Here is a 72,089-nt window from a genome sequence, read left to right on the forward strand (position 1 = left end):
TAATATTTATACTTATTAGAGACTGCGGAAACAAATGGTGCTTGAACCAAGTCTTAATTATATAGGGCCTAACTTGTTTTTCACGTAGGAAAAGTCTTTATAATTATGTTGACTATTTCAGGAAAATCAAATAGCAAACAGAAAACTATTCTTTGAGCGCACAAAAATGAAATAGACTATAGATGGAGACTTGGATATGTTATGTGATTGGTTGTGCGGTATTCACTGAGACGTATAAATCCATTGATAAGTAGAGACCTTCTAATTCATTCAAGCAATTTATAGTACTACAATATATTTACTATACCTACATGGAATAGGGATACAATGTTGACCTGATTTGCATTTGTTTTGTCAACGGGTCTCAATCCAGCAAGACAAACTGATAAGAATATATGTGCTGTTGATGTTGGCTTGGGTTGAAAAGGCGTTCATTTTATTGATGAAGAAGAATACATAAAATCAGTGTCAACTACGACGGTTCTCATACCTTGATTTTGTCTAGCGAGAACAATTGTGTTTGTTACAGGTATTTTAAGAGTGCAGCATTAGCTTCCGTTTGTGCGATAATGGATATGTACTCAGCTGTTTGTGTATTTCGGGGCTGTTGGCTTGATTCTAAAAACATCTAGTTGTAATATTGGATGAATATTGAGGCACATGACGTCAATCATTTAAAGCAGCAATAATGATAATAACACGTCATAAATCATGAAAAATTCGAAAAATCAACGTCTGATAGGACAATGAGGACTGAAAGCCAAGTGACAGGGCGGCGAGTACTTGCCATACAAAATCGATACTGTACTCAAATACCCCTTGATTTTTCAGCGGATTTTAAAATTTAAAATCCAATTGTTTTTCTTACGCACAATAGTGTTCAGTTAGTTCATCATAAATTTGTCCCTAGAGTTGCTGGAAAATGTTCAGAGACAAATAATGAACAAGTATTTTGTAATCATGTATTGACGAGTCCTGGAAGAAATTTGTGCCAAGAGCAGCACTGTGCAGAAATAAATTTTATATTTACAAATTTTAAGTTTGTAACAATAACAACAGACAAATCAACCTGCAGTCATGAGCAGTTTGTCAGGGGTTGGAGTATTCTGGGCAATTATGTCATTTATAGCCTCTGTAGGAGGCAGTATAGGATTTTACATGCCCTACTGGTTGTCTGGACACATGTATGACGAAGACAAAACCCCCGTGTATTTCGGTGTATTCCGTCGGTGTAACTATCCCCGTCAGCTGGAGGGTAAGATAGTGATGGTGATGGAGTGTGGAAGATACACGACATTCCAGGATATACCCAGTATATCATGGCAGATAGCGACACTGACCCTCGGGGTGGGGTGTGGACTTGCCATACTAGTGGCTTTTACTAGTATGTTGGCCGTGTGTATTAGAGGTGTTGTCACTCCGCCCGTGGCAAGAGCAGCTGGGATTATACAACTTTGCTCCGGTAAGATGAGTCACTTTTATGAAAATTTGGAATCTATTTGTTTTGACTGTTTCAATTTAGTATATATTTATTATAACTTAAGCGCACATACACATGTAAGATTTTTGTTCTTTTTTGTTGGAATTTGTGGTTTTCAACAAAGATTGATTTCGTAGGTATTTTTGTTTTCTTCCTTCAAAACACACGCAATTTCATTGGTTCAAGTCTACCTACAGATACTGACTATTAACCAATCACGACCGTTATCTCACTCAGTATGTACGACTATGTAAGAAATGTAGTTCTTTAGTGGCACATGCACAATTGTGCGCACGCCACTATAATTAAACTCAACAACAAATGTAGTTCTTTGAACAAGTCACAATTGCTGTTTCAAATGTACCAGCATCGATGATTTATTATCTATTTCATACAAATCTTTGAACAACTCTTTTTCTAAAAGGAGGCAAATTTTCAGGACAATTCAATAATAATAACAAGGATTCAAATGTATGTATCAAGATGTTCTTAAAAACATATAGGTCAATTTACGTAGCACTTTTCAATTCCATTTCCCCCTCCTCCCCCCTTTTTTCCCCTCCTCTGACGCTATCTTATCTTCTTCCTCTCATGTTCACAACCGCCACCACTAATCCTGATAGAAATACCTAATCCTGATAGAAATACCTAATGTGACAGGAAGGTCCAGATTTGCGGTAGATTTTTAAACAATTCAGAAAACCTCCAGATGCGAACGACGTTGATACCATAAATAAACCTCACATTCATTTTGCCGAGTTTATGAAAAACATGGCTGACTGTCCAAAGGCATATCTAATACTTCAGCCAAGAGTATCATTCAAGCAGAAACAACAACCAACAAGCTTTCTCCATGCCAATCGCTCCAATAAAGACTCATCGTTTTGCCATATACATTGTGAATGATATTCCACAGTAGAACTAATGCAAGAAGTCACAACAAAATCTCAGTACAAAGCGAAATGTTATCTGCTCTTCCCTCCATATTGCACGCTCTGCTCATCATAGCGGAGTTTCATCTGACCTTTCCAATTATGTTGTACATATTTGGACAGTCACGCTGGAGTTGGAGGCCATAGTGCATTCCCTGTTGACTCTTAAATACTGGAAAATCGGCTAGAGTTACTAATTATGTGTTAACTAATATTTCTGATAAGATTAATGTTCTACTATCGATAAAAGGCCTGTAGGATTCGATACAATCGTATCGCGTAATGTCGATATCCCTTTTTATACGCAACTACCATATTACTTAATGTAGCTGAATCCCATGTTTTCACTCTGACCTACCACCCCAGCAATACTGTTCAAATATATGAAAGGTCAGATTAAACTCATCTAGTATTGAAGAGTACAGCCGTGGCTTCAACCAAATATCATGACCAAAGCCATGTTTGCACTAGTGGTCATCAAAATTACATATAATGATCAAATATTTACCTTTTACATTTACAACAATTAACAAAAACGTAGTAAATTCGTCTACTAAAGGGAGCTGACCATTTAAATTTCGAGGCTTGGGGTCTTTAAAATTCATTTCCAACTGAGATATTTGATTATCTTTTGTCATAGGATAATTATTTATTTTTTCAAATAACATAATGGATAGAATATGATGGGTTTATTTTGCTATCAATCAGGTTAAGATATTTTTCTATCTTTTGACAGAAAGAAATTTTAAAAGGTGCGTGACTTGGTATACCGAGGTAGCGCGGTGCAACATTTTTCGTAGCACTCAGCTCTACTGTTTACGTGCTGAGAGGGAAAAAAAGTTGAGCATTCTGACGTTTTTCAACACTTAGCGCAAGATGATGGCCATTGTTTTGCGATATATTCCAGTGGTAGAGCAAGATGTTGTCGATTGTATTACGGTGTATTCCAATGCGTCATAATGTGAGTCTAATCTGTTGTCATATGCATCTATCAATGGGCCAGGTGGAAATAATAAAATCCCGAGTTTGAGTTGGCGGGTCAGATTCCATGCGCAGACAATCAAATGTGAATGATAAAGTGTAACCATTTTTTTTTAAATAATTGCTCGACAATAATCTAATTCGCAGACTCAGCACGAAAATGCCACAACCGTCAGGCCACTGTCTATCCACTATTAGAAAGGCACAAATGTACAATGTTATAAGTGATAAAAATACTAGGATTTTTGTTGTGTGTAATTTTGGTCTAGTGAACTTTCTAGTCCTCACGCAGTTACTTCTCATACTACCAGTGATTCTTTCACGTCAATGCTAGGAATATATTAGTTTCGGAATTCAAAACGTTATTTCGACTATTTTGTTGTAAACGTACCCAAGTCAATATGGGAAGGAACACCTGATTGGCAGGAGTGCCAAACTAACACTCTAGTGCAATACTAAATTACCGTCTCGTATTAGATTACGCCTATTATGGGGATTTTGTTGCAGCCGTTTCAGCTGGTAAAAAAGTTGCGAATCGAAAGCCGGCAGAAATAAATTGTTCGATGTGTATTGCCATCCTCGCTAGCCAATGTTCCGATATGTTAACCCTATCTACACCTTGGCGGATTGATCAGCTATTTCAGTACTTTGGTCTGTGAGTTATTTTGGATGCGGCGTCAAGTCACCGCATCAAATCAAAATCAAGCTGTTCAAATCCGAACACTGTTCCTACATGATCGAGAGAAGGGGAGCACACAACTTGAATTGGCTCATAAATAAGCAATTTTCCAATGCCAGTCCACGTTTGTACCAATAGATCCTTTCCCACAAATACACCTGTACTTGCGTCTCTCTGGCAGGTAGTCATACTTTCGATGTTAAACTTACAAAGTATCCTTTTGAAGTCAATTGTCTCCACCATTTTCGGCCCATGTACAAAGCACCGCTGTTACACGCTGTTGTTTATTTGACATTACATACTAAGGGAGGCACATATGAAATCCAATAGATGTCGCTGGGACAAAGTACTGAAACATCTGATCGATCTGCCAAGGCATATATAGAGTTAACATATAGGAAACTTGGCTAGCGTCGACGGTTTATTGTATGTACACACAATAGTGATCCTATGTAGGCAACCGTTATTACGTGATTTAAATCTTGGTTGCATTCCAAAATGTCAAAAGACTCATAAAGATTGATTCTTAGCGGGATTGAATCCACGGGATACACATGTCGAGATTTTGGGAAATAACTTTTAAAATCACGAAATATTTAACATAGAAACTTAAATGTTATCTACATGTATGTTGAATCAATATAAGGGAGGGAACATTTGATTACAATAACCTATCCATCATGGGCAGGATCGGATCAGGTCAAGTTGGGGTTGTCCAAAATATCAAAAGGGCACTGACTTTCCTCAAAAGGCACCAAAGCAAAAGTATATGTGTCCATTTACACGCAGTGTGCATAATACCCAACAAACGTGCGCAAGAATAAAACGATGGTCAAATTTTAAGTGACAAATGACTGTACGTTTGTGTGTGTGTACGTGTTGTTTTAATTCCTGATCTAGCCCAGCTGTGTCTGCAATTTTTACCTATTGTCACTATAATATATAAAGTAGGTCACTATGTCCTTCTCCTGAAAACAATAAGTGATTCTAAAGTAAGATTCACATCTACTCAACAGTTACAATACTATTCCTGCTTTAAACATAATACCTGTTTTATTTCTTATGTCCCATGCTATTAAATTTCTTTAATGCTTCTTTTTATTTCCTCTTCTAACCAAACAATAAATGAAATAAGGCAGCACCCTAACTCTTTCTGGAGAGCTAATATATGTTGGTTTTTTTCTCTCTTTCCTTTATGGCTTTAATGAAAGATTCCGGCATATTTATTTACAACAACGTGATTTCGCATCTGATTTTGTATTGAGAATACCGAACCTTGATATAACCGGTCTTCTTTATTTTTGTTTTATTTCGAATTCTTATTCTTTTCGTTTTTTCGTATATTGGGTACTTGTGAATTTTCAGTTCGGTTCAGGATTTACAGCTGGTCATGATAATTTGAAATTAAATCAGATGGCAAATACAGGCCTTGCAATCCACGTTGACCCTATCTGGAATCAGATGGCAAATACAAGCCTTGCAAGCCACGTTGACCCTATCTGGAATCAGATGGCAAATACAAGCCTTGCAAACCACGTTGATCCTTTCTGGAATCAGATGGCAAATACAGGCCTTGCAAGCCACGTCGACCATATCTGGAATCCGATGGCAAATACAGGCCTTGCAAGCCACGTTGACCCTATCTGGAATCAGATGGCAAATACAAGCCTTGCAAGCCACGTTGACCCTACCTGGAATCAGATGGCAAATACAAGCCTTGCAAACCACGTTGATCCTTTCTGGAATCAGATGGCAAATACAGGCCTTGCAAGCCACGTCGACCATATCTGGAATCAGATGGCAAATACAAGCCTTGCAAGCCACGTTGACCCTATCTGGAATCAGATGGCAAATACAGGCCTTGCAAGCCACGTTGACCCTATCTGGAATCAGATGGCAAATACAGGCCTTGCAAGCCACGTCGACCCTATCTGGAATCAGATGGCAAATACAGGCCTTGCAAGCCACGTCGACCCTATCTGGAATCAGATGGCAAATACAGGCCTTGCAAGCCACGTCGACCATATCTGGAATCAGATGGCAAATACAGGCCTTGCAAGCCACGTCGACCATATCTGGAATCAGATGGCAAATACAGGCCTTGCAAGCCACGTCGACCCTATCTGGAATCCGATGGCAAATACAGGCCTTGCAAGCCACGTCGACCCTATCTGGAATCAGATGGTAAATACAAGCCTTGCAAGCCACGTTGACCCTATCTGGAATCAGATGGCAAATACAGGCCTTGCAAGCCACGTCGACCCTATCTGGAATCAGATGGCAAATACAGGCCTTGCAAGCCACGTCGACCCTATCTGGTTAGTTTTACGCATAAAACTATTTTAATAGCAACTTTGCAATATGGGCAACAGCATGAACTCCAAAAAAACGGTTATGTTCAGTGTAGTTTCTTTCAATATCGTTTGGGATTTTACATCGTATAGGCTGTTTAGTCAGGTAAAACCAGTGGCGGCGCGAAGGTTCGAGGCGCACGGTGGCAATTTTCTCTTATGACGCCCCTAATTTGCTACAGAGAACATATTTTATGTCAGTTGCCAACATCCTCCACCATCCCTTACCAACCTCCTTCGAAAAAAAGAAAACAACGTTCCTTCTAAGGTTCTCAGTCATCCCCGCGCATAGCAATCGACGAAGATCTAAACATTTTGTTCAAGTCACCGTAATGCTTTCACAACTCGGCGCGTATAGCGCGCACATCTACCATTCGCTTAGAGGGAACGTTGCTCCTTCCTAGATATAACTTTTGTGAAGAATCACCCTCATTACACTATGGTGAAGGTGAAATACTATGTAAATTTAAATTGCCAGAAAAAAGCTCCCGACGGCGCCCCCCCCCCCATTTCGTGCCGAGTTGTCTTTTGCGACCTTAATACGAGAAGTGAGAGTTTTATTTTGCGACATTAATAAGACGGTTTAGAGTTGTATTTTGCGACTGAAATAAGATAATTAATAGTTTTATTTTGAGACTTTAATAAGAGAAGTGAGTGTGGTGTTTTGCGACCGTAATAAAGTATTGAGGAAGGGTTTGGCACACGTCTTCTACATAAAGCTTTGTAGTGTGCGATTATCAGGGCGTGTCTTATACTGGTTTAAAACTTAGCCTGACAATTCGTAGTGTGAGACTGTAAAGTCATGTCTTAGACTGGTTTAAAACTTAGCCTGACAATTCGTAGTGTGAGATTGTGAAGTCATGTCTTAGACTGGTTTAAAACTTAGCCTGACAATTCGTAGTGTGAGATTATTAAGGCATGTCTTAGACTGGTTTAAAACTTAGCCTGAAAGCAGAAAACAAAGAATGCCTATTGATGACAGAAAAGTCTTAATGTATACTTAAATAGGTGAGCATGTCCGAAGGATCAATGTCAGAACCACGTTTTTAGTACGATATATAAATGATATTGCAGTCGACATTTAATCAGACAAATAAGTCTCGTTGCTGATGACACAAACCTGAATATAATTGCAGATGAGCCTGTTACAACAGAAGGTATACTGAATTCTCATCATATATACATATATATAACACATGCAGTTTATTACGCATTATTAGAATAGATTATCGCGTGTATGCAATTATGCTTTCACCGGTGTTCTACCTATACGATCATTGTTCTGTTGATACAGACAAATAATTGTATGTATATGTACTTACCTATTCTATATCTATTTGTTGAGCCTCTGTATGACTTGTTATATTAATGTACTGTTATTGTTCATGATATAGGTGGATTTCCAGATTTTTTACTTTGTCAGCAAATGAACATTGTATAAGACATCTGTATTAATATCATAGTATCATTAAAAGTGATATATGGTGGATACAACACTTAGCTTGCATCATTATAATAGTGACATATGGTCGATACAGCTCTTAGCTTGTATCAGTATAATAGTGATATATGGTGGATACAACACTTAGCTTGTATCAATATAATAATGATTTATGGTGGATACAACACTTAGCTTGTATCAACATAATAGTGACATATGGTCGATACAGCACTTAGCTTGTATCATTATAATAGTGATATATGGTGGATACAACACTTAGCTTGTATCAATATAATAGTGACATATGGTCGATGCAACACTTAGCTTGTATCAATATAATAATGATATATGGTGGATACAACACTTAGCTTGTATAAATATAATAGTGATATATGGTCGATAAAACACTTAGCTTGTATCAATATAATAGTGACATATGGTTGATGCAACGCTTAGCTTGATTCATAATTGTAATATTTGGTCTAGACAACACATCGGTTGGATAATTATAATAGTGATATATGGTGGATACAACACTTAACTTGCATCATTATAATAGTGGTATATGGTCGATACAACACTTAGTTTGTATCATTGTATAATAATAGGTCGATGCAACAACTAGCTTGTATCATTATGATAATTATATGTGGTCGATACAACACTTGGTTTGTGTAAGCATAATAGTGATATATGGTCGATACAGCTCTTAGTTTGTGTCATTATATAGTGATGAGTCGATCCAACACCTAGCTTGTATCATACACGTTAGTGATATATGGTTGATACAAGACGTAGCTTATATCATTATGATAATGAGATATGGTCGATAAAACACTTAGCTTGTATCAGTATAACAGTGATAAATGGACGATACAATAACTACCCGGAATCATTTTATGTAAGTTTATTATTGTACATACCGAATCAGAGTAGGAGCTATTGAAAATCGGACAGACCATTCCAGAGCTGATAAAGGTTTGAAAATCGGACAGACCATTCCAGAGCTGAAAACGGTTTGAAAATCGGACTGACCATATCTGAGCTGATAACTGGTTTTGAAAAGAAGGAGAAGAATCAATCTATTAATATGGCGCACCTTTTAAACCAGCTTTGGTTCGAATACGTCTGCGCTGGACATATCACCTTGGAACCATGATTTGTCCTCTGTCACATACGGATACATTTTGTGGATGCATGCTTCCTTTTAATTTAAGGAGTTCAGACATGATTTTTATGAATAAAATGATATAGTATAATTTTTAAATGTACCACAAAAAATAATTTGTAACAGAAAGTGTTGGAAACTTGACCATCATGTTGCGTTTATTACAAGGTCACGTGATTCTACAATAATGTGCTATCCTTGTCCATGTAAACAAAACTTTAAAAAAAAGAATTAAAAAATGTTTAGCTCAGTCAATGGCTTTGGCTACAAAACAGTGAATAGAGGAGATTCAGAAGACAAATACGTCTTATATGGTATTTCTTTACCACTTTCACACACAATGTAAACCATAACCGACACCTGTTGCAAAAGAATGTGCTGCATGGCAGCAGGGAATGATTACGTTCTAGAAAAGAACTCAAACCTTCAAGGCGCTGACTTAAAGCTATTAATAGTTCACCCTCACCGATAACATACCAAGAGAATGTAAATTACGGATGGGGTGAACCGATGCAAAGTATTTTACATCTTCATCCATCAAGATCACGTGGTGATCAGATCGAGCTTATGTTATAAATCTTACACTCTTTGAGGTGACTTAAGTTGCCTTTTTGATTGAAGAGCTAAGTCTGTTTTTATATCTGGATAATGTTAACGTGAAACACCTGCAGCAATAGTTTATCAACAAACGTTTAAGTACTTAAATAAAGTTAATCATGTATTTATTTTATGGCACTTGCTACGGAATATCCAAGAAGGCTATATTATGGTACGTTCTCAATAATGTCATTATGTTGGTCATTTACCGTTGCGAACATCAATGTTAGGAAATTTGGAATCAAAGAGAACAACGATTTCCCCCTAAAAGAACCTGTTTCTAAATGACGAACAACGATTTCCCCCATAAAGAGCCTCTTCATTATGTATAGAATTGCTTTCGCGTTAAATATATCAAATTGTAATGAGCGAAATCACCCGGTGTCAGGGGAGATTACTGCATGTTTTCATCAGAATCCTGACTTTTACTAGACATGTTTCGACAAATTTTCGTCCGACTAAGACAGGCTACACAAAATGAGAACAATTCTACGTTAAATATACCGATAAAAACTAACAAGGTATTACTGCGGAAAACATGCTTGTAACATTTTAATTAAGGACAGTTTATCTGGTGAATTTTCAACCGACAACGACCTATTGTAGAAAAATGAGAATAATTTTACACTTAAGATGCAACTAAAAACAAACTAATGATTTTTGTAGAAAACACGCATGTGAGATTTTGACTGCGGCAATTGGGTTAATTCTTTTTACAAATGTTGGCTTTTATATTCTACCTAAATTGCCACCAACCCCTCTTTTTACATTCACTTTTTGATAGTCCTTGGCATCCTTCCGTCTACGGGAGACGATGGTGTACCTCCAGAGTAAGCTTTTGTTTATCCTTCTTTCTAGCTCTCTTTTCAGCTTGTTTTATTTTTCTGTCTTTCTCTGCTTTTTGAACTCCCTGCCTGACAGCTAGACGTCAGCTGGAACGGTTGTTTGCACAGCTCTCCTAGTCGTTGACATTGATGTTGGCTGTATTTATATCCTTCTTGCAGACATCTTTGTAGCGCAGATGTGGTCGTCCAGTTGGTCTTGCACCTTCTGCTAACTCCCCATGTAACAGGTCCTTGGGAATGAGGCCTGGGTCCATTCTCTTGACATGGCCGAGCCAGCGAAGGCACCTCTCGCTGAGAATGGAGAACATGCTGTTCATGTTGGCGCGTTCTAGAACTGTGTTGGGTCCTTTGTCCTGCCACTGGATGTGCAGAATGCGCCGCAGACATCTCAGGTAGAAGCTGTTGAGTTTCCTCTCGTGTCTTGCACAGGTGGTCCATGTTTCGCTGCTGTAGATGAGTGAGCTGAGCACGCAGGCTTGGTAGAAACGCAGTTTGGTCTTCTCGGTGAGGTTGGGGTTGTTCTAGATCCTCTGGTTAAATCTGGCCATCACTGCTGATGCCTTGGCAATCCTGCCGTTCACCTCAGAATCAACGGAGAGTGAGCTGGAGATGTTAGACCCGAGGTATGTGAAGTTCTCGACAACTTCCAAGTTGTACCCATCGATGGTGACAGAGGGAGGGGAGTCTGCGTCATGCGCCATGACGTTCATTTTCTTCAAACTGATGGTCAGTCCAAATTGCTTACAAGCGTCCATCTTCCATGTGTGATGTCAACGCTGCATCGTCGGCGAAGAGCAATTCACAAATGAATACCTCTGTGACTTTAGTCTTAGCACGGAGACGGGCGATGTTGAACAGCTTGCCGTCAGCCCTGGTATGGATGTACACTCCCTCGCTGCAGTCCTTGAAGGCGTACTGGAGAAGCATGGAGAAGAAGATGGCAAAGAGCGTCAGCGCAAGGACATAGCCTTGTTTGACTCCGCTGATGCCTGGGAAGGCTTCCGATGTTGCGCCATTGAAGCACATTGTGCTGTGCATGTTCTCGTGGAACGACATGTGGACAGCAAGCAGACGTGGGGTGCAGCCGATCTTCTGCAGGAGTCTGAAGAGTCCACTCCGACTAACCAGGTCAAACGCCTTCGTCAGATCTATGAAGGCAATGTAGAGGGGCATCTACTGCTCTCGACACTTCTCCTGCAGCTGACGTAGTGAGAAGACCATGTCTACAGTTGACATGCCGGCTCGAAATCCACACTGTGACTCTGGGTAGACGCGAGAGGCTAGGATCTGCAAGCACGCCAAGGCAACACGGGTGAAAGCCTTTCCGACGATGCTGAGGAGGGAGATGCCACGGTAGTTGTTGCAGTCGCTACGGTCTCCAATGTTTTTTTTTTTTACAAAGTGACGATGTTGGCGTCACGCATGTCCTGTGGGATGTATCCCTGTTCCCAGCAGAGGCAGAGGAGTATGTGTAGGGTCTGGATCAGTGCTGGTTTTCCACTCTTGAGGACTTCAGACGGAATGCCGTCGCTTCCAGGAGCCTTCCCACAGGCAAGGCAATCGATGGCTTTTCCGAGCTCTTCCAGGGTGGGCTGTGTGTCTAGCTCCTTCATGACAGGCAGGTCTGGAATGGCGTCCAAGGCAGTATCAGTGACGTTGTTTTGTGTTGCATATAGCTCGAGATAGTGCTCAACCCATCGCTGCAGTTGTTTTCCCGAGTCTGTGATGACTTCGCCCGTCTTGGACTTGAGGGGAGTGGTCTTGTAGCTGGGGAGGGCCTGATGCCTTCTTGATACCCTCATACATTCCTCTTGCATCCCCGGTGTCGGCATCTGTCTGTATACTGTTGCAAAGGTTCAGCCAGTAGGTGTTGGCACAGCGGCGGGCGGTCTTCTGGGCGTTTTTCCTTGCAATCCTGAGGGCTTGTAGTGTTCTGGGGCTAGGTGCAGCCATGTATGTCAGGAGGGCTTTCCTCTTTGCCTCAGTCACGGGCTCCATCTCCTTTTGATAGCAAAGAACTATTTTTAATATTTTCCTGTGACAAGGCAGCTAAAAGAATCACTATGTGCATTATGCATGAATAAATTTCACTAGTACTATAACAAATTAGCATACTTTTCAACACCCCTCAACCATCTCCATATTTAGATAATTACCTATATAGCAGACATTCATAAATACGTGTGCCAAGTCGGCTATTAATTTGCAGCCCAAGTTACGCATTTGATCTCCAATGCAAGTGTGTGACAGGCAGTCACCAAACAAGCCAACCCATGTTCAAGCCTAACTCAAAGTAAATATAAACCACATTAGATATTTAGCTTCTGTGTGAATTTACAAATGCTAGGCTTATGATAATTAAGTTCATGCCTTCCACTTTAAAAATTAAGGAGGTGTCACAATACGAAACTATCCAGTGAGACCATAGGTATTCGGGTCAATTTCTTTTCCTTTTGATAGCTTTTAAAATGAACAGTAAGGGCTATTTTGAAAGGTTCATCTGACAAAGAAGTGGCTTAGACAAAACAAAATTATGAGCCCTATGCATGAGTAAAGTTATTACTATTATAACAAATTGGCATATTTCTCAATAACCTTCAACCATCTTGATTTTGAGAATTTGTTTACATCCGTAGCAGATAACGTAAGCCAAACTGGCCGTGCATTTGAAGCCCACGTTACACATTTGATCTCCAGTGCCATCCCAACTGTCAAAGGGAGTCACAAACAAATCGGCCCATTTTCAAATCTGACTCAAATTAAATGTAAACTAAATTGCTTAATTGCTTATTTAGCATCTATGTGAATTATATAATACAAAGCTCGCACTTATTAGACTCTTGCCATCTACCATTATAGAGTGTGTGTGAGAGAGAGAGAGAGAGAGAGAGAGAGAGAGAGAATACAAAACCATACAGTTAACCTTAAGCCAGAATATGTATTTGTTCGTCATGTTTTATAACACTGAAGTTAGACCGGCCATGTTTTATAACACTGAAGTTAGGCCGACCATTTTTTACAACACTGAAGTTAGGCCGGCCGATGGACAACCTTAGAGTATGAACTATATGAAGTCTTTCTACAATACTGACTAAATTGACCTTATTTGTGACGCATGGGATTGTATTAGCAATAAAATATCGCTCTTTTTGAAGCAGACATGAAATTATGTCTATCACACGAATACCATTACAAACCTTATACTTAACTATTTTAGAAATCTCGTGAACTACTGAAAATAAATCTTGTTGACCTTAGTTACAATATCTGTCTAAATGTTTGTAAGCTGCATTTCCTTCTGCATCACTTAAGTCACGCTCTCAATGTACAGTTCAAAATGTGTCAGACATTGTTCATTTATCTCTCATAAATTACTTCGCTGTATATTCTATTGCTATCCACACCCAACTAAGGTCGTGAGTAAAAATGACTTGAAATATTAAAATCTGGTAATAAGTAACCACTCAAATGCTACGACATTATCTAGTATGTTGCAAATGTTGTCGCGATCGTGTAGATACTAAGATTAAATTCCAAGTGTCTCCAGCTGAACCTGGATAATAACGAGGACTACCGTGCTATTTAAGTTCAGTTCGCATTAGCATCTTTTGACTCTTGCACAAATAAGGTTTAATTTGAAAGCGTTTAAATCTCAGTTTAAATTTATAAAAATGTAAGTAACATGACATTTGTGTTTACGCCTATAAGGAGCGTGATATTCATTTACAAATATCTACTCCTGCCATACTGCGATATACCATAATTTTGTCAGCAGCCTCATTCTTCTCTAGTTGATACTGACGCATTAATCCGCGTGCCGCGTATAATCATCATGAGGTTGTACCTATTTCCAAGTTCTGTACCGTCAACATCATCTACGACACACGATAGTAGGTGGTTTTACCGAACAGTAGACTGGTCTAGATCTACAATGGTACCAAATAATATAAACTTTCTACTGGCATTACAAAATACAGCTGGAGAAACCAAAGAGTTTGTTTCCGGATTTTAGAGTTTTGGGTCTGACATAAAACAGACCGGTCCAAACTGAATATGGACAGATGAACCTTTGCAAAAAAATTAGATAAGCTTGAGATTTGGAGTAAAATGTTGGCAGGACACGAAAATCATGAGTCGCATGCACGAACGAAAAGCCAATAGAAAAATAACGTCTTTTATACACTTGCATCAGGCGAAACGAAAATATCTCAGACGCAGATATGTTAGGATACATTCAGAAGTAACCTAAAGAATGCGTTTCCTATCCGCAATTCAGGTGAAAATGAAAATGTGGATTCTGTATCTTTTCACGTGTCATCGCGGGTATTTTTCCTCTACAATTGCTTATAAGATTTGTTACATAGGGATATTTACCTATACAAATTAGTTATTGGCCATCGATCTATCTGGTAAGAACAGCGTATAGTTTCTTCTGTAGTCTGCACCTAATGACCAGGTGTGATTAGAGAAATACATTACACGCATTGGGATATAAGTCGTCAATCTTCTGTCGTCTTTACCTAGTGACCAGGTGTGATTAGAGAAATCCATTAGGGATATTGAAATCTAAGTCGTCTTTTCACTAATATTACGCGTAGTATCACTTTGGTGTTCTTTTCTATTATTCACAAGCAACATCTCGTCTTACGAAAATGTATCGGTCCATGTCAATTATAGACACAGGTCCAATACATATATATCCTATGTATGTAAGAATGCTATAACACACTTGTCCTTCCATCCTATGCACGTAAGCATGCTATAACACACTTGTCCTTCTATCCTGTGTGGAAGCATGCTAGAACACACTTGCATTTCCATCCTGTGCATATAAATATGCTAAACGACACTTGTCTTTCCATCTTGTTATGTAAGCATGCGTCTTAGAGCACACTTGTATTTCTATCCTATGCTTGTAAACAAGCTTAAACATACTTGTCCTTCAATCCTCTGTGTGTAAGCATGCTAGAACACACTAGCATTTCCATCCTGTGCATATAAATATGCTAAACGACACTTGTCATTCCATCTTGTTATGTAAGCATTCGTCTTAGAGCACACTTGTATTTCTATCGTATGCTTGTAAGCATGCTTAAACACACTTGCCTTTCCATCCTATGTGTGTAAGCATGTTAGAACACTCTTCTTTTTCCATCCTATGTGTGCATGCATGCAAGAACACACTCGTTTTTCCATCCTATGTGTGTTAGCATGCTAGAACACACTTTCCTTTCCATCCTATGCTTGTAAGCATGCTTGAATCCACTTGTAGTTCCATCCTATGTGTATAAGCATGCTTGAATCCACTTGTGGTTCCATCCTTTGTGTGCACACATTGTTTGGATTCACGTGTAGTTCCATCCTATGTGTGCACGCATTACTTGGATTCACGTGTAGTTCCATCCTATGCGTGTAAGCATGCTTGAATCCATTTGTAGTTCCATCCTATGTGTGTAAGCATGCTTGATGCTTGAATCAACTTGTAGTTCCATCATATAATATATGATGGAACTACACGTGAATATATATATATATATATATATATATATATATATATATATATATATATATATATATATATATATATATATATATGCATGCTTGAATCAACTTGTAGTTGCATCATATGTATGTAAGCATGCTTGAATCCACTTGTAGTTCCATCCTATGTGTGCACGCATTGCTTGGATTCACGTGTAGTTCCATCGTATGCGTGTAATCATGCTTGAATCCACTTGTAGTTCCATCCTATGTGTATAAGCATGCTTGAATCCACTTGTAGTTCCATCCTATGTGTATAAGCATGCTTGAATCCACTTGAAGTTCCATCCTATGTGTGCATGCATTGCTTGGATTCACGTGAAGTTCCATCCTATGCGTGTAAGCATGCTTGAATCCACTTGTAGTTCCATCATATGTGTATAAGCATGCTTGAATCTACTTGTAGTTCCATCCTATATACGTATATATATATATATATATATATATATATATATATATATATATATATATATATATATATATATACGCATGCTTCAATCATCTTGTAGTTGCATCCTATGTATGTAAGCATGTTACAACACACTTGTATTTTTTTAAGTTTAGTTTAGAAAAGGTGAAATTTTAGAAATAAGATGGTCAGACTACAGTGTGAAATTAGCATGAATTAAAATGTATCACTATTAACTGATGATTCAGCTCTGTAACTGTTGTAACTTCGATGCATGTCTTAGTTTCTTAGCGGTTGCTTTGTACATAGATTGGTAGGTCTAATACAGTAAGTTGTCTTTCCGCAGAAGAACTACTCTGTGTGCATGCTTACATAGGGAATCGACGTTCCGAGTTTGAATTGTATTCAAATAATGCCAAAATACGATCTAAATATGTGATCTAAAAATGTGATCAATCTATATATATATCTATCTACCTCTCTCTCTCTCTCTCTGTTTATCCATCTATTTATCTGACCTCCCGTCTTCTTCATAATTTTCTTTCTGAAAGCAATCATTTTCATTTATTGTGTCACAATCATTATCCCTGGAACCTCTATTGCTATTGAGCCGGTTTTAATTTTCTTGATGGGCTGGAACACTTAAATGTAATTGGTACGATCTAGTTTAAACATATAGTTACAGAAAACATACAGTTACAGAGAACCAGTTTTTGTTCGTCTCTAGCTGCCAGCAATTGAAGTTTTCACCTGTTGCTAAAAGTTAACTTATGATTGGGTTTGTTGATCACCAGCAATCGCTATTACATGAGTCATTTACACAAGACACCAGCTATAGACATTCACACAAAACACCAGTTATAGTCACTCACACATGACACCAGCTAGCTATAGCTATTCACACATGACAACAGCTATAACCATTCACACCAGCTATAGCCATTCACACAAGACACCAGCTACAGCCACGCATATATGATAACAGCTGTAGCTATTCCCACATGACAAGTATAGCCATTCACACAAGACACCAGCTATCGCCATTCACACAAGACACCAACTATTGCAATTCATAGAAGACAACATCTATAGCCATTTACACATTCTAGCTATAGGCATTCATACATGACAACATCTATAATCATTCACACACTAACTTTAGCCACTCACACACGACAACAGCTATAGCTATTCACACATGACAACAGCTTTAGACATTCACACAAGACACCAGCTATAGTTATTCACACAAAACACTAACTATAGGCATTCACACGAGCTATATAAATTCACAGAAGGCACCAGCTATAGCCTTTCACACGTGACACCAGCTATAGCCATTCAAATAGGACACCAGCTATAACCATTCACACATGAAGTCAGCTATATCGTTTATCTCCTATATGACCCTGTTTTTGTTTGTTTATGGGTTAGCCGCTCGGTTCTGTTTTCAGGTCTGTAGATTAGCATGTTTTACTGTAGGAAGCCTGTCACCCTTAGTTCTGTTGTATGAGCAGTTAGCACAGCGCTATATTCTTGCGTCGCAGGGTAGTTATCATCATGGTGTAATCATTGTGGTTTCCGGCAGGTCTTTGCAGCCACTCGGTGGACGATGTCATCACCGCAATCAAAGGTTTACAAGTGGCGTACTCCTGACTTTCCCCTAAATGTTACCTCGTTGGCCTAACCAACAATCCACTAATCTGTACCCTTCCCCTTTCATCTGGTAACTCTCTACGCTTTAGCTTCGGCTCTGCTTCCTTCCACGGCTGGCGGCCAACTCAATCCTATTATTAGGAGAGGCCGGCCATCCAGTAGAGATAGAAGAGGGTGCCCTCTCGCCTCAGAGCATAAAACAGCTGATGAAGCCCGGCACATTTATTCAAAAGCTCATTGGACGAACAACACAACAACAGAAACAAATCCCACCGTCTGGTCAGCTACCAGGAAGACCTTCCGAAAACGGTTCGGAGAGGCAGGACATCCAGAAGGAACTGCTAAAACCACCATGAAGTTTGGAGAGAAAACCTGTTAGAGACTACAGTGATCGATGATCAGGGACTCCCGGCTGGGGTTGTAGCAGCGATCCATGCTTCAACGAAATAAATTGCGTGTTGTCATTTTGGCCTTGAAAGACTAGTCTGGCTTATAAGTGTATCGAATTGCCTACTGATTGGTTTAATGTTTAACGCACTTCTGACATATTGCCACAAACGTCCACCTACAGCGGATTAAGATTAGGAACATAATGAAAAATAATTTTAGTCTAAGAATGGTATTTTATTTATAAAATCGTGTACGCTTAGTACCAAAATTCAAATTTCCGAGACACGAAATTTTCACAATTTAGTATAATACGATATTATGCAACTTATCCATACTGCTACTAGGGACAGCTTGATTAGAGATAACTATGCAAATATTTGACATGCTATAGTGCGGCATAAAATGGGCAAAATTTACCCTGGGCTTTCAATTCTGAATCCCGAAAGCCTCCCCCCCCCCCGAACGAAAACTGTACACCCCTGAAAACTCCTAATATACTTATATCTGCCTACTGCAGATGTCGTGCCGGAGCCGTCACTTGCAGAGATAGTGCTGTACCACCGAGCTGCAGAAGCCATGGTTGAATTGGCTATCGAATTATCATTTACCCAATTCTATTACCCATCCAGAGTAGTCTTTGTTACGAAAACAGTTACCGCGAAACTATGGTTAGCGATTTACGGCGTAACAACAATTCTATCATGGGAATTGTTCAACAATACTGAGTAACTATTATATTTGTTTCTTTCTAAACACCCCAATACTTGATAATGGAGTAATACAAACAATAGGTTCAAAGGAATTAGTGTACAGAATTAAATGGAGTAGTTTACGTGAAGCAACAAGAAACTAAAAGAAAAGGAAAGAAAACAGATGATTGACACATTTATGGTACGTATTAGTTCTCTAACCTGTGTAGCCTATAGGTCAAGCATTACACTGAAATAAAAATGTCTTGTTGATAACTGTGTCCATTTGACTAGCTAGGTGGTCATGCCATATAGGTTTCAAAAGGGAAATATTGAGTTGCTTTGCTTGCATTGTTGTATGGATGACATGTCATTTTGTACAAAAAGAAGAGTCGATCACTATTTGAAGGAAGTCTAATCATACACTTTTGGGCAAGGTATCACGTCTTGGCAAATCTCAGTAAGACGAGGGGTTAATCTTATAGAATAGAGGCATTTTTGAAAGAAATAATATTTTAGAATATAACATGCATTGCTACTTTCTACTTTAAACCTTTTAAATGTTTCCTTGTTTTTACAAGTTCAACTACAAATTTTAAACGTCTCAATAAAAAGGACTAATTTAGATGTATTTGTTACTGAGAAAATCTACGTGCTTAGTCTTTATTTAACTGAATAACTTTGAAATTAAATTAAAAACTGTAATAATGAATTATAGATTACACACTACTACTACTACTACTACTACTACTACTACTAATAATAATAATAATAATAATGCATCATTTTGTCTTAAATATAAGCACATATTGTTTATAAATTCAACTATGCCAAACCTCAACGGTAAGAGATCTGCATGTAAAAATTAATTTAAAATTTCTCAAACATAAATAAGTTACTAAGGACTATACATTTTCGATTAAAATTCGCAGATATAAATCAATTACTAGGAACTACAAGTTTTGGATTAACATTTCTCAGACATGGATCAGTTACTACGAACTACGAGTTTAGTAATCCATTTTGTCGTATGCTGGAGATAAACCATCAAGCTCCTGCTTTGATCACTCACAGTTATAATTTAGACAGATTTTCGTATGGCCATGTCACAATTACATAATATGATAATAAATGTATGCACTGTTTTATATGGTAATGTCACAGTTGCCTAATACTATGAGAAATGTAGGCCGGTTTTCACACGGTAACGTCACGGCTGCATGACACGAGAAGAAATGTAGGCATGATTCTCACATTTTCATGCATCATGATTCGCACATAAAATGTCAGGACTAAATGCCAAATATTCTGTGAGAAAGGTGAGAAAGGGGACACAAATTTCCGAACCTCGCCTTCCCTTCTTTATTTTTATAAATGTATGTATCTGTTTCCTTTTATAAGGAGAAAATTCTTGCTTTTATATTTTTATAGACAGTGTCTAGATTAATTGCGCGGCCATAATTGATTATAAACGACTTATATATAACCGCTGAACAATTATGAAATTCAGACAAATTACCGATCTTGGAATGCATACTGATTGTATTTCAACGTTAACCAGAGGAACATTAGTCTTTCATCACCTTGATCTGTTACCATTCTATAGTCATAAACTAAGAAACAGAAAGAAGCAAAATCTATCTCATCGAATGGAAAATAATTTAATTCTTCTCAAAACCCACCTGACCCCTCCAGCCATCATTGTTATTATTATTATTATTATTATTATTATTATTATTATTATTATTATTATTATTATTATTAATGGTAGTAAACACCTACTTCAGCAACTATTTATAGATCCTATTTCATCTGCACTCTAAATACCTTAAAATAGAATTTTACAAAAAATTAGCTGTCTAATATCTTAACTATAGATGATGGTTACAATTTACAGTCATGAACAAAAATTACACATAATATAGACACAATAATGTACCAAGAGTTACAAAAGTATAGATATACATTACCATCACCTTCAGCACATTCAGACACCTGCTTGGTATTTTGGGTAGGTAACTTTGAATCTCAACTGCACACCTTTGTTCACAGCGTGGACTATGTCTACGTTGTATGTGTGTAGATCGGCCATGCAACTACTGCCTATTTATGTTCACAGCCTGGACTGTGCGTTGTATGTGTGTAGAGCTGCTAAGGACACCATCTGCCCATCCTTGTTCACAGCCTGGACTATAAACTGTATGTGTGTGGAGTTGCTAAATGGAACTACATCTACTGCCATTTGTGTTCAGGGCCTGGACTGTGCGTTGTATGTGTGTAGAGCTGCTAAGGACAACATCTGCCCATCTTTTTACATGCCGGACTCTGTATGCGTTGTATGTGTGTCCAGGTGCGAAATCGAACTATTGCCTATTTATGTTCACATGCTGGACTCCGTCTGCGTTGCATGTGTGTAGAGCTGCTAAATGGAACTATTGCCCATTTTTGTTCACAGCCTGGAGTTGGCATTGTATGTGTGTAGAGCTTAATGGTCTGACTTTTCCTTTTTCAGGTCTTCTGATGGGGGCCGGGTTGGGTATTTATCCGAATGGGTGGGACACCCCAGAAGTTCAACAGGCATGTGGCTACAAATCTAGCTCGTATAATATGGGTAAGTCTGAGGTTCTCTGCAGTGTTCTCTTTAGTAGCAAGTTAAAGAGTAGAATACCTAATACTTTGTATAAGTGTACATTAGCCAACTGTTGGAAAACTAATAGTTTGTATAAGTGTATATTAGCTGACTGTAGGAAACCTAATACTTTGTATAAGTGTATATTAGCTAACTGTTGGAAAATTAATACTTTGTATAAGTGTATATTAGCTGACTGTTAGAAACTTAATACTTTGTATAAGTCTAAATTAGCTGACTGTTGGAAACCTAATACTTTGTATAAGTCTAAATTAGCTGACTGTTGGAAACCTAATATTTTGTATAAGTGTATATTAGCTGACAGTTGGAATCCTAACCAAATAAAGTCAAAGAGGGTTGGGCAAGTTAGTTTTTAATGGTTCTATTACTGATCCGTGTCTGTTTCATGAAACACGTCATGTTGAGTAGAAAATTATTTAATAAACTTCATCCATCTTACATTCAAAGACAGATGAAACTTTTCTTCGAATCCAGTGCTTTGCAATCTTTGATTTCCAAAATTTCATGTACATCTTTATCTATATACACAGGATTATACAGTTTTTCCTGAAGACCTATTTATAAATATTTACCAAAAATAAAAAACAAAGATTAAAATCCACGTCGATTTTATTTTCAGGAGATTGCAAGTTATTTTGGTCATTTTATCTGGTTGCCTCATGTTTCGGGCTTACGTTAATCTGTGCACTCTTGTCCTGTCGTGCGCCCAAGAAGAAGTCATCTATACTTGAATACCAGCTTTAGAAGAGAGAGTTAAAAGCACATATATTCATTTGTGTGTCTCACACCTTATCTTGATACAAGTTGCAATTTATCTTTAAGTGACGCGTTTATGATAGAGTTTGTGTTTTTCCACAGCATCAGGCTGAATGGCATGCAGAGAATGTGACATTCTGGAAAGAACTAAGACATTATCTCATTAAAAACACTATAATCTTCAGCTTGCGTTATTTTTCATGCTTCCGAAATGCGTTTTTAATTTGCCTGATTAAATTATCCTAATCATATATAATTTATTCTATTTATTAGTGAGTGTTGATATTTCTAATTATAAATGTTCGATACTTATATATATATATATATATATATATATATATATATATATATATATATATATATATATATATATATATATATATATATATATATATATATATATATATATATATATATATTTCACGAACCAATCTTCGCTACAAGAAGATTACCTTATTTTGGTCATTTTACAATTACCTTTGGTTTGAGCTTCGGTGTCAGTGGAGAACTTTGACAAATATGGTGCTATAATGTAACTAGATACTAATTCAAGTTATTTTTATGCACTACATTAAAATAATAATAACAGAACGTTACAAATGAAACATTCATCTCTTCAGTGTGATAAAACTGAATATATCGGTGAAAGCTCTCTTTCACACCGAGAAAAGCTATTGACATGAAGACATGCTCACAATGTATATGGAATGTACATTTTATTTCTCCATCCATCCACAAAAGGCCCCGAGTGGCCGAGTGGTCTAAAGCATTGCCGTCTCATCTCTGTCTGCGTGGGTTCGTGTCTCGGATTCGGCCAATGTGGGTATGTGAGAAAGCTTGCCAGTAGCTTCTCGTGGGTTGGTGGTTCTTTCCGGGGTTTTCCCGGGTTCTTCCTCCACCATTAATACTGGCCGCCATGTATAGCTTATCGTGTGCTGAAAAATGGCGTTAAACCCTACAACAACAACAACAACAACCATCCATCCATCCACACAGTGGACACTTTCAGCCCTTAATCCTTACATATTCAGCTTAATTAATTCCCTCATTTGATTCTTGTAGCGAAAAATGAAAGAAACATACACACACATAGACACACGCAAGTTACATATTTCACATTGTTTCAAAGTATTTTCAAAAGAAAATTGTATAAGAATGCGGTCCATATTATCCATCAAATAAAATGAATAACCACTTTTTATACAAATTCTCAAACGGTATTTTATATAATTTTAATTAAAATAATATTTATTGAGCCAAAGGTTTTTATTCGACGGGAATATTTGAACCGAAAGATGGCAACCACCATTGCTTGGTTTACCTCTTTATCAAATCCCGTCACCATAGGTTTTCTAATTCCGTCTCATCTTTATAATGATAATATTAATATTTGTACTGAGACAGAGAACGAAGGTTTTGCTCGTATGTGAACCGTTTCAGTTTCATCTTTATACAGCAAATATCACATGTTAGTAGCTCTGAGAGAGAGAGAGAGAGAGAGAGAGAGTCGTGCACTTCGTTTGATGTTGTGCAAAATATTTTTTGTAACGTATGCCAGTGTTAGGTTTTCAATGTCATTATTGGTAAGGGCTCACATTTTCCCCTATATTTTTTCAGTACAATTAACATGACTCTGGTATTAAAAGAATTTTCGCCAATATGTTTCTTTCAAACGTTTTACTCTTTTACTTGTATTTCGAAACTCTCCTGGTTCACTTCAAAAACCTTAAACTGAAGCGTTCCTATGCCATCGAAACCTTTTTGTATAACGAATACAAAGTGTGCATATAATCTTCAATCGTCTTTGACGGTAAAAATCATCTACGTAATTATCAGAAATGATAGTCGTTGCAGCCATCATTTACACTTTGGTGCATATATATATATATATATATATATATATATATATATATATATATATATATATATATATATATATATATATATATATATATAGAGAGAGAGAGAGAGAGAGAGAGAGAGAGAGAATTATACCACATACATTAAAAATAATATGGCATTTAAAGTGTTAGTATAAAGCAAATTGAGACACCAATACTATTCGTATATCAAATTGTGATCCGTCCATCGCGCAATAATACGAATATATAAACATTCTTTCAACTGCAGGCCTATAGATCAATGACGATCTTCTACTCATTCAATAATCATAAATGACATATGAAAATAACGATAAAAAGTATGAATAGTGCCTGTTTTCTAAATGAAATTAAAATGGTACACAATTTCATCCGAATCCTTTCTTTTTTTCCATTCCCCCTTCCCCTCTGGTGCGTAAGGGACAAAAAAGGAAAAATCTGGAATGAGAGAGAAAAACATATGGCGCTGGACGAAAACATAAAAGCTGAACTTGTACCAAGTAACTTTCAGTAATCTGGTTCGTCGTAACGGTATGTTTACGCTTTCTTTGAGATCTATCTACAGTGTTCATACTATCAATAATACATAGTTGCAATAGCCAGTCGACACTAGGAATAAGAGGAGTTTCTATGTGTTAAATGCACTTTATATTGATCATTAAACAAATGAAATTATCGATATAAAAGTGTCAGAAGTGATGTGAAAATGAAAGGTAGTTCGAATTTACGTTTAATTACACGCATTTAAAATTGTCTACAAACCAGAGTAAAAATATTGTGATTCATTACCAGATGGAATATAAATAAATTAAGATGAGAAACGATAAAGTAAATATCGTTATTTCGAATTCATGATATTGGTTGTCTTGTGAAAGAAATACCATTTACTATAAATGTACTATTGAAAAGAAATACCATTTACTATAAATGTATTTTTTTGTGTGTGTGAAAAGAAATACTATCTTGTGAAAGGTATTACTATTTACTATAAATGTCCTTTTGAAAGTATTACTATTTACTATAAATGTACTTGTGGAAAGAAATACCATTTCGTCAGAGTTTACCTTGAGACTGACCTGTGTCTGTTGTTCATTCTATGATATTGCAGTTTGTTTGGTGTTTTATTACGCGTCAAGACAAGAAACATTATATTGTACAGAAACAATTACCGTTCCTGATATATGGGGGGGGGGGGGGGAGGCGGGCTTATATGAAGTTTATATCATAGACTAGTTTTCAATTTAGATACGCTTCTTGCCTGAGCTCTACTTTAGATGGTACCATATAAGCGATTACATGTGGATATTTTGGAATCACTGAAATTAATAATATGTTGAGAACGATAGGAATTTGAAAATCCTAAGAGTTCATTAAGTGAATAAAATTCAAGTAAATTACAAATGAGAAGATTGGAGTATGAAATGTGCATTCCAAATACATGGAATTAAAGCATTTTTCTTATGGCCTAATGAAATGTCCATCTTTGACTCTGGTTTGTTAACACTTTTATGTAATCATGAAGCAGCAGTAAAACTAAGTTTCGTTTCATTATTTTTGACATTCTCTTCTTGCTTTTTTGAGATTTTTTTTCCGGCCTGTATTTGTGGCATTTAGGATGAATTGAGACGGATGATTTAGCCACAGTGTGTTTTAATCTGGACCGGATATGAAATCGTTCTTATCCAGGTGTGAACTAAAATGACATATTTTATTCAGGGATGACACATTGTGTGTTTCGGATTGCTATTGTTCTCATCATCCTGTGTATAAGTACATGTATCTTAAGTCACGCGATTACTTGTGTCTATCATCATATGTGTGGTTACATGTATCGTAAGTCACGCGAGTCTTTGTGTTCATCATCCTGTGTACAGTTACATGTATCATAAGTCACGCGAGTCTTTGTGTTCATCATCCTGTGTACAGTTACATGTATCATAAGTCACGTGAGTCTTTGTGTTTATCATCCTGTGTGTAGCTACATGTATCGTAAGTCACGCGAGTCTTTGTGTTCATCATCCTGTGTATAGTTACATGTATCACAAGTCACCCAAGTCTTTCTGTTCATCATTCTGTGTACAGTTACATGTATCGTAAGTCACGCGAGTCTTTGTGTACATCAACCTGTGTATAGTTACATGTATCATAAGTCACGCGAGTCTTTATTTATATCATCATGCACTCAGGGGCGGATTAAGGCTCACTAGTGCACTAAGCACTGACAAATCTTGGTGCTCCCCTCCCTTCCACGTACACCTGGGAAGATAACCCTAGGGTGCACCATGATCAAGAAACAGAACATTATGATCAATTTGCACTAGTTTTATAAAAAAAATTTTACAAATCTTCATTCGTTTTTTTTTCTTTTCACCCTTTTCTCAACTTTGTGGTGCCCCCTTTGGCCCTGGTACCCTAAGCACGTGCTTAGTCTGCTTAATGGTTAATACGCCCCTGCATGCAGTGAAGCCTATGCATTTTACAACTGTTAACATAAAGGTGACAGAAAACAAATACGTCAAGATTTCAAGCAAATTAGTTTTAAATTATAAAGTAAATTCTTAAGACATTCGTTCTCATATAATAATCTAATTTATTCAAAAGAGTTTCTTGACCAGTAATTCTTTATAAATAAAAAGTAGTAAATAGTAAAAAAAATAAAAATAAGACACGTTTAGAGAGGAGAAAAAGTAATGAAGAAAGAATACTGCCCATTCAAACGAATTTTGTACATGTAAAAGGAAATATGGAAATTTCGTTATATGTATATCAATCTATACTTAATCATGCAATACATTTTGACACTTTGTTTCAAGGCTTTCCAAGATAGTGAAACTTTGTTTAGGACTAAGTTTATTCTCTGGGCAACTTACATTTCCATATCTTTCAAAGATAATTCGGAATAATTTTCTTTTTGACCACAAGTTATCAGGATTTTACATGTTCCCCTACATTACAACCCTACCAGGTGTATGGGGCATTACGTTAAAATTTATTATCGATCCAGATCTTTAGAAATGTTCCCTTACTTAGCACAGCACAACAAACATACACATGCACACACAGAGAATAATACATCCACAAATATTGTACACAAAGAACCACGCATTTACAAACCCAATTTGTTTAATATTGCATGTTTGTTTCTTTGATGTGACAGTAGAGAAAACCTAAGAAATCAAGCCAAAGTTGACAAAAGGGTCCACTTTTTCTTAAACCCTTTCCTTTTGTTATTCACTTTGGCGACATATCTTTTCCGCCTCTTGCATTATTAAGCACAATTTTTTATAATCGGTGAGATTCGGGATCATTGATGCACAACGTGATCTGTACATAAAATATTTTGCAAACAAAATTAGGAAGTTGATAAGATCATCTAAGTTGCTATTTCCCATAAAGACATCTTTTCGAGTAATTTAAATAATTGGATCGTAAATTTGGATCCATTCCACAAATAATAATAATAAAAATGTTCAGTGACTGAACCGTCACAAAATAAGTGCTCAATTCATTTTGTTCCCTCCGTACAGAAGGTGTGTTTATCGTTATCACTTACATTAGTCTTTTTAAAAAAACTGGTTGGTGGCAATATTTCTTTGCAAAAATCTAAAAGTATAGCTAATTAGTTTTTGTGTCTTTTGTACACAGTCTAGCCAAACAAAAGAGTTAGTCCATTCATTTACCCCAACTGCACACCTTGTCTGCCTGGGCCTAGTTTCATGTTTACCATTTGGTGTTTGTAGCTTGCTTTCTATCAGATTTTTATAAATTAATTTATTGTTTGCTCTTAACATAAGAAACGAAATTTTGTCGAGCATTACATGGAAATTGTTTCTTGATTGATATCTTTATTTCCTCGGTGTAATATGGATTGTACAATCAATAGTAAAGAGAATAAACAAAAATAAAAAGTACACTAATTAAATGTGAGAAATAACATAATTTAAAAATGATCATCCATAAATAAATGCATGTATGGTGAACATTTCCCAGGAGAACTAAAAAAATTAACTTATTATATAATCAGGGCATAGTTCGTTATCGCTATCTTCATTTCCCTGAACACTATAACACTGTGAATACCATTTACGTGAGCAAAGTTGCATCAGACGTAAACAAATATATCTATTACAAAATTCATTATGCAGTTATTACTTCCTTCATATAAAATTATTGGCATAGCTATCCATTGTGGTGATACAGAAATACTACCAATGATGAACCACACATAATTGTGGTGATACAGAAATGCTACCAATGATGAACCACACATAATTGTGGTGATACAGAAATGCTACCAATGATGAACCACACATAATTGTGGTGATACAGAAATGCTACCAATGATGAACCACACATAACTGTGGTGATACAGAAATGCTACCAATGATGAACCACACATAACTGTGGTGATACAGAAATGCTACCAATGATGAACCACACATAATTGTGGTGATACAGAAATGCTACCAATGATGAACCACACATAATTGTGGTGATACAGAAATGCTACCAATGATGAACCACACATAATTGTGGTGATACAGAAATACTACCAATGATGAACCACACATAATTGTGGTGATACAGAAATACTACCAATGTTGAACCACAAATAATTGTGGTGATACAGAAATCCTACCAATGATGAACCACACATAATTGTGGTGATACAGAAATGCTACCAATGATGAACCACACATAATTGTGGTGATACAGAAATGCTACCAATGATGAACCACACATAATATATGGTGTTGATGAACTTGAGCAACGAGACAGCCAAACGTTTGTTGCATGTTTTCTCTACATGGAAGCAACATTTAAAATACACAGGAAATGGAAATACATCAGTTGTTCATTGCTTAAAAGAATTAACAAATCACGCTTCATTAGTCCTAAGAGAGTATTCACCAAATCGGTATTGGATTTTGAATCAAAGTGCACGTTCACATGTATCCTAAAAGTTCATCAATAATTTTATAACAAAACGTTCCTCGGTCTTGTGTAAGAAAACTACACACTGTTAGAAAATGGTCAACCACGGAGGTACAGAATGCTTGACAACGAGTACATCCAGATTCTTCCAGTGACGATAAACCTCTTGTCACAATATTGGCAACGAGCCGACTAACTCAAAAGATCCCGGAAATTGTTTCCTTCTTCATGCATCATACTGTCATTAAACAATAACTTTTGAAATCGACTAAGAGGAAAATATTGATAGTCTAACTTTCAAAGCATTGTTATATAAGAAATGGACTTGGAATTTAACAATACTTTTCCATTCAGATTTATTAACCGGGAATCGACGTTGAAGAATCTACAACTCTGGGACGTCTTTTAGATTAAATTTATTCAGCGGTTGATACATTCCTGGAATAAAGCCAGTTTGTTTAAATTGTAATTTTTGGAAAAATGATGGCTAAAAATACGATAAAAAAATAATTGTTTTGTAAAATAAACTGTAGACAGCCTGCAACGTTGCTCAAAGAAAATCATGCTTTTTTATATCAATGTAAGCTTGAATTGGTAAAATACCTAATAGACCTAAACGCAACGTCAGTTTGTATATCCACGTAACGTCAGTTTGTATATACCACGTAACGTCAGTTTGTATAACGTCAGTTTGTATATACCACCTAACGTTAGTTTGTATATACCACATAACGTTAGTTTGTATATACCACTTAACGTCAGTTTGTATATACCAAGTAACGTCAGTTTGTATATACCAAGTAACGTCAGTTTGTATATGCCACGTATATGATAAGCGCAAAATTGATGGCCTCTTGCTCTCCGGCACAAGTATATTCTGAGAGCTAAGGTTAAACCAAATGTCCTAGCTATACCACGCTCACGGTATCTAAAAGTTTCAGAAAATAATCTTAGCTCTGAGCGGATTAAATCCATTCTTATTTACTCCAATATCAATAAAATTGAATAACAAAGTTCATCTCTAAGTTTTATGTTTATTCTGCTATACTTAGATACATTAACACATAAATGTCTACAGGACTATGTTTCTCGAGCACTCTCAAAACCCCAAAAGCAAATAGTCAGAATCGTAATAGTTAATCCCGCAGTTAAGTCAGTATCTACATGGTTTTCTCAGTATAGGGTCTTCTGTCTATTAACTCTTCAGAACATTTTTCGGTGTCGCTTATCTCATAGATTGTATGTGGGGGGAGGGGGAGGGTTGCAACCGTTAATTCAGCACTTGATTATTTTCAATCTATTTGCCAAATTATGATTCTTTTGAGCTAATTTTACATAGGCGTTTCCATATTCCACTCACTACTCTTATGCAATTTTATTGGATCTTAATGTAACTGGTAGAATATCATGATTTATCGTTATTATTGAAATTTTTTTGAATTTTATTTTGTAAGTGATGGATTGGTATTGCATAATATGAATAGTGTATTGTTATAACATAGTATGAATAGTGGGTTGTTTTAATGTATTATGAACAGTGAGTTGTTTTTGTATATTGTGAATAATGGGTAGTTATATCATATTATGACTAGTGTGTTATAACATAGTATGAGTAGTGGGTTGTTATAATTTATTATGAATAGTGGGTTGTTTTTGTATTTTGTGAATAATAGGTAGTTATAACATATTATGACTAGTGTGTTATAACATAGTATAAGTAGTGGGTTGTTATAACAAGCAAAATATATCAATACTTGAGGATAATGAAAAGTTGGAGATATTGAGGAATACATTCTAAAAACTCGTGTGTAGAAGGGGGATATCTAGTACCTAATTCAAACTGCAGCATAGTTGCTTTTGTTTAGAAAATCAGTATATAGATTTTGTTCATTGGTGTCAGCTGTGTAATAAATGTAACGTATAATTCCTATACGAAGGTTGTGTTCATCGAGGCATTAAGAAGTCATTGATGTGTCAATCCTCTGGCATTTGCACTATGTATTGCAGTTTGGGGCCCCGAGTGGCCGAGTGGTCTAAAGCGCTCTCCGTTACGGATCACTGCCATCTCACCTCTGCGTGGGTTCGAGTCTCTGATTCGGCCAATGTGGGTATGTGAGAAAGCTTGCCAGTAGCTTCTCGTGGGTCGGTGGTTCTTCCCGGGGTTTTCCCGGGTTCTTCCTCCACCATTAATACTGGCCGCCATGCATAACCTATCGTGTGCTGAAAAATGGCGTTAAACCCCACAACAACAACAACAACAACAACACAGCAACAACAACATATATTGCAGTTTACTTGATGCCTGAGACTCGGTCAGAGGCGAGAGTTGTGAGTGATTTGTAAATTCGTGTGCGTTATACCACTCGGCCATGTTGTGGTTCACACCCAGGACCTCTTGGAGCGTCATGGCCAACTCAGTCACCGCATGCACTTAGAGTGACTGACATGCTCAGTACTGTCATCTGCGTTACAGATAATGAATCCAGACCTCAAGTCTCCCCAATGTTTTACATTCTGGAGTCTGTCTTAGCTGACAAATCTTGCTATCAATTAGGTTCAAACAATATTAAAAGAATCAAATCTTTCAAAGACCGAGAATGTTCTTTATAATACACAAGTTAAAAATGGATAAAGTAGAGGGTGGGGTGGGGTGAGGATTTGTATTTCATTAGTGCTTTGTATTTCTTTCGACATTCTTTTCTTTGTAATGTCCATTTCAATGTGACCAATCCTAGTGATAAAATATCTTTCTAAAAAATCAATTAAAAAAAAACGATAGCAACTTTTTACCACCAGCCAAATTGTATCAAAATATTCACTGGAAATACAGCAAAGGGAAGCATATCTTGGCAAGGAGAGATAATACATCGTCATCAAAGGGGTTCGAAACACGTGCTATGATGACATGCTTTAGATCCAAATGCGCTATGAGGAAATGAAGTGTTAAGTCTTGTTCACTTACAAATAAGACATCAACACTTATATTCAAAAAATCATAATACTCGAAATCTTTGCAAGCAAGTCCTTATTTCACTACCGGACAGTACATGTTGACCATACACGTTTTGAATCACATTACAATCAGGCATTATATCAAACACGTCTTATTGTTCATGTACGTTATTCAACGTGGGATCAGTAACTCAACAAGCATTTTCTTCATATTCCTTTATTTACTATAACATGGCGATGCAGCTAACAATAAACCAATAGACTTCTATCTTATACATAAAAATCGGTCTTAACCCCATCTCTATTCTAACTTTACTGTCCCCAGTCTTCGTGACCCTGTTTTCTCATCTCAGAGCATACCCAATTATCTTCATAATTAGCTTGGATCTTGGGCACCGTAACCAGCATTAACTTCGGACTAGAGGAACGTGACAGTTACATGATCAAGAAATTAACCAATAGTTCCATCCAGTTTTAATAGTTCCTATTACGTCAATACTAAGGGCATGTGCATAATTGTTTTCGATCCATCGCGATATTTATCACGTATTATGGACCAAATTCACTGATGTCGTGAGTAATCTTTTGTCGTGAGGAAAGGTACGTGGTTCATTTTGCAGCTTCAAAAGTTAAGAATCTAAGTTCAATTTCTGTATCCCTGTTTTACTTTGCGATGTGGTCGTTATTCCTTTTAGATTAGTGAAGTGTTGCCTACCTTCAAAGAGAGAGAGAGAGAGAGAGAGAGAGAGAGAGAGAGAGAGAGAGAGATCTTCAATGAGGTAGTTCTTTTTTATCGCTACCCATCACGAAAATAGTTACTGAATGTATCATTTATGACTACCTGCGTCCTAGATGCATTATAAAAGTATAACAAAGACTATTTCGTACATATGAATGAAAATATGGACACTTGGACACATGGTGAACGTCCGCGTTGTGGAGACATAATCCAATCTTATTCTACGAAATTTATACGATTATTGTTATTTGAAAACACACTATAAACATACACAAAATCAAACATACACACATTCTATCTCAACAAACGACAACAAATCTGTCAAATCCTCATAAATCTGCAAAGAAAACGATTAATGAATAATATTGTTGACTCAGAATGATTAAGAATTCTGATGTTGTGCGTGCACACCTTTCTCTTAAATGTCTTTGAACTCCATGAAAAGTTATCCAAAACTTGTCTTATATATATATATATATATATATATATATATATATATATATATATATATATATATATAATTACAGCAAAAATCGCTAACATAACAATTGCTGTGGATGCGGCGGTTTGTCTGAAAAAAGAAGGGAATAAGGTGAGGTATATTTTATACAAATCTTTCATCAAAACCTTCAAAAACAGTGATTTTTCTAACTTAGAGCAGTGCGTGCCGCAGTGATAACCTCTCAAATGACAGCTTAAAAGAGCTCTTAACAATAACAGCTCCAGTTCGCATCAGACATGACATACTAATACATCGTGTTTGTCATCTAATCTCAATAAGATAGGGTCACTCTACAGATATTAAGTACTTTTGACAGAGTGACAGGTGTAAGGTAAAGTTGTTTGGATTTTCAACATTCACGGGGAGAGAATGTTAGCAAACCTCTATGCTACTTTTATGTCCAGTAGTTTAACTTTCTTTACATATTGTACTTACGAAATTGTACATGATCTAAGCACACAGATAACCGAAATGGTTGCACATATGTGCTCGAAAAATCAGTCTGAACTAGTCCAAAGTACACTAAATCTTGCAGTTAATAGAATCGGGAAAACGAATTTTGTCTGAGTATGCTATACCAGCCTCTGAACGTGCAATGACTGAGTTACAAAATATATAAAAAGTAAAAAGCAAAAATTAATTATAGACTGATTTTATTTACATTTTAGAAATCCAGAAAGTGAAAATGACCGTTCAAACCTAGCAGTTCTTTTTGTTTGTTGTTGTCTAAAGTAAGGCCAAGCTGTATCGTTATTTAATTTGTATTGTGTCCTTAACTTTTATCCATGATTGTAGAATATACTTTATTGTAATGATCATTTGTAAGCAACGTGTATTCTAAAACTTTGGGTTTTGGGCCTAGCCTTGAATATGACCTTAGAGTGTTCTCGACGCAACATTGTTTACGAATTTTATGGGAACATGACCCACATCCTGGTCATTTTATTGTCTTTTAGGTTTTTATATTAGGTTCTGATAAACAAAATTATTATCAGCATAGTGGAATCACTTTTAGTTGTGTTCAGATATAATTTGAGAGGAATAATTATTTAAATTATTCATTAGAATTACAAAGTTCTCATTGACTGGATTAAAACTATTTTGGGAATGTTTTGATTCAAAGACATTCAGGATAATATCATTGTTGTACATCAAGACTAGGGATTCATTCGGAACATTAAACTTTTGTAATTGGTATAGAAGTTGTATGATTATTTGGGATTTAGTTCATAATAATGTTAACTCCTCTTAAATTTTCATAAAATGTTGATTTTACAAAAGTTGATGGATTTGTTTCTCTTTCTACTTAGTTTAAGACCACAGAGTCGTAAACACAATAACCCAAGTTACATCCATGAATCATAAACCGAGATTAATGGAATGAAAGATTTTTTTTTAACAATGCCTAAGATAGACAAGATCTTGTTTTAAATAAACAGGATAACCAGTGAGGAAAACCTGCGAGTTCATTTTCTTTAAAATTTAAAAACTCTGCAGGTATAAATCTATCTATCTATCTATCTATCTATCTATCTATCTATCTATCTATATATATATATATATATATATATATATATATATATATATATATATATATGAGAGCTTATATCTTTATATCTTGTACGAACATTATTTTCCGATCTTTTTAAAAGACTTCTGTGTTCTCTTTGTCTCCTCCTTTCGCTCGTCTAGCTATTCTTATGAAGATAATCAACATTTTCTTCTTGAATATCCATTGTACTTAGCATAAAGGGTTACATTATTGATCCCTACCCCTCCACTCCTGGTACTACAGCACTAACAAAGTAAAACACACATTTACTCCATACGACTTTATAAAACCAAGTGAGCTTATAGTTTTCACTAGACAAAATACTTACCTTTCACCACTATGTGTGTCATATTTCTTTTCCGGTTTCGATGAAATATGTAATAGCTGATATCACCAAGAGCTCAGTTCCATTTTCACTAATGAATGGGAATGTTAATAAGTATTCCTGCATCTAATGGCCTGATGTTCTTACTGCAGTGATGGCGATGGCATTTTAAACCCAATTTTGATCCGACCTGGAACATGTTGTAAATTGAACCAAGCTGCATCTAATTACCTGGGCTTGTTACCACTCTGGATACCATGTATGATAGGATTTTACCTGGTCTTGTAACCACTCCGGATCCCATGTATGACAGGATTTTACCTGGGATTGTTACCACTCTGGATACCATGTATGTTAGGATTTTACCTGGTCTTGTTACCACTCTGGATACCATGTATGATAGGAGTATACCTGGGCTTGTTACCACTCTGGATACCATATGATATAATTTTACCTGGGCTTGTAACCACTCCGGATCCCATGTATGATAGGATTTTACCTGGGATTGTTACTACTCTGGATACCATGTATGATAGTATTTTACCTGGTCTTGTTACTACCCTGGATACCATGTATAATAGGATTTCACCTGGGCTTGTAACCACTCCGGATTCCATGTATGAAAGGATTTTACCTGGTCTTTTTACCACTCTGGATATCATGTATGACAGAATTTTACCTGGGCTTGTAACCACTCCGGATTCCATGTATGAAAGGATTTTACCTGGTCTTTTTACCACTCTGGATAACATGTATGATATGATTTTAACTGGGGTTGTTACCATTCTGCATAACATGTATGATAAGATTTTACCTGGGAAAGTTACCACTCTCCATCCCATGTATGACTGGATTTTACCTGGGCTTGTTACCACACTGGATATCATGTATCAAAGGATTTTACCTGGTCTTGTTACCTCTCTAGATACCATATATGATAGGATTTTTAAATGGGCTTTTCTCCACTCTGGATACCATGTATGATAAAATTTTACCTGGGCTTCTCACCACTCTGGATACCATGTATGATAGCATTTAACTCGGGCTTCTTACCACTCTGGATACCATGTATGATAGGATTTTACATGGGAATTTTTCCACTTTGGATGCCATGTATGATATAATTTTATCTGGGCTTGTTACCACTCTAGATACCATGTATGATAGGATTTTACCTGGGCTTTTTTCCACTCTGGATACCAAGTATGTAAGATTTTACCTGGTCTTGTCACCACTCTGGATACCATGTATGATATGATTTTACCTGGTCTTGTTACCACTCTAGATACCATATATGATAGGATTTTACCATGGGCTTTTTTCCACTCTGGAAACCATGTATGATAGAATTTTACCTGGGCTTCTCACCACTCTGGATACCATGTATGATAGGATTTAACCCGGGGATTCTTACCACTCTGGATACCATGTATGATAGAATTTTACCTGGGACTTTTTCCACTCAGGATGACATGTATGGTATGATTTTACCTAGGCTTGCTACCAATCTAGATACCATGTATGATAGGATTCTACCTGGGCTTTCTTCCACTATCGATATCGTGTTTAATAGGATTTTACCTGGTCTTGTTACCAATTCTGGATACCATGTATGATAGGATACTACCTGGGCTTTCTTCCACTCTGGATACCACGTATGTAAGATTTTACCTGGTCTTTTTACCACTCTGGATACCATGTATGATATAATTTTACCTGGTCTTGTTACCACTCTGGATAGCAGGTATGATCGGATTTTACCTGGGTTTTTTCCACTCTGGATACCAAGTATGTAAGATTTTACCTGGGCTTGTTACCACTCTGGATACCATGTATGATAGGATTTTACCTGGGCTTTTTTCACTCTGGATACCATGCATGGTAGGATTTTACCTGGGCTTGTTGCCACTCGGGATACCATGTATGATAGGATTTTGCATGGTTTTGTTACCACTCTGGATATCATGTATGATATTATTTTACCTGGTCTTGTTATAACTCTGGATAGAACGTATGATCGGATTTTACCTGGGCCTTTTTCCACTCTGGATACCAGGTATGTAAGATTTTACTTGGACTTGTTACCACTCTGGATACCATGTATGATAGGATTTTACCTGGTCTTCTTTCCACTCTGGATACCATGTACGATAGGATTTTACCATGGGCTTTTTTCCACTCTAGATACCATGTATGATACAATTTTACCGGGGCTTCTCACCACTCTGGATACAACGTATGATAGCATTTAACCTGGGCTTCTTACCACTCTGGATACCATGTATGATAGGATTTTTACCTGGGATTGTTTCCACTCCATGCCATGGATGATATAATTTTCCCCGGTCTTGTTACCACTTTAGATTGCATGTATGATAGGATTTTACCTGGGCTTTCTTCCACTGTGGATACCATGTATGATAGGATTTTACCTGGTCTTGTTACCACTCTGGATACCATGTAGGATAGGATTTGACCTGGTCTTGTTACCACTCTGGATACCATCTATGATAGGATTTTACCTGGGCTTTTTTCCACTCTGGATACCACGTATGTAAGATTTTACCTGGTCTTGTTACCACTCTGGATATCATGTATGATATGATTTTACCTGGTCTTGTTACCACTCTGGATAGAATGTATGATCGGATTTTACCTGGGTTTGTTTCCACTCTGTATACCAAGTATGATAGGATTTTACCATGGGCTTGTTACCACTCTGGTTCCCATGTATGATAGGATTTTACCATGGGTTTTTTCCACTCTGGATGCCATGTATGATATAGTTTTACCGGGGCATCTAGCCACTCTGGATACCACGTATGATAGCATTTAACGTGGGCTTCATACCACTCTGGATACCATGTATGATAGGATTTTACCAGGGATTTTCTCCACTTTGGATGCCATGTATGATATAATTTTACCTGGGCTTGTTACCAATCTAGATGCCATGTATGATAGGATTTTACCTGGGCTTTCATCCACTCTGGATACCATGTATGAGATAATTTTACCTGGGCGTGTTACGATTCTGGATGCCATGTATGATAGGATTTTACCATGGGCTTGTTACCACTCTGGATACCATGCATGATAGGATTTTACCATGGGCTTTTTTCCACTCTAGATACCATGTATGATACAATTTTACCTGGGCTTCTCACCACTCTGGATACAACGTATGATAGCATTTAACCTGGGCTTCTTACCACTCTGGATACCATGCATGATAGGATTGTACCTGGGATTTTTTCCACTCTGGATGCCATGTATGATATAATTTTACCTGGGCTTGTTACCACTCTAGATGGCAGGTATGATAGGATTTTACCTGGGCTTTCTTCCACCCTGGATACCATGTATGATAGGATTTTACCGGCTCTTGTTACCACTCTGGATACCATGTATGATAGGATTTGACCTGGTCTTTTTACCACTCTGGATACCACGTATGATAGGATTTTACCTGGGCTTTCTTCCCCTCTGGATACCAGGTATGTAAGATTTTACCTGGTCTTGTTACCACTATGGATACCATGTATGATATGATTTTACCTGGTCTTGTTACCACTCTGGATACCATGTAGGATAAGATTTGACCTGGTCTTGTTACCACTCTGGTTACCATCTATGATAGGATTTTACCTGGGCTTTTTTCCACTCTGGATACCACGTATGTAAGATTTGACCTGGTCTTGTTACCACTATGGATACCATGTATGATATGATTTTACCTGGTCTTGTCACCACTCTGGATAGAATGTATGATCGGATTTTACCTGGGATTTTTACCACTCTGGATGCCATGTATGATATAATTTTACCTGGGCTTCTTACCAATCTAGATGCCATGTATGATAGGATTTTACCTGGGCTTTCTTCCACTCTGGATACCATGTATGATATAATTTTACCTGGGCGTGTTACGACTCTGGATGCCATGTATGATAGGATTTTACCATGGGCTTTTTTCCACTCTAGATACCATGTATGATACAATTTTACCTGGGCTTCTCACCAGTCTGGATACACCGTATGATAGCATTTAACCTGGGCTTCTTACCACTCTGGATACCATGCATGATAGGATTGTACCTGGGATTTTTTCCACTCTGGCTGCCATGTATGATATAATTTTACCTGGGCTTGTTACCACTCTAGATGGCAGGTATGATAGGATTTTACCTGGGCTTTCTTCCACTCTGGATACCATGTATGATAGGATTTTACCGGGTCTTGTTACCACTCTGAATACCATGTATGATAGGATTTGACCTGGTCTTGTTACCACTCTGGATACCATGTATGATAGGATTTTACCTGGATGTTTTTCCACTCTGGATACCAGGTATGTAAGATTTTACCTGGTCTTGTTACCATTCTGGATACCATGTATGATATGATTTTACCTGGTCTTGTCACCACTCTGGATAGAATGTATGATCGGATTTTACCTGGGCTTTTTTCCACTCTGGATGCCATGTATGATATAATTTTACCTGGGCTTGTTACCAACCTAGATGCCATGTATGATGGGATTTTCCTGGGCTTTTCTCCACTCTGGATACCATGTATGATATGATTTTACCTGGTCTTGTTATGACTCTGGATAGCAGGTATAATATGATTTTACCAGGGTTTTTTCCACTCTGGATACCAGGTATGTAAGATTTTAACTGGGCTTGTTACCACTCTGGATACCATGTATGATAGGATTTTACAATGGGCTTTTTTACACTCTGGATACCATGTATGATAGAATTTTACCTGGGCTTCTCACCAATCTGGATACCACGTATGATAGCATTTAACATGGGCTTCATACCACTCTGGATACCATGTATGATAGGATTTTACCTAGGATTTTTTCCACTCTGGATGTCATGTATGATATAATTTTATCTGGGCTTGTTACCAATCTAGATGCCATTTATGATAGGATTTAACATGAGCTTTTTTCCACTCTGGATAACATGTATGATAGGATTTTACCTGGGCTTGTTACCACTCTGGATGCCATGTATGATATAATTTTACCTGGGCTGGTTACCAATCTAGATGCCATGTATGATAGGATATTACATCGGTTTTCTTCCACTCTGGATACCAAGTATGATAGGATTTTACCATGGGCTTTTTTCCACTCTAGATACCATGTATGATACAATTTTACCTGGGCTTCTCACCACTCTGGATACAACATATGATAGCATTCAACCTGGGCTTCTTACCACTCTGGTTACCATGCATGATAGGATTTTACCTGGGATTTTTTCCACTCTGGATGCCATGTATGATATAATTTTACCTGGGCTTGTTACCACTCTAGATGGCAGGTATGATAGGATTTTACCTGGGCTTTCTTCCACTCTGGATACCAGGATTTTACCGGGTCTTGTTACCACTCTGGATACCATGTATGATAGGATTTGACCTGGTCTTGTTATCATTCTGCGTACCATGCATGAAATGATTTACCTGGTCTTGTTACCACTCTGGATAGAATGTATCATCGGATTTTACCTGGGGTTTTTTCCACTCTGGATATCATGTATGTAAGATTTTACCTGGACTTGGTACCACTCTGGATACCTTGTATGATAGGATTTTGCCTGGGCTTGTTACCACTCTGGATACCATGTATGATAGGATTTTACGATGGGCTTTTTCCACTCTGGATACCATGTATGATACAGTTTTACCTGGGCTTCTCACCATTCTGGATACCACGTATGATAGCATTTAACCTGGGCTTCTTAGCACTCTGGATACCATGTATGATAGGATTTTACCTGGGATTGTTTCCACTCCATGCCATGGGTGATATAATTTTCCCTGGTCTTGTTAGCACTTTAGATTGCATGTATGATAGGATTTTACCTGGGCTTTCTTCCACTGTGGATACCATGTATGATAGGATTTTACCTGGTCTTGTTACCACTCTGGTTACTATGTATAATAGGATTTTACCTGGTCTTGTTACCAATCTGGATACCATGTAGGATAGGATTCGACCTGGTCTTGTTACCACTCTGGTTACCATGTATAATAGGATTTTACCTGGTCTTGTTACCAATCTGGATACCATCTATGATAGGATTTTACCTGGGCTTTTTCCACTCTGGATACCACGTATGTAAGATTTTACCTGGTCTTGTTACCACTCTGGATACCATGTATGATATGATTTTACCTGGTCTTGTTCCCACTCTGGATAGAATGTATGAACGGACTTTACCTGGGTTTTTTTCCACTCTGGATACCAAGTATGATAGGATTTTACCATGGGCTTGTTACCACTCTGGATACCATGTATGATATGATTTTTACCTGGGATTTTCTCCACTCTGGATGCCATGTATGATATAATTTTACCTGGGCTTCTTACCAATCTAGATGCCATGTATGATAGCATTTTACCTGGGCTTTCTTCCACTCTGGATACCACGTATGATATAATTTTACCTGGGCGTGTTACGACTCTGGATGCCATGTATGATAGGATTTTACCATGGGCTTTTTTCCACTCTAGATACCATGTATGATACAATTTTACCTGGGCTTCTCACCACTCTGGATACAACGTATGATAGCATTTAACCTGGGCTTCTTACCACTCTGGATACCATGCATGATAGGATTGTACCTGGGATTTTTTCCACTCTGGCTGCCATGTATGATATAATTTTACCTGGGCTTGTTACCACTCTAGATGGCAGGTATGATAGGATTTTACCTGGGCTTTCTTTCACTCTGGATACCATGTATGCTGGAATTTTACCTGGTCTTGTTACCACTCTGGATACCATGTATGATAGGATTTGACCTGGTCTTGTTATCACTCTGCGTACCATGTATGAAATGATTTACCTGATCTTGTTACCACTCTGGATAGAATGCATGATCGGATTTTACCTGGGTTTTTTTCCACTCTGGATACCAGGTATGTAAGATTTTACCTGGGCTTGTTACCACTCTGGATACCATGTATGATAGGATTTTACCATGGGATTTTTTCCACTCTGGATACCATGTATGATAGAATTTTACCTGGGCTTCTCACCACTCTGGATACCACGTATGATAGCATTTAACCTGAGTTTCATACCACTCTGGACATCATGTATGATAGGATTTTACCTGGGATTTTTTCCACTCTGGATGCCATGTATGATATAATTTTACCTGGGCTTGTTACCAATCTAGATGCCATGTATGATGGGATTTTCCTGGGCCTTTTTCCTCTCTGGATACCATGTATGATATGATTTTTCCTGGTCTTGTTACCACTCTGGATAGCAGGTATAATCGGATTTTACCTGGGTTTTTTTCCACTCTGGATACCAGGTATGTAAGATTTTACCTGGGCTTGTTACCACTCTGGATACCATGTATGATACGATTTTACCATGGGCTTTTTTCCACTCTGGATACCATGTATGATAGAATTTTACCTGGGCTTCTCACCAATCTGAGTAGTTAAGTGGGGCACCCTAGCGACAATGGGAATTAGCATTACAGAGACCCCTGGGCAAATCTAGCGACAATGGAAATTTAACATGGAGAAAAATCGTGGGCAAATCTAGCGACAAGGGGAATTTAACATGGAGAAAAATTCGTGGGCCACTCTAGCGACAAGGGGAATTGAACATGGTGGAATAAAGTGTGGGTCTATCTAGGGACAAGGGGAACTGAATATGGGATTTTTTTTAAAAAAAATTTAAATTTAAATTTAAATTTAAGTTTATAAAAGGGGTAGGCAATTGAAAGGCTATCTGTTTTCGAGAAATATGGCTGGCCCTGAAAAGGGCCTTTGGCTTTCTTCTGCTTCTTCTTCTATTTCCTCCATGTCCTCATCCATCCCCTAATCTTTCCCCAAATTCCTTTGTTCTTCCTTTTTTCTTTTTCAGGTAACCAGTCTGGGTGACCCATAGCCCTGAACTTCTCTTGTATCTTGATCCAATTATTGTTGAGTTTGTCAAAGGCCTCTTTTTCCTTTAAGTTTTCCTTATCCTTTCGTTCTTTATTCCACTTGTCTTTGATCTTTTTCTCTTCTTCCTCCATTACTTTTTTCATAAGTTGTTCCGATTTCTTAAGCTGGTCTAGGCCTTTTTTGACAAAGGACCACTCTGTCCATTCCATTACGTCTTCCTAAAAGCACCTGGCTTCTATCACATTATCCATGGCTTCCTTTAAGTGACCAATCTTTACATACTCTGGATCTGTAAAGCCTCTTAGTCTTTTAACTTCTTCTTCTATCATCTCTTTCACCAGATTCATAGATAATTTTAGGTTGGTCACTTGTCTTCTGACAAAATCTCGGGTAAGTTCATGCTTCCATTCTCGTTCAGTCCTTTCCACTGCATAAGCTCCATCCACCATCCAATACCAAATGTCTTTCAACTGGTTAAACAATTCTGTTACAGCTACCATCTTCCTTGTCTTTATTCCGTAGAATCCTTCCAACGACGAACGTGATGGGTTCTTATAGTGAAAGCGCGGACGTGATGGAAAACATCCCCCTAAAACATAAAATTGATCTTACCTAGATCATGAGCAAACATCGCGCGAACGTGAAGGAAAACATCCCCCACTTTTCTCATTTCATATAATCAAACCCAAACTATACTGGGCCATACTTGAAGCACTCAAATGGATCAAAGAGAACAAAATACCCCAAGCGGTAATAATAAGTGACTCGCTAAGAGTCATAAACTCAATACTTAATAACAACACCAAATCAAGAGAAAACTATCTTAGGCAAACCAATTTATTGTTAAAAATACTGAACAATAATAACTTACAAGTAGAATTTATGTGGATACCATCCCATATTAACATACCAGGTAACGATATGGCAGATATAACAGCTAAACAAAAACTAAACGAAACCACTCACATCAACCTAGATTATAGCATATGCGAACTCAATAGCATATCTAAAACCCTCATTGATAATAAATGGCAGGAATTATGGAACACAAGCACTCAAGGCAGGAAACTAAAAACCATCATTAAAGAAGTATGTAGAAATAGGAAACCACCCAAAACAAAAGGCAGTGAACAAAAATTCATAAATAGAATACTCACGGGCAAAACCAAGCTGGCTAACAGCTTCGGACAGTACATAGGACCACAACCACATAACCCTAACTGCTACCACTGCAGGGTCCCAGAAGACATAGAGCATATTTTTAACAACTGCCATACACTTGAAAAAGAAAGGGCTAAGTTTAAAGTTAAACAGCATAAAATTGGATCCCCTACAACATACCCAGAATTCTTGATGAACACAAACCCCAATATTAATCTAACATTCAAAAATATCATAAGTTTTATACACGAATCCAATCTACTCAAAAAAATCTAAGAAAGTAAATCAAAGACCAGTTAAAAATATAACAAATCACTGTTTGGGAATTATGACGGCCGGCTCGGTCTCGTGGGTTCACAGACTGACACAGTCGTTCATAGCCCGAATAATAAAAACCAGTTAAGGACGAATATTACAAAATCACTGTTTGGGAATTATGACGGCCTGCTAGGTCTCGTAGGTTCACAAACTGACACAGCCGTTCATACCCCGAATAATAAAAACCAATTAAGGCCACAAAAAATTAAAATAGGAAAATAGGAATTAATTAAAACAGGACTCCATAATAACATACAAACAACCATAAAAACAAGTTTTCATTCCAAACCAATAAGATAGGGAATCAAAATAAATAAGGAATTGATGAAAAAAAAAAAAAAAAAAAAAAAAAAAATACTCCTAACCGTCTCCTTGTCTCTTAAACAACATCTGGCTGAACTTTTAAATCAAGCTTCCACAGCTATTTCTACTAACATACTCAGCCAAATCCAGGCAATGTTGGCAGACGACATTGAAGAATTTGAAACTTCCACGCTGGCAGCGGCCCTGGAAGTATCATCATCCAGCGGCGATGAAGCTGATGAACCTGCACCACCTAAACAGAGTGGAAAAAAGGAAGGCTCTGTCTACCGGAATATCGGACTGGGAAAGGCAATTGATGATATCAAAAAAGCGGGCCACTTCGTCAATGCCACAAGACTGGGTGTCCTAATGTGACCTCATCGCTGCCGACCAATCGTGGCGGGAGTCACATACTGCTTGGTTTGACACCTGGGGCATTTCAATCCAACTAAGAAACACGAGTGTGTGGTGTGACTATTCCCACTCATGTCTATTAGCCTTTCAGTCAGGTTGTTAAGGACTAGTTAGTCCTACACCTGAGTGGCTAAATTAAAAAGTACTCTTTGAGTACATAAAAGCCTGGGGGATGAGGCTCCTTTTCCTTCCCCCAGGAGTAATTAAAAATCACGCAGTGCGTGAATAAAAAAGTGGTACATGTTCAAAAGAACGAAAACCACTATAATCCAACTAACTAACTAACAAACTATACTCTCCACATACGCTAAGAAACAATAAAGAAACCCATAATCTACTATTCACACAAACTTCCTTTAAAATTTACAAACCAAAACACACAAACACATACACTCTCACTAATAATAAAGAGTTAGTGTTTATATTCACACTACTCTACCTACACACATTGGCAAATTTATCGTTATTTCTTTTCTAGAGTATTGGGTAGCCCTGAAAAGGGCTGGGTTTTTTTTGAACTTCATGGACACCTGGTTAATGGTGGCACCTTCCAGGCCTGGCGCCACATATACATCTTGTCCCCTAGTTACTTTTTACCTTTTGGTGGGAGAGAGCAGAGGCAGGATATGTGGCTTCAGAATCCCAATTTTCGCTCTCTGGGATTCTGAAATTTTTTCTTCTTCTCTCCTTTTCCTCCTCCTCTTCTTTGTATCTTCTCTCCTCCTCTTTGTATCTTCTTTCCTCTTCTTCTTTATATCTTCTCTCCTCCTCTTCTTTGTTTCTTCTTTCCTCCTCTTTTATCCTTCCCTCTTCCACAATGGCTTCCGCGGCCAGTTCATTTAATATGCACCTGGCATATTCCAGATGCACATGAAGTTCCAACAGTTTCTCCAGTCTCGTGTTCATTTTTGGTGTTGATCAATCAACAAGGGTAGCTAGACTGCCGAACGAGTTTCAATTTATAGTGAAAGCGCGGACGTGATGGAAAACATCCCCCTAAAAACATAAAATTGATCTTACCTAGATCATGACCAAAAAAAAACAACAACGCGCGGTCCTAAAAGAAACACTCACTCACTTTTTATGCTACCCATTCCTATTCTAAAATTTTTTTATAAATCACTTCAATAGACTATCCACATACGCAAAGCAATCCAATCTAACCCCAAATATACACCTCAAACACCAAAAAAAGACATTATTTTAATCTACTATTGACCCAAACTTACGTGAACTGTTACTAACACAAACACACAAACACATACACTCTCACTATCAATAAAGAGTTAGTGTTTATTTTCACACTACTCTACCTACACACATTGGCAAATTGATGGTTATTTCTTGTCTAGAGTATTGGGTAGCCCTGAAAAGGGCTGTTTTTTTGTTTGCTATGGCATTCTTTTTTAGTTTCTAAGAATGCGATGTCCTCTGAGGATAGACTTTCTGGCGATAGGTCTGCTTCTTCGGAAAGAGAAGAAGAACTCTTTGGTGTCGATACGACAATCGACAAAGCCTCTGTCAGCTTCAGGTTCCTGCTGCTGCTGTTGTTGTTGCTGCTGTTGCTGCTGTCTCTGAAGTCTGTACTTCTCTGTCCATTCTTCTTTTTCCCTGTTCATTTCTTCTCTGAAGAGCTCTTCTATCAGGTCTTCAGTGATTTTTAACATTCTCACATTCTCTATTTCTTCTGGCTTCGGTATCAGACTGTGTCTGACCCTATGCAAATTCACGTAGGCTTCTTTGACTTTAGCTAGTTTGGAGCACATCTTCTTAGGAGGATGAGTCGACAATGGATGGTTAGACTGGAAACAAGCCCCGGTTCTTAAAGTCAAAGCGCGGACGTGAAGGAAAACATCCCCCACACAGTTTTCGAGCCGCAACGTTCAGTGAGTGTCATGAGAGGGATAGTAAGAAATGAAAGAGCATCAATCCAACATTCTTATACCTAAACAAAAGACAAAGGCATTTTTTTTTCAAAACACAACATTTTTTATTCAAAAATCACTTAACACTAAACAACAACAACTCTAACATTTTTAACAATAAGCCAACATGATAACATCTAACAATTTTTTCAAATCACAAACATTTTTTCTCAATTGACAATCTACTTTAAATAGGGCTGACAACGTTGTGAATGAAATTGTGGTTTCCACTGTTGGAAATCATTAGGCCATTGATGGACACTACGTTTCCTAGCTTGAGACAAAAGATAAGCATAATGGTCACAAAACCATCGATCTACTTTCACATTGTTTCTAGAAGAAGAACGAGGATCAAAATGAGTCACTAAATGTTCTAAGGAATAGCCCAGGCTGCGATGATGCAGAAAATACACACAGTACTGTCCACACACCAAGGAATCTGTGCCTTGTAATTTCACATTATTGAATCGGGTGGTTTGAGCATTTCTTCTCATAAAGTCGATGATATCGTCTTCCAAAGGGGGCAGTCCATAGGAATCGAAATATTCCACACATCCTTCTTGAGGAAAGTAGACGGCTACCCAGTGGGTTCCTGGGAGATGACTGTCGTCCGTGTTGATCACGTAAGCTTGATGGTCTTTAGGTTTGCGATGAGGGAGTTCATCTTTAGCACAGACGACAGGATTCCAAGAAGCTGTATACGAACTGTGGTTCAAAAGGTAATAAAGTTCCCAGGTATCCATTGATTTGTGTGTGCTTTTTCTTCTTCACAGGTAATAATAAGTCGTCAATTCGATCCTGACTTTTTGCTTGAAAATGTCTGACGAATAAACGGTTATTCGTTCTGTTTCCTCACTCTGATTCAGGAGAGCTTCGATACGATGGATCTCTTGAGTGGTTAATGGTGGACAAGAATGTTCACGCAAGTCTTTATACCACTGACGCAACACGTCTTTGTTTGAGATGAGACTCCAAGCTTCGTCCAGATACTCGTCCAATTTTTCTTCTTGACTCAGCATCAGACATTTATCGTGTTGAATTTGACTGGGATGATCGTTATGACATCCATAGCAATCTTTCTTGATCAATTCCTTAATCTTTTTCTGTCAAGACTATAGCATAACAGGAAACTAAATGTGATTCTTGTTCTGGCCATCTAGACTTCATCATGATGACTTCTTCGTCTTTGTCTTGGGGTTCTCCTTCCTCAGGATCTTCACATTCCATGTCCAAAGAATCCCTACTATACAAACATTGATAAAAGTCTTCCATGACTTCTAATAGTCTGGAATGACTTCTCTCAAACTGTTGGTTTATATCGTATTGTCCAATTCAGCATACAGGATGACGTTCACCGTATTATCTGCGCGTAGATTTTCTGCAAACTGAACTTCCACACGCATCTGGCCGGATTTTATAGGGTGAAAATGTCCCTCTTCGCTGTCTTGACTTATAATTCGTTAGAGAACCGTTTTCGAAAATGGAGTTTCACTGTAACTTTCCCTTTGGAGAATGGAATATTTTGTCCCAGATCTCCTTTTATAGCAATGTTGACAGTGTCTAAATACGACTTACTGACGGGCAAATAGTGAGGATGTACAAATTCACGGTGTACGTGATAGGTGTTTGCACCTTCCTGGTCATTGTTTGTGGTACTATCCACTTTGAAAGGAATGACACGCAGTAACGGCACAGAGGTGTGTCCCACCACGTTGTACTCCACCACATCGGAATACACAAAGATCAAATTAAGTCCTTGGTTCAGTTCTACCGGGTTTCCAAAAGCTCTGTAAAAATTCATATTACTTTTGGTCTTGGGGCTCATATTGTTTGCGACCATTTCTGCATGTCCACCCAAAATTTCAAACAAACTACCATTGAACCTGAGGGACAATGTGTCCGTTTCTTGAAATTTGATCACGAGACGATGAGCCACTTTATGGTACTCAATCTTCACACTTTTTTTGGCTCTGTTCAGTGCTTTGCCAAAGGCTAAGTTGAACCTGTCCGCAATAGTGTCCACCAAATGTTGGCCACTAAAATAAAACCCTGCTGAAATTTTCACGGTGTAGATACTGAAGGCTGGATTGCTGGCTGCTGTTGTGTCCCCTGAAAACCCGATGTCATTCATGGTCTTTTGTAATTGTTCGTTCAGGATTTCGACCTCAAAAGTGTTTTGCTTTTCGGTGATGTTTTGGATTTGTGTAGGGTGAATCATTTCTACTAAAGCCACTTCCCAATGGGCTTCGTGATCTAAGGGGATGGCCTGAGGTAATTTGGCCGTGTAACAGCACAACGTGTTGTTGGGAAACACCTCCATGGAACTGTCACTGGGTAAGGTTAAGTAAAATTGGTTTTGGTGACTCATAATTCCAGAGTTCTGTGGCTGTCCGAGGGGTTAGTGGACGTCAGAGGCGTGTCTCCGCCCAAAATGGGGTTCTGGTTGTGGTTGAAGTGGTGACTGGCACTGGCACTGGACACAAAGTTCCCGTGGTTCCCGTTCGAGGAGAATTTCAGGGAGGGATTGGGAAGTAGGTAACCGATGCAACTGCTCAATAAAATGGTCCACAATTGTTTGTCTCCTTGTTGCAAACTTAAATTGGCAATGGCTGCCCCGATGACACAATACACCACGAAGATTTGGCAGAAAAAGACGATTTGCGTTTTAGGCACACGTTCTCCACACCACACCCACAAGGGTTGTTTTTGTAAATCTTGCACAGAAGAACTAGGTGAAGGAGGAGTGGTCGACGTAGCTGCGTCTGCTGTGTGAAAGGGCATGATGGTCACTTCTTTTTATAGTCGATGACTTGCGAAGCGTCGATCCAAGAATCGAAACTGGGTGGATATCCTTTCCAACGTACTTTGACTTCTTTGACACGTCGTTTGCCCACTTTACGGGTTCTGCGTTCGAGAATGCTTTCGATGTCGTACACGTCATCTTCTTTTTTGGTGACACGTTGTAACTCGGGCAAATAAAACGTTCCTTTGAGCACTTCTCCGTTCATGTCTTCCAATTTATAGACGGCAGGATGACGGCCATGCACTCGTCCAGTGACGCGAAACAATTCGGTCGTCCAGTTAGGTAAGTAACCTTTGTCGAAAGTGCGTTTGATTTTGCCAATGCGCACCCAATCTCCTACGGCCAACTCTCCACTTTTCTTGGGGACAGCCCTCGTCGGGGACGTACCAAACAGACGCTCAAACACCAACACTTCGTTGTCGGGAGTCACGTCTTGCGGGGCACGTCCGATGCTTCGATGGTAAGATTGGTTGTACGCTTGCACCAGGTGCGGTAAGATGTCGATGTACTTCAGAGTGTGGTGATGCGTAAAATATTTCCACATGCGTTCTTTCAAAGTGCGTTGAAAACGTTCCACGATGCTGGCTTTGGTTTCGGGATTCTCGGTGGTAAAAAAATGAATGTCACGTTTCTTTAATTCTTTTTGGAAAGCTTGGTTCAGAAATTCGGTGCCTTTGTCCGTTTGCCATCGAAGAGGGTGACGACCACTTTGTTTCAACAGCCGTTGCAGGGCTCGCACTAACTCGCTGCTGGATTTGGAAGTCAAGGGCACGACCCAGGCAAATTTGGAAAAGACGTCGATGACACAAAACAAATATTTGTAGCCACGATTGTAGCTGGCCAAATGAGAGACATCGGCTAAATCGGCTTGCCATTGATGATCGATGCCTTCCACTCGGGTGCGACTTCTGGCAAACTTGCGTCGAATGGGTTTGTGTAAAGTGTAGGTAGCTTGTTCTTGTAACCATCGTTGCACTTGAGGTAAACGGAGACTTTTCAGTCGCGTTTTGGCAGCACGATACAATTTTTGAACTCCTGCGTAACCTGCAGGATGGGAGGGATCGTAGTAAATGCTGGCTAAGACTTTTTCCATTTTTTTGTGTTTGTGTGTTAATAAGACACCCACTCTTGGAGGATGCTACTCTTTTTCTCTTGGGGTATTTTCTTGGATTGCAATGCTTTGCGTGTGCGACCGGCAATAGGTGTTGAAGAGGAGGATGTCTGAGCGGGGGATATCGGTTCTTGTTTCCCTTCTGTCTTCACTTCTGTCTTCACTTTCTTTTTCTCTTGTGATGAAGAAGGGGTGGCCATCATCTTTTTAATCCATCCAATTCTGGAGGTAGGTGGTGTTGTTAACTTGCATACTTTTTCTGGTGGAGTTTGAAACCCTTCTTCTTCTTCTTCTCCTTTTTCTGTCTTGGTCACTGGTTGTGGTGGGACTGGTACTGGTACTGGTGATGGTGCTGGACTTTTCATCAAGGTCTTAAAATCTTTCAGAGTGGGTAGAGCTGTTTCGTCTAAAGCTTTCTGGTGAAAGAGTTGCAGTCGTTGCAAGAGTTGACCGTACTTTTGCGATTTTTCTGTTTCGGACAAATCTTGGCGATCCATCAAGGACTGCAATTCGTGTTGTAACTGGGACATTTCGCTCAAATTGGGATTGGGAGGTAAATGCGGGGTGCGTTGTTCTTGCCACCGATGGTATTCCATCCATCGTTTGTAAGGTACTAAAGCTAGTTTTCGTCCTTCCATGGGGTTGTCAGGGGTCGATTCTGAGATCTTGGGACTTCCGAAGGCCTTTTTATCTTGCTCCCACTAGTCCTCCCAACATGGTTTCCAAGACTCCTTTCACTATGGGGCCTAACAAGAGAGGCAAAATGCCTCCACGTTGCACTAACATCTTCTTTTTTTGACGAATGGGAATTTTCTTTCGAACCATTTGGCGAAGAACGTGACGATGTTTGCTTAAGCATTGTTTCTGGTGTTTGGACAAAGGGATCGTGCCTTTCAAGACGTTCAAACAACATTCGCACACGGTATCGATGACCTCTTTGGAGGCCGATTGAATGAGTTTTTTTCGTAGGGGTGGAGAAGCTTTGGACAGGACAGATAACATGTCCCCATGTTTGGCTAAACGTGGTGGCAGTCCTTTCCTTTTCTTTCCTTGGGGTTTTCTGGAGGGTGACATCTTTGAGTCTTCAGGAGCACCAAAAAAACACTGATACCCTACTTGGTCACAGGCCTTTTTTATACTGGAACGCGTCGCCACTGATTGTCTTTACGTCGTATCAGTTTGAGGACAGGCATGACACGTCGTGCAGGGGTACGTAACGGACTAAATCGAGCCAGTTCTTGCTTGGACAAATCCAGTAAACTTTGTAACATGCCCGATTTTTCATGGGCTTTGATTTTGGGAGAAGGTACTTTGTGAGCAGCAGCCACTGCCGCTAAATTGGAGGGTCCTGCCACTGGGGAAGTTCTTTTGGGGGTCATCAACGGAGAAGTTCTTGGTGTGATCAACGTCTCCAAGTACTCTTCAGTTCCTGGTGTCATCAACGGAGAAGTGGACAAACGTGAGGATGCCGGAGACGTAGTCACTGCCGTGGCAGATCGTGGTTTGCGAGTGTAAGGTTGCGTCCTGGCCGAAGTGCCTCTCTTGCGACTAGTTTTCTTCTGTGGACTTTTCTTTTCCTGGGGACTTTTTCTCTGTTTCTTTTTCTGGGGGCTTCTTTTCTTTTTCCGGGGTGGTGGTGTCTGGTCAGAGGAGGGTCCTGCCACTGGAGAAGTTCTCCTTGGTGACCTGGTCTTTTTCTTTTTCTTCTTGGGGCTTCGTTGGACTTTTGTCTTGGGGATAACTTTGGGGGCATTAGGATCCCATCTTAAGAGTGAGCGAATGATGACCCCTCCTAGAGTACCGCTCCCTCGAGGTTTCAAAATGATTTGTTTTTTGGTTTGAGTGTCGATGCGGGGATCGGCCAGTTGGACCAAAGCGACTTTGTTTCGATCGAAAAAGCGTTTGGTTTGATGAGGAATCTGAATGATTCCTTGGAGTAATTGACGTGCCGTCACCGTGAACCATCGTAAGACTTCTTTGAGACTAGCTTCTAAGACAAGAGCTCGTGTTTGTGGATTTTTTTCTCGACTGATGCCATACAAGGCACGAATCAATTTGACGGGAAGATGCGACTGAAGGGACGTCATGTTCACACTGTGTGAGACAGACGAAAAAGGGTCTGAGGTTTTTATAGATTTTTTTATGGGGAGTGAAATGAAGTCGAGGACGGAGACGTGTACAGGACAGGCTCTCCGTCTTGGCACCATTGGTGAAACAAGTGAGTACGAAATCGCAAATCCTCGGGAGTCGTAGGTTTCAAATCGACGAGGAAATAGGCGTGTGGAGTTTGAGTGGCATCGTCGTACGCCTGAGTCAGCCAAGGCGTTCCTAACTGTTTGGCTAAGACTTGCACTTGCGATTTATCTCGAGGGCTTTTAAACAAGACCACGTAATGCGCATTGAGACTGGTGGTGCGATGGGCTTTACTTTGTTGAAACAAATTTTGGGTGATGTAAACGACACTGGCATTACGGTGATGCCCTTTGCGCGTGAACCACAGTTTAATTTCTTCTTCGTCTTCTCCTAACATGTCGTCAAAAATGACCAAATGGGTTTGACGGGAGTCAGAGACGATGCCGTCGTCTTCTTTAGGAATGCCTTCCACAAACACGATGGAATCGCCTTGACTTTCTGGCAAGAGGCTGTACGCCGATTGCCACTCTTTGTAACACCACACGATCCGCTGAGGTGGCCGATCGATCAAATGATGTTTATGTTCGATCAAACGTTTGACGAATTCGGTTTTGCCTGAACCGCTAGGTCCAGCAATGAGCATGTTAAAGGGATGGCGAAGATACAAAGCCTCCCAACTGGCACGATCTAAGTGTTCGTCGATGACTTTGACAGTAAAGGAAGAGGGAGCATAGACAGCAGAGGTAGCCATTGTGTGAGAAATGTCACTTGTGACACGAAAACAAACAAGACAAGAGTTTATATACTTTTTCAGAACACGTTTATTGAATGTTTTTTTTCAAACATGAATACGAAAGACAAAAATACATAAAAGCCAAAGGCTTAAGTACAAGGATAAAAGGCACATGATAACCAATGACGTGGAATAAAAACATGTGTCTGTACAACATGTTTTGGGTAATGTTCTAGCCAGTTCTATAGTAGTAGGGGGTAAGGTCACACAAGTGTCCTCCCGAAAGGGTCTTTAAGGCCTGTCCACGACAGTCCTGTCCTGGGTGACGGGTTCTTCTGGCACCGTCACTAACACGGGTTGAAAAGTAACTTTTTTCCTTGAACAACTCTCGTGCATACTGGGCCACTTCTTGGGTCCAAGCCTCAAAACCCCATTCTTTCCAGGCACGGACATCTGTCCAATGGGGATGTGAGTCACAAGCTACACACACATCGTCATACACGTCTTGGGTAGCTAAAAGTTGACGAATCTTTTTTTCCTGTTGAGGTCGAGAAGTATCCAGATGAAAACGCAAGGCTTTGAGCAAAAGGAGTTTTTCGTGACCATTTAAGGCCATTGAGGTGGTAAGTACTGATCGTAAAGAGTCCACAAAGAATCGGCTGGTAAACGAAATCCCAGAAAACAAGTCACTAAGACACACACCACTTGTCGACCCAAATTGAATGGATACAGTTCTTGTAATAATCGATGGTAATGATCCACGGTTTGAATATGGTCATTGAGTTCCTTCCACGGAATCTATTCAATGACATGTGACATAAGCCGTGGCATGGCAGCCTGTTTTTATATTCTCTTTTTTTCGGATGCAATACACGTACTTTCTAGCCAGAGATCTTCGTTCTCCAGTAGGGAATCTAAATCTTGCATACTGTAACCGAAACGTCAGAGTTCGTTTAGAAGTTTCCTCTTCCGCTAAGTAGATTCCACGTAACAAATGTTGGTAATCCTTTAACTCGTCTTCCTCAATGCGTTGCACTAGGTGAATCTCGAAGTAACCGTAATTATGAACATGTCGATCATTAGCGACCTCAAAGTTTTGAACAATGTCTGACCATTGAAACAATTTCTAACGAATCAGTTCTCTTATACCATTCAGGTACCAGTGGTTAAAGATCTGGTGACGTAACGGATGCAATTGTTCTTTACGTTTCACTTGTATTTTGACCAGCTCTCGGTAAATCCTTTCACTCAATTCCACAGGCAAAGCACGAATGTTCTCTTGTAAAGTATTCATGAATAGGTCAGTCCGTACAATTCACAGAAGTAATCCACATAGTGAGTAATTTCTGACCACTGCCATTCAGGGTAACGTCCAAGAATGTCACTGAACTCTTTTGATGTAAACGGTTTAAAGCGATATAATAGGATGAATGCACCCTTGACCCAAAGAAGTCTAACACACTGGTTGACTTTTTTCACTTTCCTCTTATGAATTTCTCGACACAAAAGTTCTACAGTGACCCATTGAGATTTCACTCTGGCAAACCCCTGCCAAACTTCACTGTAAATCTTCTCTTGCAGTTCTTTAGGTAATGATTCAATATCGTTTTTGAAATGAAGTTTAAATACTGGTCTCGGTGATGTCCAACATTTGACTCCTAGCCAATCTGGTTTCTTCTTCTTCGTCAACGACATGGTAAGTTACTTCAATGTCTCGGTCCCACTAAGGGTAAGTAATGACAATTCGGTGACCATCGAGCATGTTCAACGTAGGCCGAATCTTGCGGTTCCCAGTGGTGAAGTGACACACCGCAACTGAAGCACTTGACTTTATCTCCTTCGCCCAAGTAAAAAAATCCGGCTCTGGCTAATTCTTCGGGGGTCGGTCCTCCCAGATACTTAGGCCATTTTCCTTTGAACGATTGAAGACGATTTTCAAAGTCGCAGTATTCCGACAAACGCACAGGAAACGAATATTCGTCTTTCACAGGTTCGTTTCGATGAGGGTTGAGTGACATGAACATGAGTTTGCTCAGGGCTGGATGACATCCGTAGGGAGGTAAACGTGAAGGTCGACATTCCCCTTTAAACCCAGTAAAATGTCCAAGAGGACGAGCGGCATCACTTTCGCATCCCTCAGGTTTGACACGCACAGCATCCCTTTCCATGATAGGGGTAGTGACACTAAAGTTCCCATGATGCTTTACGGCATCGCTCAGGTCACAACGTACAGCATCGTACCCATCGCAAGGCTCACAATCGCACTCGTCTGCAAACTCCGTTACGCAATTACAATGGTAACCACATGGACAATCGCAGTTTCCTTCCGGACATTTTCCGTCGCAATGCCTGGGTCTTATCCATCCAGTATTAGTCACACTAGAGGAAGATACAACTTTTTTACAATCCCCAAACTGGAACGATGTCTCTTTCAAAGTATTCATCTTGTTCGCTCGGTCTTGGTAGTCCCAATGAACTATCGATCTTGCCTAGGGTCCCTTTTTATATACAGACCAATACCGACGTGTCCATACGGTAAGGTGAAATGATTGGGAAGTCGCACTCGCTTCTAGTACACGATTTGATAGACTTTTTCCAGGGGTCGACTAACGATGTGGTGAGTGGGTAAACGTACAATTTTGTTCGGTTGATAGGTGGTCACTTTAAAGTTTCCATCCTCTCCCGATTGCAAGGCTTCTTTCAATACCCCAAAGTTGACCACTCGACTGGTACGATGATTCAGAGTCAGTCCTTTCACTTTGCACGTCGTGTGCACTTCTCCTTGTTTGTCCCGGTATTCGTAGCCGTAATTTTTGGGACCGCCACTGACGAAACTTAGAATCTTGTCGTCGGGGTGCTCGTCTGTCCAGGCTCCTAAACGGTCTCCTTCGATGTCAGGGTGATGTTGAATCGGGTGATGGATGTAAATGCAACTGTCCGTGTCAAAGTACAGGACGCGTTCTCCTAACAGTTCTAAAGCTTCGTACAATTTTAAGCGAGCATGGGCTGTCACGTAAGCCGCAATGATGACATTTCCAAAAGGGTAGTCTTGTACAAAGTCCAGATCTTCTTCGTAATTGACCAAGATCAAATCCTCTCGAACGACGTCCACGTGTTTCACGTATTTGGTTTTGTCGTGAATCATCTGGAAGTAGCGGGAAGGCTCTGTCAAATATTCCGTCTTGGGTAAACACGGTCGTTGTGCCATTTTTCCCCACAAGCAATTTAACATCACTTTGGCAAGAGATCGCCTGCCTTCGTTTTTCTGGATGTGGTCTAAAGTGATGCCTTCTTGTTCATAGCATTTCTCTTTGAATTTTATTTGGTCTTCGGGAGTGTGACACCAGGAAGGATAGCCGCTGGCTTCTTGCTTCAGTTTCAAAAAGGCATCCACGTAGTCAGCGAAAATGCCTTTCTGCGTGGGGTCACCTTTGTGGTACTGTTGTGTCTTGGGAAAGTGGCAAATTTCGTACACTTCTAACAGTTGGTATCCCATGTCCAGAGCTTTGAACAATTCTACGCTGACCCAGGTTTCCGTCAAGGCACGTTCTTCCTGGGTGTGATGGCAAGGCTGATCTTGGTTGCACGTTTCGGCACAAGTACGGCACAATGGAAACATCAGTTTGCCTTGACAATGGTGAGGTAAGACGGGATGGTATAGGTTCGTGGGAGGCAAAACTTTGCACTTGATTAAGCCTTCGTATTGTCGAATGTTTTTCAGGTCGATGTGTTCCGTTAACAATTGCGGGTGCCCTACAGGAAAGCGACAATATTTGCACACGTAGGGATACAGCGAACACACGTCCAAGTATTTGATTTCTTCTCCTTTCTCTTCGTCGGCTTGGTACAGCAAACAGGTGGCATTGGTCCTTCCTCCGTACAAACTATCCCTCGGGTTCAGCGGGTCCATGAACTGGTAACTTTCCACGAGGCGTTTAAACTCGGGATCGGTTTTCATACGGTGATCGTATTCGTGTTCCCACATTTCCACCACTTGGTATCCTTGCTGTTCTAACTTTAGGCGCCGCTGACAAGTGTCCTGGTACAGGTCTTCCATGGTCCGTTGTAAAAACTGATTTTTAGTGTCTCGGTCAGGGTAGCAGACGGGACATCCGTGAAATAAGCAACCGTTAAACTCGTACACGATCTTGGGGTTTTCTAAGTCCCAGCCATCGACCGAATACGTTCCGATGGTCTTTTCGCCCCCTCCGTTGCGGGCATGCTGAATCCATTTGTCTTCCTTGTCGCACAAGTAATGTAACCAACGTAGGGCTCTGACCGAGTATTGACGTTTGACATAGTGGGTCGTTTGAGGGCTGATGACAGCCACGGTGTTTTCAGGCATGAATCGTTGTCGGTACACTAAGGAACACGCTTTGGCAATGGTGCAAGCTTCTTTCAAAGGATCGACCCCTCCGTGTTCCATGAACAGTTCTCGAAATTTTCCACAGCAACGTCGTAAAATGTCCACGTCGGAACGACAATACTTTAGCATTTCTTCCTGAAAGTCGAAAGGGTCCGAGGCGTGAGCCTGGTACCAAGCGTAGAAAGCTTCTCGTTGTTCGGTATGCATGTTGTCGGGGTCGTAATAGTGAGCCTCAGGTAAATGGGGTAGAACGGCGTGTTGATTGGCTTCCGTATTAAAAAAGTGTGGAAAGTACCCTTTAGCCATTTCTGTCATTCCAAACGTTTTAGGCATTCGACTCAAAGACATGGCCAAATAGCTCATCGAATCTTTAAACTGTACTTGTCCCACTTGCATGAAAATGATTTTGGCTCCGTTCAAAGTGACTTTAGGACGTTCGGTGCCATGTTCCGTATAGTACCTCAAAAGAAACTGTCCATCGTATCCGGAGAAATTGTGAGCCATCACTGTGGCATGACGATGACAATCTCCGTAACGTTCGATGTCCTCTTGGCTCCACGTCTTGTCGATGGGATCTAAGACCCATTGGGCAAAATCGGCTAACGTGTTCGGTCCTCGAAAGATTTTTTCACGCCCTCCGGGAATTTTGCTGCAGTGAGGGCAATGACTGAAGATAGGTTCTTGAATGCACTTCTCGCACGCTCGATGAGCTACGCAGAAATTAGGAATGTGAATACCGGTCTCTTGCATGCATTCGAAATCAAAAAAGATGAAATTGCCTTTCTTCTTGTGACCGTCCTCTTTCTCTGGTGGGGGTTGGTATTTTTGCACGTAGCATTGGCGTTCCAAGTCCACGATGTGGTGACAAATGTGACATTTTTTCTTTCCTGAACATACGTGTGCCTTGGCATTATTGGTAAGTATGCCTTGTCCACACGTAGGGCACAATCTCAGCAGTTGACAAGCACATTTCTGCTGTGAACCTTGTGTTTTCAAATGTTGTTGGTAACAGGTAGGGCTGACAAACGTGCGCAGACAAGTCGAACAAGGCACTGGTTCTTCGCTCAGACAGGGTGGAGAGGCCAAACATCCTGGGCATTTCGATCCACAATGTTTGTGTTGCTCTCGATTGTTAAAACCATAATCACATTTCTCACAATAATAACTGTATCCCAGGAATGCAGTGATACTGGTAATGGTATCGAAATGTTCATCGTGATAATAGACATGAATGTATTTTCCGTCCTTAAAATGTTGGCCTCGAAACAACAGAGGCCCGCGCATTTCCTGAGGGTGCACTTTCAAGGTGTATCGTGGTGCTAGGGCATCTTGCAATTTTTGCATCTCAGGAATGCCACAGGGTGTGTCTTTGGACAGTCCGGCTTGTTGTAACAGGAGTTCTGCTTCATTTCGTTGTTTGGCTCGATCGGATCGTTGAATAGTTTTCCAGGTTCTTTTCCATTCTACCGTGTCGTTCTTGTTGGCATAGGTTCGTCCCACCACGATGGCACGGGCTAAACACATCTGGTCTTGAGGGTTGTGAATTCGGACGAGACTTGTTTTGGTGTTGCGAAGGTCGTCCACCAGTAACATCTTTTTGCGTCCTGTCCCTTGAGGAAGAGAGACGTGGGCCATTTTCAGTGTGGCTTTACCATCGGTGATGTCAAACTGGTCATTAGATTGTTGTACGTGTTGAATCTTGTGCATGATTTTGGAAAGGGTTAGTTCTGCGGGTCTGCTAAACTCGATCCAAACAGGGGATTTCAAACCGTCGTGATCTATGGATAGTGTCAAGCGATCGTCTTCTTTGGGTTGACATTGTCGCTTGAGTGCGGTGAGCAAAGAATCTCACATCTCGGTGATAAACCCTTCTGCTTTCTCCAAGGGTACGTCGGCCTTGAAATCTTTAAACTTCACCGTGTATTTGTAAGCCGTGGTTCTAAATTTTCTAGAGGAGCGCTTTTCCGTCTCTCGAATGGAATAGTACTTTTCAGGGTTGACTAAGGGTGACGAACTTGGTTTAGAGGTTTCAAATTCTGGTTCACTCATGTCCTCTTCAAAATCACTGGCATGAATTTGTGCCAAGATTTTAGCTCTGGTACGAGGCGATAGATCACGTTTCTGCCTCTTACTTTCTTCTTCTCTCTTCTCGAATGAATGGGATCGTTTCATCTTGAGTGCAAAACGTCAAATGACTCAAGTGTAAACACCATAAACTAATTTATAGTCATGGCAGACCAGCGTATATAATAGGGTGCGTGTCTTGTCCTTTCACTATTCATTTCACTCTCAAACCGAGCACAACGATGGAAGAGACTAACCAAATCGAACGTTTCGTCAGAGCTTTGCGAGGGGTCATTAGAAAATTCTCTTCAGACCAGCCGACGGACTACTCTCCTTCCTTTCGAGATAAAAGTCAGGATACTTGCTATATCTGTCAGAAGAAAGGGCATTGGTCTTCAGAGTGTCCAGACCGTCAAAAAAGAAAAAAAAAACAGGGGCTAAAAAAGACAAAAGTCAAGATACCTGTTATTATTGTAAAGAAAAAGGACATTGGTCTCCAGATTGCCCAAAAATGAAACAAGAGGAGTCAGAAGAAAAGAAGGATTCTTCAGAAGAAGAGAGGGATTCTTCAGAGGAAGAAGAGAGGGATTCTTCAGAGGAAGAAGAGGAAGAAAGAAGACAATTCTATTTACAAGAGGCAAAGAAACAGGAGAAGAAAAGAAGAAGGGAAGAAAATGAGGAAAAAACGGTGAAGAAATTCAAAAAACAGAGAGACTAAACAAGGAGAAAGAAGAAGTCAGTGAACGTTTAATTAAATTGTTGTGTTGTGAATTGTGAATTGGATTGTAAAAAAATTGAGAAAAGAATAAATTAATGATATAAGGTAAGTGTCTTTGAGTTTTGATTTTAAAATAAGAAGCTAAACTCACGCACTCATACACAGACACGTACTATAAGGGTAAAATGGGTGGGGTTCATTTTTGAGTCATTGGCAATTGAAATTGTATTTCTTTTCGAGAAATGTGGGTGGCCCTGAAAAGGGCCTTTTTCTTTATGGTGTAGGGGTGAGTTTAACCAATCAACTTTAACTGCCTTAAGCCTTTGCCACGGCCAAGGCCTACTTCTGAACTGCGTAATGTTGATGATGATGATGATTGGGTTGAAATCACTAAGGGTGGTACGGCAGGCTTAGTCACAGGGTTGACGTGTTTAGCTCGGGAAGGTCGTATTCTCTTCGGTCGTGATAAAGAAGTCTGATACATTTGTTTCAGACTTCTTAACTCCGCTAAAATGTCCAACAGTACCGTGACCGTTTGATTTTCACCCTCTTGTTTCTTTGCTGCTACTTCTTCTTGCTGTTGTTGCTGTTGTTTTTTTCTTACCTCTTCTTCTTCTTGCTGCTGCTGCTGCTGTAGGAGAAAAGCTTGTTCCGCTTCCTTTTGTCGTTGTATAAATTTCTCCAATTCTTCTTTCTGTCTCTGTCTAAAATTCTCCACTTGCGGTAATGAAGAAGGTAACGAAGGTTCCGGAACAAATTCTTGCGAGGTAAGAAAATCCACAAAATCCCAATGTACCTCTTCTGAAAGTAAGTCCGGGTTCCCTTGGGCAGTCTCCCCTGCTGGTGCACCCCAATGGATCGTTTTCTGAGTTTCCGTCATGTTGAATCACTGTCGCATAGATTGACTGCACACAAGCGCTAGCGAATCTATATAGACTACGTGACGTCACAAACTGCTCTCTTCGGATTGAATGCGAGCTGACTGAATTTTGTAACGCGTGTTCGGATTGGTGAATGAACTCAATCCGTTTCAATCCTACCTCTGCCTATAAATAAGCGCAGTTCACTACATTGATTCACCTGTTCTCGTCGCTTCAAGATGTGGACCACAGTTGAGTCATCCACCCTTGTGTCTTCCATGATGTTTCGGACAGACTTGCTCATGTATGTCCGATCCAAGTGGACCGTTGTCCACAGGACAAACACAAGTCTGTGGATACGTAGGATCTACGTTGAAAGACAAGGATGCCTGAAAAGAGTGCTGATTTACGGACCAACAGTGAGACGCAGCCTAAGGACAAGAAGAAGACCAATGCGGTGCCCTTTATGTTAATGAATACATTAACATAAACCCAAAAGCCCTTTTCAGGGCCAGCCATATTTCTCGAAAAGAGATAGCCTTTCAATTGCCTACCCTTTTTTAAATTTAAATTTAAATTTAAATTTAAAAAAAACTTTAAAAAAAAAAAATCCCATGTTCAATTCCCCTTGTCCCTAGACAAGCCCAAACTCTATTCCCCATGTTAATTTCCCTTGTCCCTAGACAGACCCAAACTCTATGTTAAATTCCCATTGTCGCTAGATTTGCCCACGATTTTTCTCCATGTTAAATTTCCATTGTCGCTAGATTTGCCCAGGGGTCTCTGTAATGCTAATTCCCATTGTCGCTAGGGTGCCCCACTTAACTACTAATCTGGATACCACGTATGATAGCATTTAGTCTGGGCTTCATACCACTCTGGATACCATGTATGATAGGATTTTACCTGGGATTTTTTCCACTCTGGATGCCATGTATGGGATAATTTTACCTGGGCTTGATACCAATCTAGATGCCATGTATGACAGGATTTAACTTGGGCTTTTTCGACTCTGGATAACATGTATGATAGGATTTTACCTGGGCTTGTTACCACTCTGGATGCCATATATGATAGGATTTTACCATGGGCTTTTTTCCACTCTAGATACTATGTATGATACAATTTTACCTGGGCTTCTCACCACTCTGGATATCACGTATGATAGCATTTAACCTGGGCTTCTTACCACTCTGGATACCATGCATGATAGGGTTTTACCTGGGATTTTTTCCGCTCTGGATACCAGGTATGTAAGATTTTACCTAGACTTTTTACCACTCTGGATACAATATATGATAGGATTTTACCTGGGCTTTTTCCACTCTGGATACCATGTATGATATGATTTTACCTGGTCTTGTTACCACTCTGGATATCAGGTATGATCGGATTTTACCTGGGGTTTTTTCCACTCTGGATACCAGGTATGTAAGATTTTACCTGGGCTTGTTAGCACTCTGGATACCATGTATGATAGGATTTTACCATGGGCTTTTCTCCACTCTGGATACCATGTATGATAGGATTTTACCTGGGATTTTTTCCACTCTGGATACCATGTATGATAGGATTCTTCCTGGGCTTTTTTCCACTCTGGATACCATATATGATAGGATTTTACCTGGTCTTGTTACCACTCTGGATACCATGTATGATAGGATATTACCTGGTCTTGTTACCACTCTGGATACCATATATGATAGGATTTGACCTGGTACTTTTACCACTCTGGATACCATGTATGATAGGATTGTACCTGGGCTTGTTACCACTCTGGATACAATGTATGATCGGATTTCACCTGGACTTGTTACCACTCTGGATACCATGTATGATACGATTTCACCTGGTCTTTTTACCACTCTGGATACCATGTATCATAGGATATTACCTGTTCTTGTTACTACTCTGGATACCATGTATGATAGGATTTTACCTGGACTTGTTACCACTCTGGATACCATGTATGATAGGATTTGACCTGGTCTTGTTACCACTCTGGATACCATGTATGATAGGATTTTACCTGGGCTTGTTACCACTCTGCATACCATGCATGATAGGATTTCACCTGGAGTTGTTGCCACTCTGGATACCATGAATGATAGGATTTCACCTGGACTTGTTACCACTCTGGATACCATGTAAGATAGGATTTCACCTGGGCTTGTTACCACTCTAGATACCATGTATGACCATGTATGACATGATTTTACCTGGGCTTTTTCCACTTTGGATGGCTTTTATCATGAGCAAGATCTACTCTTACTTAAGTGCCAATATCTGAGCTTGTTACAGCTCCAGAGGGAATTTAATTTTGATCAAACTTGTTAAGTAAACTTATACTAATATGTCTAAGATATGACTATAATAAATGAGATCTCCATCTGAATGGGTTATCTTGTTGTCTCTCTTATAATTATTATTGCTTATTATGCGATTTCTGTCAATCTTTTTAAATCTGTTTATGTCATGACGATCTTGGATAAGTGCCATTCTGCGCGAGATACATGCATATTAACCGTGGATCCAGACTTGCCATGATATGGGGGTCGAATGGTTTCAGTGGGAGAGTGATAAACTTCAACATGCATCAAATATATACATAAAATAAGTAAAACATGACAGCCCTAGAGATTTATGGGATGGAGTAGGGTGGGATGGGAGGCCGACTTAGGGCCGTATTAACGCTTTCAGGGCACATAAGATAGGTGACCCATATACATGGCAAGATCAAAAAACAACCGTTTGCAATGGCATGTTCTCTACTAAATTATTGATAGTTTTTTTTATTCGCCATTCTAGTATTCATTTCCCACTTGGGTGATTTCATTATGCCGCATTTTGTGTTAGATAACTAAAATAGGAAACTGCAATATCCCCCATTGTGTATATTATTTTTAGTAGTATATCATACTATTTTTCAATACAGTGTGCGACCTTGTCACACTTATCGAGACAAAACCAAGATCTATGCATTCAAAACTGACACGAGACGAGATGAGTACATATATATATATATATATATATATATATATATATATATATATATATATATATATATATATACATACACATATACATGCTTCCAAACACTAGTTTAGAATTAGTGAATGTCACACTTACGGAACAAGTACTTGAGGGGGAAGGGGCCAGTTTTTATGTACAAATTTAATACCGCATTCAGCGACCTAGTATAAAACAAATTTTAAAAAATTCAAATACACAAGTGAGATCAAAAAGGTGCGTGTGTTTGGGGGAGGGGTAATCACAACAACAAGTCTAGCTAATCTGGAGGCATCAAAGTTTAATCAATTAACATTAGACCATGCTGGAATATTGATATACTGATGTGTTACAAAGTAACATATCAAAAAAATTCATTGATACACAGCCACTGAAACTGAGCACACATATACAATTACTCAATACAATTTTAACAGAGAAATTTCTTTTCAGACATCAATTCACTTAACAACTGATTTTAATGACTTCTGGAGTTTACAAAACCGTAGTAAATAATAAGATAAAGTATAGAACACATATTCACAGTGGAAAATTCAGTTCAAGGTAAAAAGCATTTCACCTGCTTGGCTTTAATAAGCGCGTACCATAAAACAACTCGGTGGAAGCTAGATCTCTCCGTCAAAGTCACTCTCTTAGATCATAATGAGTATCTGGATGAGATTCAAGCTATTGTTTCTTTCGGCATGACTAATCGATTAATCCTAATCTTTTACCATGCAAACTGAACCTGCAAAAAGAAAAGAAACAAGTGATATTGATGTACTTTTAACATTTAGTGAAAAGATAAGAATTTTAGAGGAGAAACTGTATGTGTATTGTCAAATGCATGAAACTCCCACTTAATTTTAAGCTTTTCCCCCTTTGTTAACTGAACCTAGAAATTTCAAGATATATACATAACACTGAAATATTTCCTATTATCACCCAAGGGTGAGATATGAATCACTTATGTCAACTTCATAGTGGGGTCATGAAGGTAGAAACTATGTCGGTGTGCTAAAACTTTCATTCTTCTCACAAACCTATAGCCAGCAATATGCCATATGCATCACTATTTCTAAGACCGTTTCACTGGTGACATTCAACATTCACAACAGTATGGTTATGTATGATTCCTCTGAAGTCTATCTGCTTCTGTGGAGTTAAATTACTTTCAAGAATACATGTTGACGTGTTATGCAATAGTTTCTGTGTGTCTGTATTGAAATGTGAATAACATTCATAAAATAGGGGTGCAAACGTGACAACTACAGAAAGATCAAGACAATACATTATAGTCTCCATTTTGCCCCATATTTAATAAGTCCAAAAATATGCTACTTTGTCATGATATAAACAGTTCTCATATTGAGGTACAAAACACAGTTACCTCCCTCTCCAAAGAGCATTCCATAAAACACTAAGTGATATATGGAAAAAGGAAGGAAACATAATGAAGCTAATGCATAATAATTATTTAAATATACACAAAGAAACATAAAAGTATAACAGATGTGGCTGACTGCACCATTAAAAATTATCTGTTTTCCTTAAGGTGGCAGGGGCCAGTTTTTGTGTACAAATTTAATACTGCAATCAGCGACCTAATATAAAAAAAATCATAAAAATTCAAATACACAAGTGAGGTCAAAAAGGTCCATATTTTTTTATACCTATATTAAAACAAAGCATAATAATATTGTCCGCTTGACCAAAAAAGTCAATGGCAGTTCATAGCAGAAAATGTTCATGCACCCCAACCCGAAATTTCTACATACAATTTTCATGTCCGAAGGTCATATTTGACCTCATGTGATGCTCACGGTGCAAACACAAGCCCTTTTCCTAGATGACAATTCTGCAAAACAGTGTGTACTAAACAGGCTGATGCAACTGAAAATGTTGTCATGCAAGCCGTTTTTGAGATATTCTACTTGCCCCAGACCCATGTGTTTACTGCTTTGGTAGGCTAGCTCTTCTTCCTAGCCGACTATTGGTATTTCACTATCAATATACTGTAACTATGGAAGGTGTACATGCCTGACATCAATTTCAAGAACAACACAAGCCCGAAACACCTAGTTTAAAATATATCCATATCTTTAAAAAGTAAACAATAATAGCTGAAAAAGTCACACCATAGCCTTACGTTAAGAAATTTGCCAGGGACCAATTTACGAAACTGGACCCTGCCAACTGAATCGCACTGAAATTGCAGCATCTACATGCATTGCATATTAGTATATACACTATGGTCACAAACAAGGGTTTCCTCTTTGTCCGACAGTTGCAGTGATAATTGCCAATGAGGCGTAAAAACGTTCGCTGGAAGGATAACGTTTTTTTTTTTGTCGTTACAGTGTTTTGAGTGTTCATGTAGTGTTTGTTGTGTAGATCGTATCATCTAGATGACTATCTGACACTGCAAATAAAATGAATTAAAAGGAATTATAATAGATTAAAACTTAAATTGTTTTAGCCAAATTTTTATCAACCAAATACAGAAACAGTACTACCACTATTTTACCATGAATAGACCAGAGAGAGAGAGAGAGAGAGAGAGAGAGAGAGAGACTGCATGAAATTGAGAGTGAAGGAGTTATTGTAAAACTGGCTCCAAGTGTCTTTATTTCAGCTCAATATTTTTATTACACGATTTCATGTGTCAAGTGTATCTTACAGCCAATGTTAATATTCCTAATTTCGTAATAATTTCCTGAATTTGCAATAGATTCTTTTGGAGATTCACCATCAGCAATTGCACAAAATTAATTTCTCTTTTAACCTATTTTCCATTATCCCTGCACTTTAAAAGCTTTTGTCATCCATTGTTTGCTTTTCATTATATAATTAATATTCAGAGCAAAGATTAGACAAAATCTGAAATTTAAACAACTTGGCGATGATTTCATATGGGGATAATCACGCAGAACAAAAGCTGAGCACAGTCACAAAGCGATGGAATCGAGTAAGGTATAATCGAAGTTGACATTGCTTATGTGAGTGTTCAAGTAAATATTAGACGATTGACATTTTATCGTGAAAAAAAAAAACGCATATATTCACAGCAAGTTTTAGATCCAGGTACCGACAGAGTTGCAATAATGTATGATTAAAGGATTACATAGATTAGTCTATGCATTCCCGGAGACCTACTGTGTGAACGTATCTATGTACAATTGTTAAATGGAATGAATTGCCGACTACTTTACCGTGCGTTAAAACTAGGCCAGGTTTTAAGATACCGTAAGATTCTCCAACTTCACAATAATGAAAAAGGAAAACAAGAAATTACATCTGTATTTTTCATTGTCAAAAACCTGCTTATGACAGTGTGAGGTGATTAAATTCCAGGAAATATATAACATGAACTATAGTCCTCTTTTCAACGAAGCTTGGCCGATATAGAGCTATTAGTAGGATGTTTTGTATATAAAGTGTCGTCAATTAGAAAATATTTAGAATGTATGGATTTTACTAGCCGTGGCGTCACTGGGGGGTGGGTGTGGGTGGGCGCGAACCGCACCGGGTGACACCATCAGAGAGGGTGACACCAAAATGACCGTCTATAAAATTTTTGAATTTTTGTGCAGGAAGGACGCCCATTGGGGTGACACCAGGAATTACCGCAAATGACTGTCTATAAAGGTTTTGAATTTTTGTGCAGGAAGGGGGTCCATGGAGGTGACACCATGAGTTACCGCACTGGGTGACACCAACCCTAGTGACGCCATTGTTTACCAGGCTTGGTTTTCTCGTGTTTGTTTAATGTAAGGGCACCGGTTTGGCCGAGTGATATAAGGTGCTAGTCTTTTCAGATCACTACGATGGACAGTAGCGGGTACACATTTGAGCAAAATGTGTTCATGTACAAATCTCTCTTACTTTAATATGTAGATCCGTCACGTCTAAAATGTGCACATGTACAAATTCATGTTACTTTGATGTTGTATTCTGGCAGCCGCTATTGGCCATCGTAGATGACTGACATGTCACCTCTGTGTTTGAGTGTCTGCTAGACCAATGTGGTCGTGTGATATAGCTTCTCAGTATGTACGTAGTTCAGTGTTCTGTGGTTGTTCCAGTTTGTTTCTAGACCAACAAGTTGTTCTCCACCTTTTTTTTTTGTCTGACTGGCCGCCAGTCAAACAAAAAACAAACAAAAAAAAAAGGTGGAGAACAACTTGTTGGTCTAGTTTATTTCCTACTCAAAAATACAGGCCTCCATGCAAAACCTATCGTGTGCTTAAAAATGGCGTTAAACCCACTAAACATCTTTTAATATAGAATGTTAATTTTTTTCTTCGAGTTTTAACTTGGTTTTAGAAGATGGCAATCACATTATGTAATACATTATCAGATACAATGTGCATATCAAAACAATTAGATGCCACCGGGATTTGTTTTTGGACGACTTTATTGTAAGTAAAAATAATACGAATGATAGCTAATGTTACTATCTGACGACATCTGTGTTTGGGGTCCAAATATACACAAGTCAATAACTGAAAACAGACAGTATACCATTCTATTCCGTTCAGATATTAAGAAGAGGAGCTGGTTTACAATGCTATTCAGTGTACATATATTATGGGTTAAAAAGAGGTAACGCAGTCTGTTATATTGTAATCTGTTTTTCTTTCTCTGCTGAGTGTGAAATACCTCACATTTTAAATCTTCATTTCTAAAGAGGATGAAAATGTAGAAACGTTTTCATTACGTTTAAATTAGCTTTCAATGACGATTCATTAAAAGTGACACTTAATACGACCGACTGAATTTTTGCAAAATCAAACACAGAGGCGGATCTAAGATTTTCAGGGAGGTAGGCAAATCTACCCATTCTCAATACAAGTCATAGCGAATTACAAGACATTAGTATGTGGAAACAGTTTTAAAACCGTAATTTAAATGTATTCTCCCAAATTTAATTATATAATTCTCGGTCCGATCCTCGTGCACCACCGAACTTCACTTCTTTATGCTAGTAATAACACAGACAAGAAACGCATCTCAGGGTTTCATATGTATGACATTGATTCTCTATTTGTATTGCACAAATTGGAGGCCAGTCAACGATCCAACGGGAGATCAATTCATATATCGTATTCGTCCTACCATTTTCATTCAGACGTATTGTTTAGTTACTACATCTGTGCGACGAATCGAACTACCTTGGAGCCGAATTTGTTGTATATGAAAATCGATTATGAAAATTGTTGTTGTTGTTACAGGAATGCATTCTCTACATTTAATTAAAGTATTTTGATTTCCCAAATCCATATATTTGGTTATGGTTTGAGACGAAATATTGTATTTTCTTAGATCAATAATTACTGTGTAAAATAAAGTTTTTTTTTGTTTCGTATTATTATTTAATATGATTCTTTAGGCATCACGCATTTCTTCGTTGTTTATATATAATCTTGAAATAGACTATAGTAAGCCCCCCCCCCCCTTCCCTTTGTATTGTTTGATTGGCTGGTCGAGGTATTCGCAGCTGGAGAATAGTCGGTATTATTGTATCTGTAACCCATTGAGAAGTGCAGCACTGAGCGGAGCTAGCATTCAGTCAAACATATTTACCTACTTCAGTATGTACCGTTTCTCTGTGAATTTAATCATTTGGTATCTCAATGGATAACATTCTAACGAGACGAAATGTAAGCAGCAGACGAACCGTCCATTGTCTAGATTGAGGGCGCCCTCAATTGATTGATTAAGATGAACATCAAAACCGGTGTCAACAGTCTTTAATCCAAACCTAGTGTTTGCAGAGGTTAGCGTGAGCTTCAGTGCGCGCATTGAAATATTGTCAGCGATTTGTTTATCTCCTCTCCTTTAATCTGATTGCAAATACCGCCTATTCCTAATAAGAGAAACTTATTCGGGTACGCATCATAGACATATAATCTCGTAAAAAAAACCCCAAAAAACGATACTACTACTGCTGGATTAAAACCTGCATCACCTGGAATATTGGCGCTGTTCAAGTGGAAAATGCACCCAAAACACTCTTTATACTGATCAGTAAGTGATTCGAGGATTAGTATGTTGTTTCATTTAAATGTTCCACAAATAGGTTTTGCTCAATTTTTACAACTGTATAGTTGATGTTAAATGAGGTTTTTTTTATATATATTATTTCTTACCCTTATACTAGCAGCAACGTTAAAAAAAAGATAGCGACGAATTGAGACATCGTATCAAAAGTGATTTGAGATTCCTGGAAGATATCTGTCTGAAATTAAATCGGTAATTACAATACATGCACAAAACCATGAGCAGCTTGTCAGGAGTTGGAGTATTTTGGGCGATCGTGTCCTTTTGTGCTTCTGTTGGTGCCAGCATTGGATTTTACATGCCTTATTGGTTGTCTGGACACATGACAAACATGAGCGGCGGAAACAAAACCCCGGTGTATTTCGGTGTATTCCGCCGGTGTAACTATCCCCGTCAGGTGGAGGGTGGAACAGAGATGGTGATGGAGTGTGGAAGATATACAACGTTCATGGATATACCCAGTATATCATGGCAGATAGCCACATTGACCCTCGGGGTGGGGTGTGGACTTGCCATGCTGGTGGCCTTCACAAGTATTTTGGCACTTTGTGTTAGAGGTGCCGTCACTCCGTCCGTTGCAAGGGCAGCAGGGGTTATACAGCTATGTTCAGGTAAGACATGCATAAACTGACTATCACTATATATATATATATATATATATATATATATATATATATATATATATATATATATATATATATGAGTGTGTGTGTGTGTGTGTG

The 72,089-nt window shown here is 38.8% G+C and overlaps 2 protein-coding genes across 2 annotated transcripts in view; both read left to right on the top strand.

Annotated features, from left to right (window-relative positions):
- The first annotated feature begins 261 nt into the window (after nt 1–261).
- LOC149798586 (LHFPL tetraspan subfamily member 6 protein-like) lies at nt 262–22,749 on the top strand. The gene is made up of 3 exons (XM_089957405.1): nt 262–1,462; nt 21,672–21,770; nt 22,429–22,749. The coding sequence occupies exons 1-3, from the start codon at nt 1,078–1,080 to the stop codon at nt 22,551–22,553; spliced, it is 609 nt and encodes a 202-aa protein (XP_089813531.1). The 5' UTR covers nt 262–1,077; the 3' UTR covers nt 22,554–22,749.
- A 48,086-nt stretch (nt 22,750–70,835) lies between these two features.
- The window catches only part of LOC149798587 (LHFPL tetraspan subfamily member 6 protein-like), a 23,843-nt gene continuing 22,589 nt past the window's right edge, over nt 70,836–72,089 (top strand). Inside the window, exon 1 of the mRNA XM_089957406.1 lies at nt 70,836–71,978. Coding sequence (XP_089813532.1) covers nt 71,573–71,978 — 406 coding nt within the window. The 5' untranslated portion in view covers nt 70,836–71,572. The remainder of the gene's footprint in view (nt 71,979–72,089) is intronic.

This window comes from Sinohyriopsis cumingii, chromosome 5, assembly GCF_028554795.1.
Source record: "Sinohyriopsis cumingii isolate HCF-2022 chromosome 5, ASM2855479v2, whole genome shotgun sequence".
Lineage (NCBI taxonomy): Eukaryota > Metazoa > Mollusca > Bivalvia > Unionida > Unionidae > Sinohyriopsis > Sinohyriopsis cumingii.

Bases quoted from the DNA above. Each gene is read 5' to 3' on its own strand.
- LOC149798586 (XM_089957405.1), top strand. From the start codon at position 1,078: ATGAGCAGTTTGTCAGGGGTTGGAGTATTCTGGGCAATTATGTCATTT. The intron at 1,463-21,671 runs GTAAGATGAGTC...TTCCTTTTTCAG, and splicing joins GATTATACAACTTTGCTCCG to GTCTTCTGATGGGGGCCGGG. The intron at 21,771-22,428 runs GTAAGTCTGAGG...TTTTATTTTCAG, and splicing joins ATCTAGCTCGTATAATATGG to GAGATTGCAAGTTATTTTGG.